The sequence below is a fragment of the Aquarana catesbeiana genome, linkage group LG07, assembly GCF_042186555.1.
Source record: "Aquarana catesbeiana isolate 2022-GZ linkage group LG07, ASM4218655v1, whole genome shotgun sequence".
NCBI classification, from domain to species: domain Eukaryota; kingdom Metazoa; phylum Chordata; class Amphibia; order Anura; family Ranidae; genus Aquarana; species Aquarana catesbeiana.
In genome coordinates, this window is record NC_133330.1 from 307,558,740 (window position 1) to 307,630,828 (window position 72,089).

Here is a 72,089-nt window from a genome sequence, read left to right on the forward strand (position 1 = left end):
GTTATTCTTTATTAAGCGATTACCTGCACAGGACCCTCTCAGTAGTTGAGTAGGAAAGCTTGAGAGAGAGACAGAGAGAGACAGAAAAGAAGAGAGTGAGACACAGAGAGAGGAACAGAGAGAGAAACAAAGAAAAAGAGAGAGAGAGAGAGAGAGAGAGAGAGAGAGAGAGAGAGAGAGAGAGAGAGAGAGAGAGAGAGAGAAAGAGACTGTGAGCTGGCAGCCATGTAAGTGAAAAAAGTTTTTTTGGAGCTGGACATAAGGTCCATTTCACTGCAAGAGGGGACAAAGTAGATCTGTGGATAGGCTCTGGACATTGAAATATTTATATATTCTTAAAGAGGAAGTAAACCCTAATGGGTTTTACTTCCTCTTTATTTCCCTGCAAAGGTAAGGCCTAATGGGCTACTATGCATCACATAGTAGCCCATTATGTGTCACTTACCTGAAACCGAAGCCCGCGATGTCACCGTTGTCCCCACTAACAGGGAGCGTCCATCTTCACCCCTCTTCCTTATGGGGCCGCGAACTCCGGCTATGTGACTGGCCGGAGTCACGTGATGTCACTCCCGCGCATGCGCATGTGAGCCGGCAGCCATGGCATGACTCCTATTAGAAATGGCACAATGTGCCCTTTCTAAAGTGCGCATGCGCTGATAACAATGGTGCATGCGCTGTAGTCATTGGCGCTCGGGTCTTTCGTAAATATCTCCTAAACCACGGAGGTTTAGGAGATATTTCAAGCACCTACAGGTAAGCCTTAATATAGGCTTACCTGTAGGTAAAAGTGGTTGTACAGGGTGTACATCCACTTTAATAAGTAGCACTGCAAGTATTAAATATGTGTTTACGTCTAGTGTATAAGAAAAAGCAGTTTTACCTATCCGATCCCCTGCTCCCTTGGCAGCAAATACTCTCTTCTACTCCCCTATGCTCTGGCAGTGGACTGTTCCTTTGTGTCTTCTGCATTGTATTTCTTGACATCAGAAGACTTGTGACCACTGGAGCACAGGGGAGAAGATGCTACACTAGCAGTGTGGAGGGAGCCTGTCGAAATAAAGTATCAGGAAAGTAAAAATGCTTTTCCACTACCCTAGACTTAAATGAGCATTTAATCCTTGCAGTGCTGGGGCAGCCCCACTGAAAGGGGAGATTTATGTTTTCCCCAGTGTTTAGCTTTAAAAAAGCCCTCACTGACTTCTGCAGTTACAGCTACTGTGACATTCACAATAAAAGTAGAAAAGCCCATGTCTGGTCTCAACAAACTGCATTTTTACATGTTCCTGTACCAACTCACTGTTTGGAAGGAGGAGCTGGGCTAGCAAAAGAAACTCAAAATAAAAATCCAGAAACGTCTGCATCAAATTTAAATATGACTTATTCCACAATGTCTTCAGCTACAGAGGTCAGTGAGGGCTTGTGTTACATGTTTTGTTCCTGCTTGCTAACAATATGTAAATAAATAAATGCCCATCACTTGGTCACAGCTATATACAGTTGTTTGTACCTGATAGGTTAGACTTCACATTTATATTTTTTTTTTTCCTGTTTGCTTTCTGTTTCTGTGTTTTCCTATGTTTTTTTAATATTATAACCTGGGGTGGGTTCTTCTGAGCTATGCTAGGCACTTTGTACAGTGTCTAACACATTGGGTACCTTTACTGAAACAGACGATTGAACTTTAATAAACTCTCTCAATGTAATATATATCACCATGGTCACTTGTGCATTTAGAAAGGACATGCAGAGCCCTCGCCCTCTCCACCTGTCGAGCGTATCACCGCTACTTAACTCCCAGTAATGGTATGGGGTCTTGCCGTGCACCAAATGCTGACTCCATGCGCGCACTTCACTTAACTTTTGCTCTTCTGTACCTGTGTACAGGTTAAGGACCTTGGTTGCTACGGGAGACAGATCGCTGCATAAGGAGTGCCAACAACATCTCCATCACTGCAAAAGGCTATCTCACATTGTCACAGCTTACGGCAGACTGCTCGAAAAACCTTTCTTACCCTTGGTAACCACTTGTATCCTTACTCTTGTACCGTCATCTTTATACCCCAATGTGCTTAGTGACCTGTGCTGTAGACTATATGTGCCAATTGCTTGCATTACACCCCTTAATAACTTCAGACCAGGCAAAGGCAACAGTTAAAATGCTTTATTTAAGAAAAGTTTACATGGCAGTTCAACATAACCGACGTCCGAAATTCTTACCATTAGTACGCTCCTTTAGACAATTGTTTTCCCATTTTTGGACAACAAATGTTGGATGACAGGCTAGTAAATTTTTGGTGAACGATGGCTCCACATCTGATTTTCGCATGGCCAGTACACAAATCCATCACACAAAAGTCGAAAGTACAAACACACATGCTCGGAATCAACGAACGACTTGTAAATTACCGTTCGTAATCTAGAATTAATCATTTGTGACGTGGCTATTGATGAAATGTCAAAATTCTCATCTTCTTTAATGGGATAATAATGAAGCTGCTTCGCATGTAGTTATGCCAAACATTTTTTAAAAGGTATTTGTTTTGTACAATCTGAAAATCACGAATCAACACTCACCAAACTTCTACAAACGCAAAATTAGCAGAAGGGGCCCAAAGAGTGGCGATTCAGACATAAACTTCCTTTCTACACTCTCATAGTACGTCACTACGTTTGTGTTTGTCAAACGACAACTTGCGTACCATTACAATGCAAGGCAAGATCCTGGCACATGCCCTTATGACAAAAATCAGAAGCTCGGTTGTCCAACAATCAGACCGTGTGTATGAGGCTTTACTCAGGCTTGTGGCTGTGGACCTACTTGGTGATTTTCCTTTATGTCTCCCTGGGTAAGTTTGTTGGGGGAATGAATGGAATAAGCCATGATATGTGAATATAAAGTTTTTTGTATTTGTATGAATAATTATTGATTTGGTATACGATCTTAATTTAATTAGAGCTCTATGAAAATTGGTGGTCCCAAGAAATCCCCTGAAGAAGCCAATGTTGGCGAAGCATGTTGGGTTATAACTCCAAATTCATGGACGCCAGTGACCATTAAAGTGATATATACTATACTCTGATTTTTATTGAACCCAATATTGTTGTTATTTTATATGAATAAAAAATGTTTTTTTAATACTAAATGTATTCCTTCTAATTATGGGCACCACTATAATCCCAATCATCCTGTTGCTGATATTTCCAATTCAATAGGGATGAGGTGCCGGATATCATATTGTCACCCAATTTGTTATTCAAGTTAAAAGGCTTTACTTAAGAAAAGTTTACATGGCAGTTCAACATAAAGTGCAGTCTTTTGCTAACATCCATAGTCCCTAACTCAGGCTTGTGGCTCCTCCAGTGTACCTGTATAGAAAAGAGTCCATTCCTGGCAGAGGCAAAGTTGCTGTCATCAAGTGGCACTTCTGACTCTTATTCCCAATACAGCCCGAACCATACCAGCAGATATGATTTGCTACTGACCAACCTCAACATATAACTTATGAGGTTCTCTAGACAAGAGGGTTCCATTAAGGTCAGATATGCTGCTTGTTCTTTATGTTGTATCATATAGAACATAATCTTTGTTTCCAATCATTAAAACGACACCAACACATAATGTTCAGCATTAAAAATGGGAAAATATATGTACAACAAAATGTAAAGTGGGTGACCACCTTTCTTGACCCAGTTCATCTCTAAAGGCCCATACACACAGTAAGAAAATCATACGAAAATGTCTGTATGGAGAACAATTGTTAGCATAGTGCTTTAGACAGCTGATTCTGACTGTTCGGACAACAAAAACTGTAGGGGCAGGCTAGAAAATTTTAATAGTACACAAACACACCTTCCAATTTTCGTTTAACCTCCCTGGCGGTATGATTATTTCGGATTTTAGGTGCTGAAAGCGGTACAATTATTTTGCATGGAAATTTGGCGTTTTATATTGTAGGTCTGTAATTCTTAACAATAACACACTTAAATCCAAACAAGAGTCTAGTAGACATCCCGGGTATGATAAAGTTTGAAACACAAAAACATAAATTATAATATAATAAATAAAAATAAATAATTAAAAAAAAAAAAATAATAATAATAAAATACATTTCCCCACGATTCACTATCGTCCAATTCTGCAAGTGTTCTAATTTACTATCGCTGTTTTCTAGCTGGTCTAAAGCCACTTTTGACGTAAAGGGACACTTTTTGGTTGCTATGGACAATCTCCAGTTTCCAGGCAGAAAGAACAGTATATATAATATAAAACTGCATGCAGGGCATGGGACAAAGCACTGGGGACAAAAGGGATGTGAAATCATTTCATACAGTACTGTAATCTGTAAGATTACAGTACTGTATGTGTTATGATTTTTACAATTTTTTGAATTTGCCGCCAGGCTCCGCCCCCGTGTGTTGCGACGCTCGCAGGGAATGGAGCCTGGCAAGGAGAGGCTTTGGAGGAGGACGGAGCCTGCAGACACAGCGGGGGGACATCGCAGGATCCTGGGAACAAGGTAAGTAAAGCCACACCAGGATCCTGCGATGTAATCCCGAGTGTGGCTCGGGGTTACCGCTAATGGTGCTGAAATGTAACCCCGAGCCACACTCGGGAAAACCGCCAGGGAGGCTACTTAGTACAGTTTTTGCCTGAAAAAAATGGGAAGAGCAAGACTACACATGCTTGGAAACAAGAGACTATATTAAAAAACAATTCAACACATTACATGTTTTTGTAATTCTGTCGTACGAGAATTTTCGTAAGTTGAGTAGCCTCTTCATTTTCGATATGAGACTAGCATGCAACAAAAAACTGACAATCATATGTCTGATATTCTCATTGTGTGTACGAAGCTTTAGAGATATTTTATTATATTACTTGTTAGATGTTTTGGGTACTTCCAACAAGATCTTCCTCCCATAATTGCCAGCTTTGTTCCTATCGACCTGGACGTTTTGATGTTTCTGCACACCTTTATGTGTTGCAGCCAATCCAACAGGGAGGGTGGACACTGCTCATTATTTTTATAGCAGATCTTGGAACTCAAGTGAAGAGACATCACCAATACAATAACATCTTGGATTACAAGCATAATTCGTTCCAGAAGAATGCTTGTAATCCAAAGCAGTTGTATATCAAAGCGCGTTTCCCCACAGGAAATAATGGAAACTCAGATAATTTGAGTGTCTCTGAGCTTCACTGGTGCCCCCGCACCTCTGGCCAAATGCAGTACTGCACACCCCAGCGGCTTGAATCCTGCTCATCTTGCGCGACAACGCTCGCAAAAGGAATCTGGATTTTTTTTTAAAAATAGCTTGTATTGCGAAATGCTCGTAAACCATGTTGCTCACAATCCGAGGTTCCACTGTACTGGCCCTTGAAATATATAAGAAACTTGTCAGGTGGTTTAATGCATCATCTGCTAAAAAAAAAATAAAATATCAGTTTTTGGTAAACTGTCTTTTTTCACCCCAAAAAAAAAATTAATTCATAACATACTACCGGCTATTTGTGCTAGGAATACTATTTTCTAGCAAGACTTTAATGTAAAAAGTTAACAAGGTGCTTTTTTTCTTTTTGGTGCCTCGCCCTAACAGGTAATGTGGGAATAAAATAGTTCCTACAAGGGGGACCAACTGCCAAATTGGATCCAAGGAACTCCTCACATGGACTCTCCCTTCATACAAAATGTTCTGTCTGCCTGTCTGCTCCTGGTCAAACACTTTGGACTAAAGGCCCGTACACACGATATGAAAATCGGAAGTAAAATTTTGCCTGACGAACGATCTGCCGATTTTCGGATCGTTATTGTGGTGCTTTCAGCAGCTGATTACGATTTTTCATCCGACAAAAGCTTAGGCACAATGGCAGCGGTGGGCAAATGGGCGCAACTGTAAGTCCCCTTCAATTGGCGGGGCTAGCGTACAGCATGACCGTGCCCGCAGGAACCGCAGACTTGATGTCCGCCGGTGTCCCGGCGATCGTGTCACAGAGCCACAGAACGGGGAGATGCCTATGTAGACAAGGCATCTCTCCGTTCTGCCTAGTGACATGACAGGGATCACTGCTCCCTGTCATCGGGAACAGTGATCGCTGTCATGTGAGTGGAAGCCCATCCCCCCACAGTTAGAATCACTCCCTAGGACACACTTAACCCCTTGATCGCCCCCTAGTGTTTAACCTCTTCCTTGCCAGTGTAATTTATACAGTAATCAGTGCATTTTTATAGCACTGATCGCTGTATAAACGACAATGGTCGCAAAACAGTGTCAAAAGTGTCGGATGTGTCCGCCATAATGTCGCAGTCATGATAAAAATTGCAGATCACCGCCATTACTAATAAAAAAAATAATAATAATAAAAATGCCATAAATCTATCCCCTATTTTGTAGACAAACCAATCAAAATACACTTATTGCGATTTTTTTAACAAAAATATGTAGAAGAATACATATTGGCCTAAACTGAGGAAAAAATTAGGTTTTTTTATATATTTTTGGGGGATATTTATTATAGCAAAAAGTAAAAAATATTGCTTTTTTTTTCAAAATTGTTGCTCTTTTTTTGTTTATAGTGCAAAAAATAAAAACCGCAGAAGTGATCAAATACCACCAAATGAAAGCTCTATTTGTGGGTGTAACGTCGCACGGCTGCGCAATGGTCAGTTAAAGCGACGCAGTGCCGAATCGCAAAAAGTGCTCTGGTCAGGAAGGGGGTAAAATCTTCCTCTTTACTTTCAACATGAGACTAGCATGCAACAAAAAATGGACGAATGGTTGTCTGAAAATCTGTTTGTGTGTACGAGGCTGTGCACCCCATACACACTATACAACTTTTGTTGTCTGATTTACCAAAACCATGTAGTGCAAGGGCCTGCCTGATTGCATACAAATTGAAACTCTTAAGGTTTGACCTCATATTATATGGTTTTGGTAAATCTGAAGGAAAAAAATCTACAGAAAATTGTATAATGTGTATCCAGCTTTAGTTCCAACATGTGTAGGACGTATGCTGGTAGGAAGCTTGCTTTCAGGTGCATTCTGCTTGTATTTGTGATCAATGTGAGTTACTTCTGACATCATTATTTATAAGTGCATTAGACTTCCTTCTACCATACATTTGACCTCCTTTTTATAAGCATCAACCTGTTTGACTCGTATAGGGAAAGAAGCAGTTCTGACACAAACAAAAAAGCCCATCGATATAAACCCTTAGGGGACTGTTTGTTCTCCAGTCCTCTGTTCTTCTTCTGGAGAACTATCAGAACTTACCATTAGGTTTGTGTGAAGCATTAACCTCCAGAAATTCTTACTTGTAAACAATATTCTCTTTTACCCTATCTTGTAAATAATGTATTTTATTTCACTCCATGAAGTGAAAACAAAGCTGACATGTCCACAAGCTGTACCAATAAATTCAATGCAGGATATTTGGATATCTTGTTTTATATATATATATATATATATATATATATATATATATATATATATATATATATACACTATATTGCCTTTACACGCACATGAACTTTAATGGCATCCCAGTCTTAGTCCGTAGGGTTCAATATTGAGTTGGCCCACCCTTTGCAGCTATAACAGCTTCAACTCTTCTGGGAAGGCCGTCCACAAGGTTTAGGAGTTGTCTATGGGAATGTTTGACCATTCTTCCAGAAGCACATTTGTAAGGTCAGGCACTGATGTTGGACGAGAAGGCCTGGCTCTCAGTCTCAGTCTCGCTCTAATTCACCCCAAAGGTCTTCTGTCTGGTTGAGGTCAGGACTCTGTGCAGGCCAGTCAAGTTCCTCCACCCCAAACTCGCTCATCTATGTCTTTATGGACCTTGATGGTGTGCAGTCATGTTGGAACAGGAAGGGGCCATCCCCAAACTGTTCCTACAAAGTTGGGAGAATTAAATTGTGCAAAAAGTCTTGGTATGCTGACACACCTTAAAAGTTCCCTTCAGTGGACCTAAGAGGTCAAGCTCAACCCCTGATGATTTGGAGGTTTAGCCCAATACTTTGGGCAATATAGTGTGGATGAGCAAGTTTGGGGTGGAGGAACTTGACTGGCCTGCACAGAGCCCTGCCTCAAACCAAAAGAACACCTTTGGGATGAATTAGAGCAGAGAGCGAGAGCCAGGCATTCACATCCAACATCAGTGCCTGACCTCACAAATGCTCTTCTGGAAGAATGGTCAAACATTCACATAGACAAACTACTAAACACTGTGGACAGCCTTCCCAGAAGAGATGAAGCTGTTATAGCTGCAAAGGGTGGGCCAACTTAATATTGAATGCTAGGGATGTTATTAAAGTTCATGTACGTGTAAAGGCAATATAGTGTGTATATACAGTGGGGACGGAAAGTATTCAGACCCCCTTACATTTTTCACTCTTTGTTATATTGCAGCCATTTGCTAAAATCATTTAAGTTCAATTTTTTCCCTCATTAATGTACACACAGCACCCCATATTGACAGAAAAACACAGAATTGTTGACATTTTTGCAAATTTATTAAAAAAGAAAAACTGAAATATCACATGGTCCTAAGTATTCAGACCCTTTGCTCAGTATTTAGTAGAAGCACCCTTTTGATCTAATACAGCCATGAGTCTTTTTGGGAAAGATGCAACAAGTTTTTCACACCTGGATTTGGGGATCCTCTGCCATTCCTCCTTGCAGATCCTCTCCAGTTCTGTCAGGTTGGACGGTAAACGTTGGTGGACAGCCATTTTTAGGTCTCTCCAGAGATGCTCAATTGGGTTTAAGTCAGGACTCTGGCTGGGCCATTCAAGAACAGCCACGGGGTTGTTGTGAAGCCACTCCTTCGTTTTTTTAGCTGTGTGCTTAGGGTCATTGTCTTGTTGGAAGGTAAACCTTCGGCCCAGTCTGAGGTCCTGAGCACTCTGGAGAAGGTTTTCATCCAGGATATCCCTGTACTTGGCCGCATTCATCTTTCTCTCGATTGCAGCCAGTCGTCCTGTCCCTGCAGCTGAACAACACCCCCACAGCATGATGCTGCCACCACCATGCTTCACTGTTGGGACTGTATTGGACAGGTGATGAGCAGTGCCTGTTTTTCTCCACACATACCGCTTAGAATTAAGGCCAAAAAGTTCTATCTTGGTCTCATCAGACCAGAGAATCTTATTTCTCCCCATCTTGAAGTCCTTCAGGTGTTTTTTAGCAAACTCCATGCTGGCCCTGACTGGTGGAGGGCTACAGTGATGGTTGACTTTCTACAACTTTCTCCCATCTCCCGACTGCATCTCTGGAGCTCAGCCACAGTGATCTTTGGGTTCTTCTTTACCTCTCTCACCAAGGCTCTTCTCCCCCAATAGCTCAGTTTGGCCGGACGGCCAGCTCTAGGAAGGGTTCTGGTCATCCCAAACGTCTTCCATTTAAGGATTATGGAGGCCACTGTGCTCTTAGGAACCTTAAGTGCAGCAGAAATGTTTTTGTAACCTTGTCCAAATCTATGCCTTGCCACAATTCTGTCTCTGAGCTCTTCAGGCAGTTCCTTTGACCTCATGATTCTCATTTGCTCTGACATGCACTGTGAGCTGTAAGGTCTTATATAGACAGGTGTGTGGCTTTCCTAAGCAAGTCCAATCAGTATAATCAAACACAGCTGGACTCAAATGAAGGTGTAGAACCATCTCAAGGATGATCAGAAGAAATGGACAGCACCTGAGTTGAATATATGAGTGTCACAGCAAAGGCTCTGAATACTTAGGACCATGTGATATTTCAGTTTTTCTTTTTTAATAAATCTGCAAAAATGTCAACAATTCTGTGTTTTTCTGTCAATATGGGGTGCTGTGTGTACATTAATGAGGAAAAAAATGAACTTAAATGATTTTAGCAAATGAATGCAATATAACAAAGAGTGAAAAATTTAAGGGGGTCTGAATACTTTCTGTCCCCACTATATATATATATATATATATATATATATATATATATATATATATATATATATATATAAATATTAATAAATATATAACAAGATATCCAAATATCCTGCATTGAATTTATTGGTACAGCTTGTGGACATGTCAGCTTTGTTTTCACTTCATGGAGTTATTTACAAGATAGGGTATAACATGAGTGCCCGGCCTCACAAATGCGTTTCTGAATTGTCAAACATTCCCATAGACACACTCCTAAACCTTGTGGACAGCCTTCCCAGAAGAGTTGAAGCTGTTATAGCTGCAAAGGGAGGGCCAGCTCAATATTGAACCCTACGGACTAAGACTGGGATGCCATTAAAGTTCATGTATGTGTATGTATGTGTAAAGGCAGGCATCTAAATAGTTTTGGCAATATAGTATATATAGATATATATATATATAGATATATATATATATATATATCTATATATATACATATATAGATATATATACTGTATATATGTTTTTTTTCAGTAGAACACGCTCAAGTCCTTGTGATCTTGTTACAAAACAGACATATTGGGTTTGATTTACTAAAGGCAAATAGGTTGTCAATTTTCTCTTACCATAATGAACGTGGAAAAATTTCACTTTGCAAAGAATACCCATCTGCAAAGAAAATCAACTGAAGAAAGGGGACAAATATCACACATGCATAGAAGAGTGCAAAACTAAAATATAGAAATAAGAAAATGTATATGAAAGTTTTGTAATTTAATTTCCAGCCAGCAGGTGTGGCCCTAGGCTCCCTTGTTTATTCTTACCTTCTCTGTTGAAGAAGCTTGTCATTTACAGAGCTCAACAACTCAAACTCAAGTTTACAAAGCCAACTGCAAAAAAAAATAAAGACCTTTGTATCTTTCTGTATCCTTGGTTAACCATCTTGGTCCTAATTTCTACTACAAATTGTCAGCCCTTTTGAAGAAGAAGATCAATTGTCTATTGTGCTCCTTCTTTGAAATGTCTTCTTTTTTGTATGAATCTTGTTAACAGCCTCAACCATTTCATAGTAAGGACAGTTTCCTGATGCTGCAGAACTTGCAGCACACAATAGGGTTGATTTACTAAAACTGAAGAGTGCAAAATCTGGTGCATCTGTGCATGGTAGCCAATCAGCTTCTTCTTCTTCAGCTTGTTTGATTAAGCTTTAACAAAAAATAAATAAATCTTGGAAGCTGATTTCTATGCACTCTCCAGTTTTAGTAAATCAACCCCAAAGTGTGCCAGGGTGCAGCAGGTATTAATGGACATGGTGAAAGGTGGGTGTTGGCTTAAAGAACCTGGTTTACTGTGATTGTATTTATGTTTGGTTATTTTTATCATATACATTTCAAATATTTCAGCTTCTCTTAACAGATTAATACTTGCAAGGGGTTTTGATCAAAGATCTGAACAGGGACCAGGTAGCTATTTAATATCAGCTGTCACTGACTGTAGCTCCTGTTTTGAGTAAGGTCTGAATGAGGAAGTATCCCAACTTAGGTACACCAACCTAACATATATAATTTGTACTGGCCTGGGGAAATGTGGGGGGGGGGGGTTGGAATGCCCCCATGCCCCTCCCAGCCAAGTCCCTCCCAGTAGACCAATAGTATCTGAATGAATTTAGGATTGGTGAGAAACTAGACATGCAGGCACCTAGAGATACTTGCCATACAGTTCACAGTGCTGGATTAGGTACATAGGTATGGCTTGAAAAACCAAACCAGGCTTTTACCCTGCCAATTTTCTTTGAAACTTGTATAGTGTCAGTTCATACTCTCTGCAACATCTTTGCTCGCCAAAAGGATATACAGGGTTCAATGCTTACGGTGATACCATCTACTGTATACATAACCAATGTATTAAAAAGCCAGCATGCCAGGAATTCCAATTCAAAATTTACTAAAGATTTATAATGCAGGCCCATGTTTCGAGAGTTTGGTGGTCCCATTTGTCAAGGAGAAGAACAGAACAATCCCATCTTTCACCTTCAGAAAGGGGACCTCCATTTCCCCAAAATGCCGTTCTGCTATACGGAATTTTATTAAATTCTGAATTGGAACTCCTGGCATGCTGGCTTTTTTCTTTATTGGTTTCCTTTATAATCCCACTAGCCTCTGTGTACCAAATATTGCTTGACCATAGAAAGAAAAAAATGTTTTCATCTTAAAAGTTATCTTCATACTATGCACCATTCCACAGTCATGTCCCAAATCACTGTGAGGTCTCAAATCATGGAATTAATGTGTCCGGGAGCGGACCTCCAAAGCTTCCTCCATCAGGAACTCCTGGCTAATTTCTCTTTAAGACACAAGCTTAATTGCATTTTAAACAAATGGGCTGTTTCGCAGGCCAACTTTTAAATGAGATAACAGCACTATTCACTCTCCAGCAGTGATGAGTGCCTAGCACTGAAGTCAAAAATCTACTCAATAACGGGTTTAATCTCGCACCAGCAGATATACTGCGGCATAAAATGCCACTGAGCTCATAATTAGCGAGCAAAAACAAATCATGGCACTAAATATTATTTTCCAAACAGCAGGCTTTGTTTTTAATGTATAATGTCAAGACTGCTTCTTTGTGTGTTTTATTGATTTTATGGAGAATATTGGGAATTCACACAAAGATTTACTAAAATGTTCTTTATCGATCACTTCAGCTGTTACCAAGCTGCCAAGCAACAAAACAGAGACATCATTTTGAAAATATATATATATATATTAGAGGAATGAAATTGCTTGTGCCAAACTTCAGCAATTTGTTGCTCTATCTTGACTGAAAGTGTTTGTTTGCAAAAAGAGTGACAGGTTCACTTTGATGAAGGGTTTAACTGTCCTTTGCCACGACGGATTATGGAGGTAGAAAGTCATCCAAATGTAATCCACCTTAATGACTCAAGGATCAGAGGAGGGAAAGAAAAAAATCAGCACTTGCACAAATCAATTGATAGATTAATATAACTGTGGATTCCACCGAATGCTTTCCTACTAACTAAATCTGACTTGTTGTTCTTCCCAATCCTGTTAATTAAATATGACTCAGGTAAGTAGAACACATTTGGGAGTAATTATGTAGAAACTGTTCTGTGGAACAGAGAAGGCTACATTTGATTTGATCACAGTTGTTGGCTGTTTGGGGAATGCGGGTTGGCTTTTTTGCCATTTTTAATGTTCATAAAGAAGCATTAAAAAAAAAAAAATAATAGTATACTGTACAGTACTCATCAAAAATGAGTACAACTCAACAGAATCAACATTTTCTATGGGGCACTATACTACAAAATACTCCCACAAATGCGGGCCATTGATTGCAACCAAGATTTGTTCATTTGCACACACAAAAAAAGTATTTTTCCTAAAAAATTCATTCAAGATCATGTTGCAAAAATTAATACACCCAACGAAAATCTAAAGCCGCGTACACACGATCAGACTTTCCGATGGGAAATGTTCGATGACAGGCTGTTGGCGGTAAATCCGACTGTGTGTACGCTCCATCGGACAATTTTTGTTGGCTAGCAGGTTTTAAAATTTTCCGTGGACAAATGTGTGTTGTCCGATTTTCCAGGCGTGTGTACACAAGTCCGTCGGACAAAAGTCCAAAGTACAAACACGCATGCTTAGAAGCAAGGACGAGCCAGAAGAGGTCGGTCTTGTAAATTAGCGTTTGTGATGGAGCATTAACATTCGTGACGTGGCAAATTATGGAATCTCGAAATGCAGCGCACAATTCTCTTCTTCTTTAATGGGATAATAATGAAGCTGCTTTGCTGGTGATACTGATGGAATTATTGCAAACAAATTTTCAAAGGCTTTTTTTTTTTTCTAGTGATATCAAGAATAATATTATTATGCTTTTTTTTTTTATTTATTTGGGCAAGTTACCACAACACGATTATCCCATAGTTTTTAAGATCAAAGATACAACTATGTTGGTGTCCCTTGTCAATTTTACATTGTATTTTTTAAAATGTAACTGCCTACTCCCAAACTGTCATTTGAAGTAAAACACATAGCCAAGTATTATTCTCCACATTTTTTTATTGTGCATTAAAAAAAGAAAACAAATATAATTAGATGTGCTATCTGCCAATAGAACCTAACCAAAGAGTGCATTCTATGCATCCAAAAATATAGAAAATATACCAAATCAAATCATTATTCAACCAAAAAAATAATGTCAAAGCAATAACTCCAAGGCCAATAATAAATCACATGTTATCTCCTCTGATTCTGCAACATGGCTGGTTGCCGAACGGCTGTTCAGAAATGAACTGAAAAGTGCGAAATGAAAAGTGCGAAATGAAAAGTGCGAATCAACACTCACCAAACTTCTTCTAAAACAAAATTAGTAGAAGGAGCCCAAAGGTTGGCGCTAAAGAGCTGAAAAACAACGTAGTACGTCACTACATTCGTAATTGTTGGCCAACATTTGTGTGGCCGTGTGTATGCAAGACAAGTTTGAGCCAACGCCCTTCGGACAAAATTCCACGGTTTTGTTGTCGGAAAGTCCAATCGTGTGTATGAGGCATAAGGAACAAAGCTAAAATTTAGACAACAAAATCCCAATTAACAAGAATTTAACTACAGATGAGTCTAATTATTTATTAAACAGAAGTCCAACAGACAGTTGATTATAAAAGGGCGCTACTTAACAAAGAAAACCTCTTCCCATTTTATGCTATCAGCAATGGCAGCACGTGAAGGGCAAATGTCACAAGGCCTGAGAAAGAAAATGATTTCTTTATATAAGAAACATGAAGGCTACCAGAAGATCAGCAAAGCTTTATTTATCAGTCAGAATACTGTAGCAAAAGTGATACAAACATTTAACAAAGATGGAACTGCAACTATCTCACAGAGACGTCCAGGCCGTCCATGGAAGTTAACACCTCAATAGGAGCATCTTCTGCTGCGAAAGGTAGAAGAAAAGCACCATGTAAGTTCAGTGCAGTTAGCTAAAGAAATAGAAAGCCAAACTGGGGTGATTGTTTCCCATAACACAATACGGCATGCACTGCAGAGGAATGGCATGCATGGGTGTCGTCCACGAAGGAAGCCTCTCCTAAAGCCTATGCACAAAAAAGCCCTCCTAGAATTTGCCAGGGCCCATGCTGAAAAAGAAGAAGACTACTGGGACTCTGGGAATCTTGGTGATTAGACCAAGATAAATGTTTTTGGAACTGATGGCTTCAAAACTGTATGGAATAGCAAAGGTGAGGAGTACGAAGAAAAATGCATGGTGCCTACAGTGAATCATGGTGGTGGCAGTGTCCTTCTGTGGGGTTGCATGAGTGCTGCTGATGTCGGGGAGCTCCATTTTATTGATGGTATCATGAATTCACAGATGTACTGCTCTATATTGAAAGAAAAGATGCTACCATCGCTCCGTGCCCTTGGTTGTCGTGCACTTTTCCAACATGACAATGATCCAAAACACACATCTAAGGCCATTTCTGAAGAAGAACAGGGTGAAAGTGATTCAGTGCCCTGATCTGAATCCAATCGAACACCTATGGGGAATTCTGAATAGACAAGTTGAACATCACTCTCCATCCAGAATCCAGGCTCTAAAAGAGGTCGTTCTTGAAGAATGGAAAAAGATAGATGTTGCAATATGTCACCAACTTGTTCATTCTGTGCCTAGAAGACTTGGTGCTGTCCTTACAAATCATGGAGGTCATACAAAATACTAGATGTAGTAATTTTTGTTGTGGGGTGTATTCAATTTTGCATCAACTTATTTGAGTACAAGTGAAGGTTTTCGCGCATTACATTGAAAGTAAGGTTAATAATCTAAGTTATATTATTAACCTTACTTTTATGTAATGTGCTAAAAAAAGTTCTATAAAACTAATTTTTTTGTCAAAATTGTGGAAATTATTCTTGTGTTCATTGAAATATTGATTAAAATCGAATTATATATATTTATATACAGTATATCTATATAAGAGGCTTAAGGTAAAACTATAGGCAAAGCTTTTTTTTTTCATTTTGGATAGAGTAGGGGAGGGTTATAACCTATGTAAGGTTTACTTTTGCCATCTTTGTCCCATCGGGGAGATTTACCTTCATTTCCCGTCCCATAGCCAAAACAGCAGGGACGTGCGGTGAGGTCAGTCGCTTGTGAGACACTTGCTAGTATCAGAGCCAGACACACACAGGTTACATATGCCGCGTACGTTAGAGCGAGAGCAATAATTCTAGCACCAGACCACCACTGTACCTCTAAACGTGTAACCTGTAAAAAAATTAAAAGCGCCACTTATGGAGATTTTTAAGTACCGAAGTTTGGCGCCATTCCATGAGTATGCGCATTTTTTTTTTTTTTTAAGCGTGACATGTTAGGTATCTATTTACATCATATATAACATCATCTTTCACAGTATGCAAAAAAATCAGCTAGCTTTAGTGGATTTTTTTTATATTCATGAAAAAGTTTTGTTCCAAAAAAAAAAAAGTTTGAAAAATTGCATAAAAAGTTGCAACAACCACCATTTCACTCCCTAGGGTGTCTGCTAAAAAAGTATATATAATGTTTGGGGGTTCTGAGTAATTTTCTAGCAAAAAATGATGATTTTTACATGTGCGAGAGAAGTGTCAGAATTGGCCTGGGTGGCAAGTGGTTAATTAGCATAAGTAAGTAATATACAAATAATTATTATATATTGTTTTTAAGTTAATTTACTATATTTTCAAAAACTGTACTCAAGCAGGTGGCTTAACGGACAAATTACTGAAGTTTGAAGTTATAACTTCCAACCAGTAATTTCACAGTAAATAGACAAATAATAAATTATTAAATTATAACATATAGCATAATAATATATGATTTAGCTTTATTAAAACAGTACCTTTTCAGCAGTAGAAGATTCTCATTCTCCTTCTTAAAAGTGTGAGAAAAACAGGGGATTGTGGGTAAATCGTATACCCATAAACCCATGCTTTTTCCTTGCAGTTAAGAGGGCTAGGCTGGAAGGGAGCATTTGACTTTTAGACACATACCCCCTTCTATGACACTGCAGTGAGAGGAGAGCCTCCACTGCAGCATTTTTATTGGACAGCTTGTTCCAATGGTGCTTTACCATTGGTGCAAGGCTCCAAGCTGTCCATTGAGCTCAGTGCCTCTGACAAGAAGTGAGGAGAGGCATTGTGAGCTCATCCTCTCAGTCTGCTGCAAACAGAGTGTGCCAGCTTGTATTTAAATTGGCCCCTCTGTATGTAGCTTCTTAAAGGCTGCACAAAAATCCCCGTATCTCCGGAACTATAGGTGACCAGGGGTGGGGATGGACTTCAGCTACCTACCCCCCAAATGTGACCCTGTGACCCCAGGTCACTGAGCTATGACCCTCGAAGCTTGATGGTTTTTTTTTTTTGTTTGTTTTTTTTTTATGTTCATGGCAGGTGAGGCTCTACCTCACCTGCCTCCCCTGACTGCACGTCCCTGCAAAACAGGAAAAGAGAGGAAATCCTACAAATCCCAGGTCATCAAAACTAGTGTCCCCACTGAAAGATTTTCCCTCTTTTACTTATTGGGGGACAACCCAAAATTTGAGATTTTCTTTTGCTTTCACTTTTAATGATAACGGTAAACAGGACAAATAGAGAGGGTTAATAATCTTAATGGGGACACAATAAAAACTGATAGGTGTTCAAATACATCTCCACTCTATCCAAAACTAAAAAAACTGTTTTTCCTTTAGTTATACTTTAATTGATGAAAGCATGGCATTTTAAAGGGCTAGTCCCCTCTTATTCCTCTAGATTTCTGATCATGCTAAGCATGAAAGCTGATTTGTGCTGGCGTAGTCAGTTAGCATGCTTCCTCTCCTAATCAAACCTAGTGGACCCCCTGCAAACACAGGGCGTGCCTGTAGTCCCTTAAGCCAGCCATAGAGTGCAAACCATGTATGGGCAGGCCGAATGTACCCAAGTTGATCGATCAATCAACTTGGGTACAACCAGCCTGTTTGATTTTACATGGGATTATTCCCAGTGGAGTATAGGAACTAGCAATATTCACTGTGTTCTCCTGGCCGGGGGTGACTACCCCCACCTCCCCCTCCCCCACGCCAGGAGAACACAATGGCTCAGCGGGAGGGATTCCGCCATCAACACTGACAGTGTTGTTGGGGAAATCAAGTGAATTTCTTTCCTGCAACATGTGGTGGCAGGAAAGAAAATCGCTCCGGTTATGACTAGCCATTGATTATGCAATCTTCTTTCATTTAACCACGGGGTGAAGGAAATAAAATCTCTCTTGCAGTGCTATTCTGTTCTGACAGCGGGAGGTTTCCCCACTGTCAAAATACAATGATCACAGATGGTGGCTATAGCTGTCAGTAGTGATCACACAACAAAAAAAAACAAAAAAACGACAGTCTAGATGTACTGAAGTCAATTGATAGATCGACTTCAGTACAACCAGCCTGCTCATAGATAGATCTAAGTTTGGCCGGTTGCTGCTGAACCGGACAAACTTAGATCCATCTATGGTCAGCTTAAGTCAGCCTGGCTGGCACTACCACGCCCTGTGCCTAGCTCCGCTGAGTCTAAATTACAGTGTTTTCTAACAGGATCCATGATGTCATAAGAGAAATTACAGACAGTAATATGTAGAGTGTGAAGGGCAGCAGAGAATGCATTGTGGAATGTAGTCAGAGCATGACAGGGGGAACGTAGTTCCTGCTTTGTAACAACACCCTACGCACACTTTGAAAGAGAGGTGATAAGACAGCCTATCTGGTTAAATGACCGCTAAATACAACGCTGATTAATTTGGCAGCTTTTTCCGGTAGTGTTTAACATATCAAATTGGTTTCACTATATGATAGCCTGCTTGTTAAAAGAGTTGACATAAGTTTCAAAGATGGTTATAATTTGATTGGGCTTGATTGGCTGTTATGTTTTGGAGTGGGCCTAAACATCATTTAGTGTTGTGCTGGGGTTGAAACATTGACTCTGTAGTATATCTAGCTATCTGATGTGTTGACATCCTCTGTCTCCCCGTTTGCTGTTTTATAATTTTTTTGGAACTTTTTTATATAACCATCCCAGTGGTTAGCTTTGTTACTGATTTATGCGCTCGCTGGCTTTTGGGGTAATTGTATGTCTGTGTACCCACAGCATATCTGCAAAGGATTGTATGTAACCATCGATTGACTGTTAAACTGAATTATACAAATTTGTAATACTTCAATTAAGATTTGGCTTTGGCTTTCTAAAAAAAAAAAAATCACAACATTTCTGTTATGCCCCGTACACACGGTCGGACATTGATCGGACATTCCGACAGCAAAATCCTAGGATTTTTTCCGACGGATGTTGGCTCAAACTTGTCTTGCATACATACGGTCGCACAAAGTTGTCGGAAAATCCGATCGTTCTGAACGCGGTGACGTAAAACACGTACGTCGGGACTATAAACGGAGCAGTGGCCAATAGCTTTCATCTCTTTATTTATTCTGAGCATGCGTGGCACTTAGTGTACACACGATCGGAATTTACGACAACGGATTTTGTTGTCGGAAAATATTATATCCTGCTCTCAAACTTTGTGTGTCGGAAAATCCGATGGAAAATGTGTGATGGAGCCTACACACGGTCGGAATTTCCGACAACAAGGTCCTATCACACATTTTCCGTCGGAAAATCCGACCGTGTGTACATAAAGGCATAAAGGTTTACAGGTCCCTCTTTTTGTGACTATACAGTGATGGGATTTGGGAAAGGGGAATGTTGGTTTAGGCACAAAGGGCAAAACACTGAGCTCCTGTAAAGCCTCATACACACAATCAGATTGTTGGCCAACAAAACCGTGGACTTTTGTCCGAAGGGTATTGGTCCAAACTTGTCTTGCATACACATGGCCAGACAATTGTTGGCCAACAAAATCGAACGTAGTGACGTACTACGTTTTTTCAGCTCTTTAGTGCCACCCTTTGGGCTCCTTCTGCTAATTTTGTGTTAGTAGAAGTTTGGTGAGTGTTGATTTGTGCTTTTTAGTTTGTTTCTGAACGGCCGTTCGTCAACCAGCCATGTTGTGGAATCGGTGGAGATAACGTGTTATTTATTATTGGCCTTGGAGTTATTGCTTTGACATTTTTTTGGTTGAATAATGATTTGATTTGATATATTTTCTATATTTTTGGATGCATAGAATGCACTTTTTGGTTAAGTTCTATTGGCAGATAGCATGTCTAATTTTATTTGTTTTATTTTTTTAAAGCACAATAAAAAAATTGTGGAGAATAATACTTGGCTATGTGTTTTACTTCAAATGACAGTTTGGGAGTAGGCAGTTACATTTTAAAAAATACGATGTAAAATTGACAAGGGACACCAACATAGTTGTATCTTTGATTTTAAAAACTACGGGATAATGGTGTTGTGGTAACTTGCCAAAATTGAAATGAAAAAAAAAGCATAATAATATTATTCTTGATATCACTAGAAAAAAAAGCCTTTGAAATTTTTTTTGCAATAACTCCACCAGTATCACCAGCAAAGCAGCTTCATTATTATCCCATTAAAGAAGAAGAGAATTGTGCGCTGTATTTTGAGATTTCATAATTTGCCACGTCACGAATGTTAATTCTCCATTACGAACGCTAGTTTACAAGACCGACCGCTTCTGGCTCGTCCTTGCTTCCGAGCGTGCGTGTGTGTACTTTGGACTTTTGTCCGACAGACGTGTGTACACATGCTCGGAAAATCCGACAACAGACATTTGTCCGCGGAAAATTTTTAAACCTGCTAGCCAACATTTGTCCGTGGAAAATCCAACAACAATTGTTCAATGGAGCATACACACGGTCGGATTTACCGCCAACAGCCTGTCATCACACATTTCCCATCGGAAAGTCTGATTGTGTGTACGAGGCTTAAGAAGGAGACGTGAGCTGCACCATGTGGGCATATGGAAGAGTCGTTGACACAAGAAGACTTGTGTCATGTATATGCTATGTAAATGCCAATTATAGCAGTATTGTGCTCACTGGCGGATAAACGATACAGTGATTTGGGAGTAGTCCATTACGGTGACCTCTTTTGATGCCATTTGGATTTTCAAGCTGCATTGTTCTAGTGTTCCTAAACTGACTCACTGGACTCCTGCAAAGTAGGACATCCCGCCTCATCAACATAGAAGTCAAGATTGTCTAAGAAAATACATGTGCAAAGTAGTTTATGGGCCACATTATATTACATAAGTCACTGGTGTTAAGTTATCTGATTAAGAGGTTGTTTAGCAGTTTACTTTTTTTCTCACATACATTTTCCTTCCATTTTCAGTGTGGACAACTGCACCCTAATGGGCCAGTAACAAAATGGCTGCCAAACCAGCTGCTAACAAGGCATGTGCCTATAATTATACTGAAAGAAATATCATAATAGGTCAAATTCACTTCTAGTCCATTAACACTGATTTTGGACATCTGAAACGCATTAGGCAGTCTTTGGATGAAGTTGTATCTGGACCACTTAGCAGTAGTGTGGCGCTTCAATTTCCATTTTTGTTATATTACGCTACAAGCCAAGAAGAGTGTGGAGATCCTTTGAGGTGTAAAAGCCCAGGAACCAGATTATTTCCATCAACATCAGTGCTTTAAGATAGCAATACCCATAAGATAACCTTAATGGTCCATCACTATGTTTCCACTTTCTTCAACTAATGGGCCAGTAGTGTGTAAATGGCATTATGTGATAAAGATGACCTTTTTGGAAGCTGGATCACACCTACTGTATGGTGATACGTGTTCAATTTAAATGGTGATTCACTGTCAGAGGATGCAATAGGAACTCAAATTATCTTCCAGACAGCACCCCCCTCTTATATTTAAAGTAGGACTATAGGCAAAACCTTTTTTTTTTTTTGGATAGAAGAAGGGAGAAGTTTAACTTTGAGGGAGGGGGCTTGTCTCCCGAAACGCATCAGTTTCCAAGTACAGACTTCAAGTTATCTTCTTTGCTAGAGATATGATTTGATGGGCTTATTTATCCTCTCATGTTTGTGAGTATGTTTTTATCTTTCTAATAAACTGATATGGTGCTTGAGGGAATGCAATAGGCATTTGCGCCCTCCTTCTTTTCTTTTTTGTAGTGTTTTTGGAGTTTTCCCTGTCGAGGAGAGCAGCATCACTTGACACATTGGCGCAGTACTGGATGTGAGATATAGTGAGCGCTGAGGGTTGACTGTATATTAACCACTTCAGCCCCTGAAGGATTTACCCCCTTAATGACCAAGCCATTTTTTGTGATTCGGCACTGCGACGCTTTATCTGACAATTGCGCAGTCACGCGACGCTGTACATAAACAAAATTGACTTCCTTTTTTTCCCACAAATAGAGCTTTCTTCTGGTGGTATTTGATCATCTCTGCGGTTTTTATTTTTTGTGCTATAAACAAAAAAAAAGACCGACAATTTTGAAAAAAAAAAGATTTCCCTTTTATACACACACACTAATTACAAGCAAACAGATCACAGGTGAGGATGGTTACCTTTAATAGCCATTCAAACCCCTTTGTGTCAACTTGTGTGCAGGTTATCAGGCCAAAATCACCAGGGTATGTAAACTTTTGTTTACGGTCATTTGGGTAGTTTCTGTTGTGATTATGATTTAAAAAGAGTAAACACAGTTGATTGATAATAAATGGCTTCAGCCAAACACTAACCATGAGTGAAAGAAAAGTTTTTGTGTTATCGTTCATATTCTCTAAAAAATGGCCAAGAAATCGTAAATTCTGCCAGGGTGTGTAAACTTATGAGCACAACTGTATACAGAGCTTTCTTGACTTGGAATCTGGTCATTATACTGTAAATGATGGAGACTTTCTTGTTTTGTTTTTCAGCACAATATTGTCTCATACTGGCAAAGTTTTGCTTCTGTATGTCTGCCTGTAAATTTCTAACTGGTGGTTTGCAGTAAAACCCATGTGGGGTTCATTTTATACCAGCTTAATTTCTGCTGCCAATACAGTGCCAACATCTCTATATGTTGCTGTGAGCAATTCATGTTGGTATATTTCAGCTGTGGAGCTGCTTTTATTGCATAAGTAACATGCTCTGTATTTACAGTAATAAAAATAATTACATGGGAATTTGAAAATCATCAGCACACAGCAGAGAATAGATGAGTGATGACAGCAGTATGAAATATGTAAAATAGATAAAAAAAAGACTGCTGAACTGGTAAACCTGAATATTTCGGGTTCAAACCCTGTAACCCTGAAATGTACAGAAAAATCCTGAGTCTAAGGGTCAAATCATAAATGTTTCCTGGCAACAAATCTCCTATTTTGTCTGCTAGATCTGTGAAAAACAAACAGAGCAGGTCAGCACATAAAAGCTAAAGATATTTCTTCCTCCGAGGCTTGTTTGGCCGCTCCCCGATCTGCCTTTGACTTTGAGATTGTCACGTATTCTGTTGATATCATTAAAACAGTTTACTATATTTATTGCAGCCATTGTTCCATGTGTTTCCCTTAATCCTCAATGCTAAATATGCATGAGACACACACTTTTCTTCTCCGAGATGACAGCATGGAAACTTTCTCACAATGCAGATTCCTTTTGCTTGAGCGAGGACAACAGATGGCAAGAGTAATATTATGCTGGGGAGAACAAATTTTAGAAAGCTTACGCGCAGAGTACAATTGTAAATGTTAAAAGTCTAGCAGTAATTGAAAATCCATAAGGAACTATGATATTTTTTTTCCCTCATTTGGGTATCTTATTACGTTTCGGTCTTGCTGTAAAACTTTATTTTTTTTGTTGACACCTGTCTGTTTTATGAAAACAAAATAATGTTCATATGGTGCTAAGTCACCTCGTATTCCCTTTACCGACTTGACCAACTTACGACACAGTTAGAATTTCTCTAATAAAAATGTAAACCGTATGGACTCTTGAGTTTTAGGGAAATGGTGTATGATCATTGCCCTCAGTGGGTCTTGCTTAGGTGGTCATTTAAAGTCCAACTCCAGCTTGGTCAAATCTTAAAAAAAAAGCATCTCAGGCTACAATACATACCCATCTCTGGAACTGTCTCCTGACTGATTCAGCAAAGGAATGCAACATTCCCCTTCCAGGTTGACTGATGAAGAGTCTCATTGAACCCACTTTCTGTGACCCAGTTCATCAAGGGTTTACCCATCACCCTGGACTCGCAGATGAATGCTGCAGAGAGCAGAAGCAATTTATGTTGGGTGCTCACAATTCATCTGGTCAGCATTGGTGTTGTTGTCAACCATAAGTTGTAGGTCTATTTGCCATTATTGTTAACCCAAGTATGGTTTGTAATTTATTAAAGATGTGGCCTTGACCTTCCATCCATAACATTGCTATGTTTTTATTGGTTTGGCAATGGGCAAGATACATCTACTGGTTTAGGTTGTCATGTCTTTGCTTCCTAACAGTCATGTATCTGATACATTTTACCATATATATTTATGGCTAGGTTTCTACACTCACGCACTTCCTTGTGCTCTTAGAAACAAGGACTCTTGGCTTTCCATTCTTTTGGTAATAAAATTACATAATGTCTGATGTTTCCATGGTACTAGATGGTAGATCAGGACAGGGTTGCAAGCCATGGTCATGCTGCCTAGAGAGGCTTTCTGTGAGTGTGTATCCTGATATATTGGCACTGAAACAACATGGCTTCTCTTTCTGAACTCAACCAACTTTTAAACAGTGACATGATAGTCATATATAGTACATACAGTGGGGACGGAAAGTATTCAGACCCCCTTACATTTTTCACTCTTTGTTATATTGCAGCCATTTGCTAAAATCATTTAAGTTCATTTTTTTCCTCATTAATGTACACACAGCACCCCATATTGACAAAAAAACACAGAATTGTTGACATTTTTGCAGATTTATTAAAAAAGAAAAACTGAAATATCACATGGTCCTAAGTATTCAGACCCTTTGCTGTGACACTCATATATATTAACTCAGGTGCTGTCCATTTCTTCTGATCATCCTTGAGATGGTTTTACACCTTCATTTGAGTCCAGCTGTGTTTGGTTATACTAATTGGACTTGATTAGGAAAGCCACACACCTGTCTATATAAGACCTTACAGCTCACAGTGCATGTCAGAGCAAATGAGAATCATGAGGTCAGAGGAACTGCCTGAAGAGCTTAGAGACAGAATTGTAGCAAGACACAGATCTGGCCAAGGTTACAAAAAAAGTGCTGCTGCACTTAAGGTTCCTAAGAGCACAGTGGCCTCCATAATCCTTAAATAGAAGACGTTTGGGACGACCAGAACCCTTCCTAGAGCTGGCCGTCCGGCCAAACTGAGCTATTGGGGGAGAAGAGCCTTGGTGAGAGAGGTAAAGAAGAACCCAAAGATCACTGTGGCTGAGCTCCAGAGATGCAGTCAGGAGATGGGAGAAAGTTGTAGAAAGTCAACCATTACTGCAGCCCTCCACCAGTCGAGACTTTATGGCAGAGTGGCCCGATGGAAGCCTCTCCTCAGTGCAAGACACATGAAAGCATGCATGGAGTTTGCTAAAAAACACCTGAAGTACTCCAAGATGGTGAGAAAAAAGATTCTCTGGTCTGATGAGACCAAGATAGAACTTTTTGGCCTTAATTCTAAGTGGTACGTGTGGAGAAAACCAGGCACTGCTCATCACCTGTCCAATACAGTGCCAACAGTGAAGCTTAGTGGTGGCAGCATCATGCTGTGGGGGTGTTTTTCAGCTGCAGGGACAGGACGACTGGTTGCAATTGAGGGAAAGATGAATGCGGCCAAGTACAGGGATATCCTGGACGAAAACCTTCTCCTGAGTGCTCAGGACCTCAGACTGGGCTGAAGGTTTACCTTCCAACAAGACAATGACCCTAAGCACACAGCTAAAATAACGAAGGAGTGGCTTCACAACAACTCTGTGACTGTTCTTGAATGGCCCAGCCAGAGCCCTGACTTAAACCCAATGGAGCATCTCTGGAGAGACCTAAAAATGGCTGTCCACCAACGTTTACCATCCAACCTGACAGAACTGGAGAGGATCTGCAAGGAGGAATGGCAGAGGATCTCCAAATTCAGGTGTGAAAAACTTGTTGCATCTTTCCCAAAAAGACTCATGGCTGTATTAGATTAAAAGGGTGCTTCTACTAAATACTAAGCAATGGGTCTGAATACTTAGGACAATGTGATATTTCAGTTTTTCTTTTTTAATAAATCTGCAAAAATGTCAACAATTCTGTGTTTTTCTGTCAATATGGGGTGCTCTGTGTACATTAATGAGGGAAAAAAAATGAACTTAAATGATTTTAGCAAATGGCTGCAATATAACAAAGAGTGAAAAATTTAAGGGGGTCTGAATACTTTCCGTCCCCACTGTATATCCTACTTAATGATAAACAAGCAGAACTTGTTTAGTATTCATCACTTCAATCCCATCTCTCCCTCAACCCTACCCCCGATTCATATCTTGCTATCTCCCCCCAGTCCTCCCCCTAACCTTCATCTCTCCCAATCCACAGAACACATCACTAAAGCCTAGTGCACATTATCCATTTTTTTTCCATTCAACCCAGCGGGTTGAATGAAAGAAAACTGAGAGCTTGGGAGGAGATCCTGTACTAACAATCTGATGTTAGTACAGTGATCTCCCCCCGCTGGGCTATTGTGTTCTGAGAACACAGAACCCACCAATCGACGCATGCCAACCGGCAGACCTTTTTGGTCATGCTCCTTCGGCAGAAGTCGGATGTTCGGCCGGCTCCTATCAAACCTGCTGCCGTACACACAGTCCGAATGTCGTCTGGTTTCTATTGAATCGGTCAATACCGCCCGATATATGGCCCATGTGTACAGTCATTAAGAATCAAATGGATGCACCCAACACTCCACCTAGAAAAATGTCCCTGCCTTCAAAAATGAAGAACATTTGAAGGCATATATTCTAACATACATTAATGTGTACTATGGTATTGTTCAAGAAAAAGTCAATAAACTGAGGTTATTGACGCAGAGGATCTTGAGGAGGAGGATTCTGACGAAGAGTCTTTAAGGATTTACCATGGGTTTTAGGAGTAAGAATGCTTCACCCTGCCCAGGTGTGCTCTTGCACCACAGGATTCGTGTGGGTTAGCTGTGCTTTCCCATAGTCTTCTATGTTGCGGTTTAAAAATGTGCACCAAAGATGCAGCATGCACGAGTTTTGGTGCGCTTTCTGAGACTGCACTGAAACCACAGAAGCTCATAGAAGTCTCTGGGAAAGCGCAGGTAACCCGCACAAAAAACGTGTGTTGGCTTTGCTTTAGCAAAAGCACAGCGGGGCAGTATGAAGAATCTCTAAGGCTAGATTCATACTTGTGCAGGTGAATACGGGTGCAAGATAGTGTGTATATTGCACCTGTTCTTGAACCCCCAACCACCAGCATGTGGGAGTGGTCTACTGCGCCTATGCAGATGGGGTAACACCTCGCTTGAAGGAGTTCTTAACACCTCGCTTGAAGGAGTTCTTAATTCTCTTAATGCCTGGGACCAGATGGAGGCTACAGTCATGTGAAGAATCAAACAGCAAGGCAGTCCCCGACTCAGATATGAGCCACTGGTGTGCATTAGAAATATAGAGTACCCCTGTGAGATGTTTTCCCATGACACTACACACTTATAACTGATGTATGCTTGCATTAGGGGGGACATGCAGAGCCTTCGTCCACTCCACCAGTTGCCTCATTCCCAATAACAGAATAGAGTCTCATCAATTACATAGCAGGTCCATGCATGCTCATTAACTCTTTCCTTCCCATACCTAGTGATCTCGTCTTAGATCTCCATAATGCTAGTTTGCTCCTGGTGACCAGAGGAGACAGACAGAAAGGGAGGGAGTCAGAGCACCGCCCCCTCGCTACCGGAGGACCCATCACCCAACCAGGTACCAGGCCGTAGCTGTTCTTCCCTTCAGTTACCTAGCTTTGCTGTTACCTATGGCAACTACCTCATCTTCCTTGCCTTGCGAGTTAACCTTTGTAGTGGTGTTACACATACCCCATAGTGCTTCTACAGACCCAGGTTCCTAGGGATATGTCAAGACCCAACATGCACCTCTTTGAATAACTGCAGGTCAGGCTCAAAGCAGCTGAAGCAGCTTTACTGTAAACTCGGCATGTCGAATGCAACAGGGTAAAAATGTCCTTTCCCTAACTAACACTAATTGCGGCTGCCCCAGCGTACCTGCACACGTAAAGTCCTTATGGGTGAAGTCCAAATTGGTCAGATCCAAAGTGGAGGTGTCCATCATAATGGTGCCTAGACGAGTCAGAGTACCCAAGTGGACCTCAGGTCTCAGCAATCTTCTTCAATAGTTTCCGTTCCCGCTCTCTGGGGACCCTAACCTCTCCCCTTTTATAATGCACGGGGAGGGAGGCCGGACCCCAAAAAGCCTGTGAACTTGGCCAGAGAAGGTGGTAAAACCGAGCTGGCTAGTTAACTATAGTAGCTCTTTATGGTTGGAGATCATGCTGGACTGACTCAATCGGTGGTTGGTGGGTGATACCGTGAGCAGGTAGGGAGAATTTCCCTCCAATAGTTTGTGCTCAACTTGAAGGAAGTTGGCTGTGGGCCCTTTATGGGGGCCTGGGCAACTGCCTCTAGGAACTGCCTTAAGGTCATTTCCGCATATGAACCTTTCCAAGCTAACACGCACGCAGCCAAACTGTGCTGCTCCTTTGCAGTCATGCATGGCTGACATTCAATTTTAATGGCAACCTCAAGCATCTGTAAGTGCAGTTTTTGGTTACGGAAAATCAAATGGTGCAAAGGCACCATGCAATTTCCTTCCAGCTGCATTAAAAAAAAAAACATTTTTCCTGCATGAAACGCAGGTACAGCAGCTCATTCAAATGAATGGGGAGCCGTGCCATAACAAGTGCAGCTCACAGAGCATTGTGTATTTGTAGTTAAATATTTTTTATATTTTGGATAGAGGAATAGATAGGAGAGGATAAAACCACTGCAAGTTAATTTTCTTCTGTGCGTTTCCCATTGGTAATAAGTTCTTTCACTTCTTGTCCATCAGACACACTAGAAATTTTGTGACATAAATAGTTGAATTGTAAAGCACAGTCCCTTCATTCATTTAATTAAGTGAGCTTTCAATCGATTTCGATGCTAGCAACTTAATCAGCCATGGTAGGATTGTTTTAAATCCTTTTTTTATACTTTTTTATTTATTACTATATGCATGTGTGTCAGAAACCAACCCAAACATACATAATCGTTTTCACAAGATCATTTCAGATAAATCAAATTTTCATTCAATACCAAATAGTTTGATACTTTAATTGATGAAGAATCAGTTATTTTTGATCACTCATACTTATATTGATCACAAATCGATACATGTAGGCCCATCTTTAAACATTTGTCACTGGAAAAGGTGTGGCCATGGAGAAGTTACCCTCCTCTCTTGACAATTTATCTAATCAAACTGATCTGACAATTTACTATAGAGGTGATCCATGTACAGGTTTGTTTACGTGAGAGTGGAAAGAGTCCCAGCTGCCATCTCACCTATATCTAATATAGATTGACCTCTATGTCCCAGAAGGCCCTTGTTCATCTGAACAGTTGATTATGGTAGGTTAAAGGATAAGTGCACCGTTACATGGATTAATAATACTCACTAAAATTCCATGGTATGCCTAATTATAATTTATCCCTAATTTTGAAGTTCTTTGATGGTCATTGTGCTGAAACACAGAGGAAACATAGAAAAGTGAAAGTGGAAAAAGACCAAATGGTCCATAGATTCTGCCCATTTTTTAATGTCTTGTTTGGTTTTCTGATTTTTTTTTTCTGTTTCTACCTTTCTACCTTGAGTTTAGATCTAACTTTGAAAACAAGAAACTTTGACCATCCTGTCCCTTCCATGACCTGCTCTACCTTACAAACAAACCCCCTAAACCCAATGAATTTTAATTAATGCAGGATCATCTGCCAAATTCCTCCTGGTAATTGAGAATTGAGCAAAAGTTTTCGATCCAATATGTTGGTTTCAGAGGGCACAATCTACACAGACATTATCACCTTGTTAGTTGCTATAGGAGGAAGGGTAACAAGAGCAGCTCGCTCCACTGGGTGTTATAAAAAGAGAGTGTTCAGGGGGGGGAATGTACATCTTCACCGTGATGAGCTCATGCTCTATTTAGTTCATTAAAGTGATGTCTTTGTGCTGCGCTTGCTATCAGCCAGCGGAAGTGATGTCCAATTACACCGAGGACAAGCAAGAGTTTGACATGCCTGTTCATCGAAAGTCTAATGTACATACTTCCATCCTTTTCGCTTGAAATATCTGCAGCAACACAACTCACAGCAATAATGCAGCGAGCCGGCTCAGGATAAGATATTGTCAAACTAAGCCTTTGTTTTCTAATAATACTATAAGATCACTGCTGTTTTTAAATATCTTCAGGGACAACATGCTGGGACAACTGTGATGTCATCTTCACCCAGGCACCACGCCGGAAGTCAGGTGTAAGGCAACTAGAACTTTTTAAATTTCTCCAGAGATGTTATTTTTTCAACATGGAATGCGGTGTTTTTACATGGGGGGGGGGTCCACTTTAACCACTTGACCTCTGGAAGATTTACCCCCCCCCCCCCCTTCATGACGAGGCCATTTTTGCAATAGGGCACTGCGTTACTTTAACTGCCAAATGCGCAGATGTACACTGTACCTAAATAAAATGTATGGAATTTTTTTCCCACAAGTAGAGCTTTCTTTTGGTGGTATTTGATGACCTATGCATTTTTTATTTTTTTGTGCTATAAACAAAAAAAAGACCAACAATTTTGGAAGAAAACAATATTTTTTTTTTACTTTCTGTTATAAAACATATCCAATAAAAAAATTTAAAAAATTCAAATATCTTCATAAATTTAGGCCAATATGTATTCTGCTGCATGTTTTTGGTAAAATCCAATTGTTTCACATTGATCAGTGCTAAAAATATGCACTGTCACTGTACTAATGACACTGGCTGTGAAGGGGTTAAACATCTAGGGCAAACAAAGAGTTAGCTGTTTGCCCAGCCTGTGTTTTTGTGTAAACAGTATGGTGCTTTCACTAAGGGAAGAGATGGATTCTTGTCCCTACTTTGCAGGAACACAGAATCCATTCCTTCCCCCCGTCAGAATGACGATCTGCCTTGTTTACATAAACAGACCCCCGTTCCGCGTGTATTACCAATGATCGGCGGGTCCTGGAGGACAACGAGTGTCCGGCACCCGCAGATTGGCTTCTTCTATGAGTATTCACAGTAGAAGCAGCCCACTGGCAGCGCGCGTATGCCCCCTGCAGACAGAAGTGCATAATCACATATATATACGTGATTCTGCACAGCCGCCCTGGAGCAGGAAAACTGCTATGAACTTTATCGCTTACAGGGTAGGTTGGCTCTTGCCATAATGTGCACAGCATATTTTCACATAATGGCATACTTAAAGTAATACTAAACACACACTGTTTAACCACTTCAATACCGGGCACTTTCCCCCCTTCCTGCCCAGGACAATTTTCAGCTTCCAGCGCTGTCGCACTTTGAATGACAATTGCGCGGGCATGCAACACTGTACTCAAACTAAATTTTTATCATTTTCTTCCCACAAATAGAGCTTTCTTTTGGTGGTATTTCATCACCACTGGGGTTTTTATTTTTTGCTAAACAAACTAAAAAAGACAGATTTCTTTTTTTTTTTTTTTTAAAGTTTCTTTGTTTCTCTTATAAAATTTTGTTTTCTCCTTCACTGACGGGCACTGGAGAGGTGGCATGGATGGGCACTGATGAGGAGGCACTGATGGGCACTGATGAGTTGGCACCGATAAGGTGGCACTGATGAGCACTGATGAGGAGGCACTGATATGCAGCACTGATGGGCACTGATAGGCGGCACTGATGGGCACTGATAGGTGGCACTGATTGGCACTGATTGGCACTGACAGATAGAACTGATGGGCTCTGATAGGTCGCACTGATTGGCACTGACGGACACTAATAGATGGCACTGATTGGCACTGACGGACACTAATAGATGGCACTGATGGGCAGCACTGATGATGAAGTACTGACAGGTTTCCCTGATGGGCACTGATTAGTACTGTGATGGGCACTGATTGGCACTGTGGCGGGCACTGATTGGCACTGTCGAGGGCACTGATTGTTACTTTGATGGGCATTGAAAGGCGTTTCTGATGGGGCACTGACTGGCAGCTGATGGGCACTGTTGGTGGCACATCTGATGGGGCTGTGCTGATAATCAATGTAATGATTATCAGCACAGACCACCCCCCCGACAGGGAAAGCCACTGATTGGCTCTCCCTGTCAGCGCAAAACAAGGAAAGCCGTTTACCGGCACTTCCTGGTTCATGCTGTGATCAGCTGTGATTGGTCACAGCTGATCACATGGTAAGGAGCCTCCGTCAAAGGCTCCTTACTATGATCGGAGATGCAGTGTGTCAGAGTAACACACTGCACCACTGAACCCCACGGGCGGCATGTTATCCTGCTGAATGTCATATGATGCCCAGTCCGAATAACTGAACCACCGCCCGGCCGTCATTCTGCTATAGGCCGGGCGGGAAGTGGTGTTTTTACCCTTCTATTTCTGTATATGGATGATTGCACTGTAATTATTTTAATGAAAAAAAATCTAAGTACCCCCCTTTTCCTAATCTATATACAGCTGTCACATGACCCAGCTCTTTCCCAGCCTGTCTGTAGGGAAAAATAAGTAGGAGGAGGTTCTAGTCCTCTGTTGCTGGTCACATATTCCAAAAAAAAAAAAAAAAAACAGCCTTTGGAATACAGAATAAAAATAAATAATTTATATCAATAAACTGTTTTAAATTGTTATACAAATATATTTGAAATCAAATTCTTATTCTTTTTTGGCAATAGCATGGTGTGGGTGGATTTCTGCCAGTCACAGGCTGTGTCACGCCTCTCCAGCCTGTGTCTTGGAATAAGAGGGAGGCGAAGCCTTCATTTATCTACATGTAATATCTCGCCCCCATTGTGTTTAGCTGGTTAGTGGGCATGGAGGAGGAGGGAGGGAGTGGGCTTTCATTTACCACTGTGTATACGCCTACATGTGTGACTATAATTACATGGGCTGCTCAGATGTGATAGGGGAGAAATGCTCAGCATAGAATCTCACTGAAAACTGAGCATGTGCAGAGTTGCCACCACAGCTGCAAAATCTCTAGCTGAATTGGGAACAGAAGGTGGAGATAGAGAACAGCAGGATCAATCAGGTTTTTTGCAGACTACAGAAAAGTTATTTCATAGTGACAAAGTATGAACAGCATGTAATACAGAATTTATTGACAATTTTTTATGATGTGAGTTTATTGACACTTTAAGCTGACCATACTAGTAAATTTTCAAATGAACACTGTTTGAAGGTACAGGAAAAATGTTTGCATTTAACGTTCGACTTTGACATGAATGGACTTTCCTGAACAAAAAAAACCCACACTCATTGTTAGGAATTCGTTCCATCTTGTTCCTTCAAGTTTTCTCAAGACTGCGGTCAAAAATGAATGTCAATTTGACCTTAAAGTGGAGTTCTGGTCATTTGTTTGTTTATTAAAACTGTAGCTGCTGACTTTAATAAACACACACTCACCTGTCCCATGATCCAGTGGTACACTCACTGCAGCCGTGTTCTCCCCATGTCCTCCCTCAGCGGCACCGGCATCTCTACTATGGGCACCCAGCTATGACAGCGCGAGGACCTGTCATGTGTCCCAGGCAACTGGAACAGAAGTGGGAGCGGGTACCTGTCAAAATCGGGTACCTGCTCCCCCCTCCTCCCCAAAAGCCCCGCTTCACAAACAGGAGCCGGGGGGGAGGCCTTAAAGCAGAAGTTCCACTTTTGGGTGAAACTCCGCTTTAATAATAATTCAAAAGTCAAACAAACATTCTTAAAACATACATTTTCCAAATAAAATTCTAATAGTGTATGGACATCTTTACGCTCTATTATAAAGGAAACAGCAGAGGGTGAGTATATAGAAAAAGACTTTCTTAAAAAATCACAAGTAGCAACTCACTAGATATATAAGGATAAGAATGCGTAATCCATCCAATGCGGTTTGCTGAAACCTTGGAACCACCCTGGTGCACAATGACCATGCAAGACCAGGAATATGGTCACACATGGGAGGGCCACAATGTGGGAAGCATGGCTACATGTTTCCAAGCTAACTACCTCTTTTTTCAAGCCTCAATTATGCTCTGTTATGACTGTGTTTGCCATTCAACATCTGCACTCCATCTTGTTTCTCCCTCTACGGCACCTGGCATCTTCCTAATATGGCGTCTTCTTAGGTCTGCCATTGGGCAGCCACTGATGATGTTACTTCTTAGCATGCACGCTTTAGCTACATTGTCCTGACAACTTGCTCTGTTCTCAGCATCTCACAGGAATGAGCCAGGAGTGTGTTATTATACCCTCTGGCAGGTGACAGGGGCTCTTCCAGGGGGTAAAAGTATCAGTTGGTCTTCACCAGACCTCCTAATTGTGATGATGGGCTGGAAACCCTAGTGGGCCCCGAAACACTTCACTGCAACAGGAACCAGTTAACTGCCCCTGGGATTGCCCCACCAGGGGCAGCAGCTACTGGAGAGACAGTGTGTGATGACAGGAGACCACAGCATAGTTGAGATCAAGCAGGGGTCTTGGCAGACAGCAGTGAGTAGATGATAAACTAGGATGGAGACAAGAGAATAGTCAACTTCAGATAGGGGTCTTAGCAAGTGGCAAACAAAGGGTAATAAGGCAGTCTGGGTCGTTGGCAACAAAGAAAAGAGAAGACGAGGGATTAGTCAGGCAATCTAGGTCAGCATCAACAGGTAACAGGCTTCTGTATTATAGCGATTCCTCACAGGTAGATGATTTGAAGACACAGCACCAGCCACTTCAAAGACTGGAGTTTGAATGACAGCCAAGAAACCTTAAGGATTTAGAGAAGATATGTAAAGAATAGTGGAGATGTGTGCAAACCTAGTAACCAACTACAAGATTGCAACCAAGATTTGTTAGTTTGCACACACAAAAAAGTATTCATCCATGACCATGTTGCAAAAATTAATATACCCCAATGAAGGTCTTAGGAGCAAAACTAAATTTTAGACAACAAAATCCTAATAAACAAGAATTCAACTACAGGTGAATAGGGATGAGCTTCGTGTTCGAGTCGAACCCATGTTCGACTCGAACATCGGCTGTTCGATCGTTCGTCGAATTGCGAACGTTATGGGCCGTTCGCGCCAAATTCGTGTGGCGCGTCACAGCCCATAATTCACTGCGGCATCGCAGTGCATTGCTGGCTGATGATTGGCCAAGCATGCACTATGACCCGCATGCTTGGCCAATCACAGCGCCGTCAGTAGAGAGAGCCGTAATTGGCCAAAGCCAAGGAGGCTTTGGCCAATTAAGGCTCAGGGGATTTAGTACACGCCCCACACTATATAAGGCCGCCTGCACGGCGGCCCTGTGTAGTGTGTGTTCCGGCGTTCATTGAGAGAGAGAGAGAGAGACAGACAGTGACATTTGATTTGAGTTAGATAGATTAGGCAGAACAGTCAGTCAGTTAGCTGCACTTACAGTGTATTGTGTATATATATATATATATGCATCCCAGGTGTTGCATATATATATATACACTGTATTCAGTTTAGCTAGATCCGTTCTTGTTATCTTCCTACTGACAGGCAGGCTTGTCTTGTTACAGTATTTACAGCTACCTGAAGAAAATTACTGGTGTTCCTTTAATCCTATTAGTACCACAGTCAGGCAGCTAGACTATTTAAAGTTAGTGCAGTGCATCCTGCTCACAGTGTTCAGCTAAACCTACAAGTTAGTGGGGTGCGTCCTGCTCACAGTGTTCAGCTAAACCTACAAGTTAGTGTGGGGCGTCCACCTCACAGTGTTCAGCTAAACCTACAAGTTAGTGCAGTGCGTCCTGCTCACAGTGTTCAGCTAGATTCGTTCCTGTTATCTTCTTACTGACAGGCAGGCTTGTCTTGTTACAGTATATACAGCTACCTGAAGAAAATTACTGGTGTTCTTTTGATCCTATTAGTACCACAGTCAGGCAGCTAGACTATTTACAGTTAGTGCAGTGCATCCTGCTCACAGTGTTCAGCTAAACCTACAAGTTAGTGGGGTGCGTCCTGCTCACAGTGTTCAGCTAAACCTACAAGTTAGTGCGGTGCGTCCTGCTCACAGTGTTCAGCTAAACCTACAAGTTAGTGGGGTGCGTCCTGCTCACAGTGTTCAGCTAAACCTACAAGTTAGTGGGGTGCGTCCTGCTCACAGTGTTCAGCTAAACCTACAAGTTAGTGGGGTGCGTCCTGCTCACAGTGTTCAGCTAAACCTACAAGTTAGTGTGGTGCGTCCACCTCACAGTGTTCAGCTAAACCTACAAGTTAGTGTTGTGCGTCCACCTCACAGTGTTCAGCTAAACCTACAAGTTAGTGTGGTGCGTCCTGCTCACAGTGTTCAGCTAGATCCGTTCCTGTTATCTTCTTACTGACAGGCAGGCTTGTCTTGTTACAGTATATACAGCTACCTGAAGAAAATTGCTGGTGTACTTTTGATCCTATTAGTACCACAGTCAGGCAGCTAGACTATTTACAGTTAGTGCAGTGCGTCCTGCTCACAGTGTTCAGCTAAACCTACAAGTTAGTGGGGTGCGTCCTGCTCACAGTGTTCAGCTAAACCTACAAGTTAGTGCAGTGCGTCCTGCTCACAGTGTTCAGCTAAACCTACAAGTTAGTGTGGTGTGTCCACTTCACAGTGTTCAGCTAAACCTACAAGTTAGTGGGGTGCATCCTGCTCACAGTGTTCAGCTAAACCTACAAGTTAGTGAGGTGCGTCCACCTCACAGTGTTCAGCTAAAGCTACCTGTAGAAGGTTGGTGGTGTTCTCATACTACAGGCAGGCAGTTGATTTTGCTAGCTGCAGTATCAGTACATATATATATATATATATATATATATATATATATATATCCCAGCTTAGTGCAGCTACAGGCCATTAGTATGTCTGGAAGGCCAAGAAGGAGAGGCAGACAGTCACAAGCCAATAAGAGAGGGCAAGCAGGCTCTGTGTCTAGTGCTGGTCGTGGAGACAGTGCATCCTCATCAGCACGTGGCCGTGGGACACGCTTGGGCTTTTTTTCAGCAGATGGCCGTGTTGAGCTGCAACATGCGGAAGACTTGGTTGAGTGGATGACCAAGCCGTCCTCATCCTCCTCATCCTCTCTCACCCATGCCCAGGGTACTTTGTCTGGCAAAGCAGCGGCCTCTTCCCTCGGCTCAATGTCATCAGTGACTCCTTCCCTAGCCCCACCATGTCCTCCTGAGGAGTCCCTTGAACTGTTTGACCACAGTGTTGGGTACATGCTCCAGGAGGATGCCCAGCGTTTGGAAGGCTCTGATGATGATACTAAGCTCGATGAAGGCAGTAACATGAGCACGGACAGAGGGGGTGCCCAAGAAGGACAGCAATCTGGCAGTCATGCTCCCGCTGCTGCAGCATACTGCCAGGTTTGCTCCAGTGATGAGGAGGGAGGGGATGATGAGGTCACTGACTCAACGTGGGTGCCTGATAGGAGAGAGGAGGAGGAGGAGGAGGTGGCACATCATAAGGGCAGCACATTGACTGCATCACACCCCAAAGCTCCACATGTGCAGGGCGCTGCAGTCTCTGCGCGTTATTCAAAAAGTTCTTTGGTGTGGGCCTTTTTTGAGACGAGTGCATCAGATCGCACCGCTGCTATTTGCAACATATGTCTCAAGCGTATCTCGCGTGGCCAAAACATCTCCCGCTTGGGTACCACAAGCTTGACCAGACATATGTTGACCTGCCATGCAGTTCGTTGGCAAGCGTATCTAAAAGACCCACACCAAAGAACAAAGAGGACCTCTCCTTGCTCCTCATCAGCTGAGATTTCCAACCCCACTATACCTTCAGTCCTCTCTGAGACCTGCACTGAGAGGAATGAAGGTGTAGAATTAGATGTGTCACAGCCAAGTACTTGTGGGCAATCTGCTTTTGGTACACCAACGTCAGATTGTACCAGGCAAATTTCCCTGCCCCAGCTGCTGCACCGCCGAAAGAAGTTTGCTCCCAGCCATCCACATGCCCAGCGGTTGAATGCTAGCTTGGCAAAATTGCTAGCACTTCAACTGCTGCCTTTTCAGTTGGTAGACTCTGCCCCCTTCCGTGAGTTTGTGGAATGTGCGGTTCCTCAGTGGCAGGTACCCAAACGCCACTTTTTCTCATGGAAGGCGATTCCGGCTCTCTACCGGCATGTGGAAGGCAATGTCCATGCCTCGCTGGACAGGGCGGTCAGCAGTAAGGTGCATATTACCGCTGACTCATGGTCCAGCAGGCATGGACAGGGATGTTACCTAAGTTTTACGGCGCATTGGGTGACTCTGCTGGCAGCTGGGAAGGATGCAGGACAAGGTGCAGTAGTGTTGGAGGTTGTTCCGCCACCACGCCTCCAAAATGCTAATGATTGTGACACACCTCTCTCCTCCACCCCCTCCTCTTCTTCTTCCTCCATGGCCTCTTCCTGTGCTTTGTCCTTGGAACCAGCGGTGCTCCGTAGCCGTTCAAGGGGCTACGCAAGTACGCAGGCCAAAAGATGCCATGCGGTGCTTGAGCTGGTGTGCTGGGGGGACAGGAGCCACACTGGGGCAGAGGTTCTGTCAGCTCTGCAGGGGCAGGTTCAGAGGTGGTTGACGCCACGCCAACTTAAGGCAGGAATGGTGGTTTGCGACAATGGCACCAACCTCCTCTCTGCCCTCCGACAGGGACAAATGACCCATGTGCCCTGTTTGGCTCACATCCTTAACTTGGTGGTGCAGCGGTTCTTGGGCAGGTACCCGGGCTTACAGGATGTCCTGAGGCAGGCCAGGAAAGTCTGTGTGCATTTCCGCCGGTCATATAATGCCAGTGCTCGGCTGACGGACCTCCAAAAGGAGTTTAACCTGCCCAAGAACCGCCTAATCTGTGACATGCCCACCAGGTGGAACTCAACGTTGGCCATGCTGCAGCGGCTGCACACGCAGCAGAGGGCCATCAATGAGTACCTGTGCGACTATGGCACCAGGACAGGGTCAGGGGAGCTTGGTTTTTTTCCCCACGCCAGTGGGCCATGATCGGGGATGCATGCACTGTCCTGTCACCATTTGAGGAGGCCACGAGGATGGTGAGCAGTGACAGTGCATGCATCAGTGACACTGTCCCCCTTGTCCACCTGTTGGAGCACACGCTGCGTGGAATAATGGACAGGGCACTTGAGGCAGAACAGAGGCAGGAATAGGAGGACTTCCTTAGCTCTCAAGGCCCCCTTTATCCAGACAGTGTTCCTGCGTGCCCGCCGATCACACAGGAAGAGGATGAGGAGGAGGAGGAGGAGGAGGAGGAGGAAGATTGTGTCAGTATGGAGGTGGAGCCTGGCACTCAGCATCAGCAGCAGTCTTTAAGGGATCAGTCCCAAGAAACACATGGACTTGTACGTGGCTGGGAGGAGGTGGCTGCGGACCATGTCGTCCTTAGTGACCCAGAGGACTCCGGACCGAATGCCTCAGCAAACCTACGCTGCATGGCCTCCCTGATCCTGCAAAGCCTGCGTAAGGATCCTCGTATTCGTGGTATCAAGGAGAAGGACCAATACTGGCTGGCAACCCTCCTTGATCCACGTTACAAGGGTAAGGTTGCGGACCTTATCTTGCCATCGCAGAGGGAGCAGAGGATGAAACATCTTCGGGAGGCCTTGCAGAAAGGTCTGTGCAACGCGTTCCCAGAGACTGGGAGGTTACAAACTCCTGTTTCTGGACAACGTGTTGCTGAGGCTTCGGTCAGTCAAAGAAGGAGCGGTGGAGAAGGTGGCCGTCTGACCGATGCGTTCAGACAATTTTTTGGTCCGCAGCCCCAAGGTATGATCGGTTCCAGCAACCATCGCCAGCATCTGTTTTACATGGTGCAGGAATACCTAGGGGCAAGATCAGACTTGGACACCTTTCCCACCGAAAATCCTCTGGGTTACTGGGTCTTGAGGATGGATCACTGGCCAGAGCTTGCACAGTATGCAATTGAGCTACTGGCCTGTCCTGCATCCAGCGTTCTTTCGGAACGCACATTCAGTGCTGCTGGAGGCGTGGTAACCGATCACAGGGTGCGTCTGTCCACCGACTCGGTCGATCGATCGACTGACCTTCATAAAAATGAATCAGTCTTGGATCACCACCAGCTACCAAGCACCTGATGCTGATGTAACCGAATATTTTTTTTTGAAATCTCAGATCCCTTCAAAGACTGCCTATGCTGATGCTGAGTGACTATCCCTGAGTAATTATCCTCTTCCTCCTCAATCATCACGCTGATAGCTTGTAAGAACATTTTTGGTTCTGGGCGCCACCACCAGTGCCTAAGGCACAATTTTTCTGCCCCTGTTTGACAGGGGCGTGTAATTACAATTTTTGATGCAATACTTTGCAGCAGGGCTCGTTCCTGCATTCCAACTAGAGTGTCTGTGAGGGGTTGCAGTTTTGTTGCACCAGCACCAGTGCCTAAGGCCCAATTTTTCTGCCCCTGTTTAACAGGGGCGTGTAATTACAATTTTTGATGCAATACTTTGCAGCAGGGCTCGTTCCTGCGTTCCAACTAAAGTGTCTGTGAGGGGTTGCAGTGTTGTGGCACCAGCACCACCACCACCACAGGCCCAATTTTTCTGCCCCTGTTCAACAGGGGCATATAATTACAATTCTTGATCTAATATTTCACAGCAGGGCCCATTTCTGCACCCACCAAGAGCGAGTGAGGACTTACAGCGTTGTGGCACCAGCACCACCACCACCACCACCACCACCAAAGGCCCAGTTTTTCTGCCCCTGTTCAACAGGGGCATGTAATTACAATTCTTGATCTAATATTTCACAGCAGGGCCCTGTGAGGGCTTACGTTGTTGTGGCCACAACAACACCTAAGGCCCAAATTTCTGCTGAGTATATAGGGCAGGCCCCTACTTTCAAACATCCAACTTACAAATGACTCCTACTTGCAAACGGAAGGAGACAACAGGAAGTGAGATGAAATCTACTCCTAGGAAGGGAAATTCTCTCCTGTAAGAGTTAATATGGAAAAAACATTTCTCCTTTCCACTGATGCTTTCCAATCCTTGTTCCACAAAAAACCCCAAATTCTCAAAAAACATTTGTCATTGGGACAAAAAGTGAGGTGAAATCTTCTAAAGAGTAGGAAAGACAGCAAAACAAATGTCACAGGGGTGATAACCCTTCCCTATGTTTTCCAAAAAGCTTAAAAAAGATATTTTGGCTGGAGCTAAACACGTTAAAAATGTACCCGTTCAAAATGAGAAACAGATTCTACTTAACAACAAACCTACAGTCCCTGTCTTGTTTGCACCGCCTGTATACTGCTGTTCAGAGTATATAGGGCCCCACACCTTTCCTTATTTTAATTTGGGTGCGGGGTTCCCCTTAATATCCATACAAGACCCAAAGGGCCTGGTAATGGACTGGGGGGTACCGTTTGTCTCACTGATTTTCATCCATATTGCCAGGACCCGACATTACATTAAACCCGCAAGCAGTTTTAAATGAGATTTTTTCCTTTAAAAATTACATTTGGTGCAGGGACTGTTCTAAACATGGGAAACACGCGCCACTTTACAGGCATACTATAGACACCCCCCAGGTACGATATTTAAAGGAATATTTCACTTTTTTTTTTTTTACTTTAAGCATCATTAAAATCACTGTTCCCGAAAAAATGGCCGTTTTTAAAAGTTTTTTTTGCATTGATACATGTCCCCTGGGGTAGGACCCGGGTCCCCAAACCCTTTTTAGGACAATACCATGCAAATTAACCTTTAAAATGAGCACTTTTGATTTCGAACGTTCGAGTCCCATAGACGTCAATGGGGTTCTAATGTTTGTGCGAACTTTCGGTCCGTTCGCAGGTTCTGGTGCGAACCGAACCGGGGGGTGTTCGGCTCATCCATACAGGTGAATCTAATTATTTGTTAAACAGGTGTCCAGCATACAGTTGATTATAAAAGGGCTTTACTTCACAAAGAAATCTGCTTCCCATTTCATGCCGTCAGTAATGGCACCACATAAAAGAGAAATGTCACAAGGCCTGAGAAAGAAAAAAATTTCTTTAGACAAGAAAGTTGAAGGCTACAAGAAGATCAGCAGAGCTTTGCTTATCAGTCAGAATACTGCAGTGAAAGTAATACAAAAATTTATCAAAGATGTAACTGCAACCATCTCACAGAGACCTCCAGGCCGTCCACAGAAGTTAACACCTCGACAGGAGTGTCTTCTGTTGAGAAGGGTTGAAGAAAATCACCATGCAAGTTCACTGCAGTTAGTTAAGAAGTAGAAAGTCAAACTGGGGTGATTGTTTCCCATAACACAATACGGCGTACACTGCAGAGGAATGGCATGCATGGATGTCGTCCACGTAGGAAGCCTGTCCTAAAGCCCATGCACAAAAAAATCTACCTAGAATTTGCCAGGGCCCATGCTGAAAAAGAAGAAGACTCCTGGGACTCTGTAATCTAGAGTGATGAGACCAGGATTAATGTTTTTGGAACTGATGGCTTCAAAACTGTATGGCATCTCAAAAGGTGAGGAGTATAAAGAAAAATGCATGGTGCCTACTGTGAAACATGGTGGTGGCAGGGTCCTTCTGTGGGGCTGCATGAGTGCTGCTGTTGTTGGGGAGCTGCATTTCATTGATGGTATCATGAATTCACAGATGTACTGCTCTATATTGAAAGAGAAGATGCTACCATCACTCTGTGCCCTTGGTCGCTGTGCACTTTTCCAATGTGACAATGATCCAAAACACACATCTAAGGCCACTGTTGCATTTCTGAAGAAGAACAGGGTGGAAGTGATTCAGGGGCCAAGTATGTCTCCTGATCGGAACCCAATCCAACACCTATTGGGAATACTGACCAGACATGTTGAGCATCCCTTTCCATCCAGCCTTTAAAAGAGGTTGTTTTTGAAGAATGGAAAAAGATAGATGTTGCAATATGTTACCAACTTGTTAATTTCATGCCTAGAAGACTTGGTGCTGTCCTTACAAATCATGGAGGTCATACAAAATACTAGATGTAGTCGCTTTTGTTGTGGGGTGTACTGTATTCATTTTTGCATCAACTAATTTGAGTAAAACTAAAGATTTTGTAATTTAAGTTATATTATAAACCTTACTTTCATGTAATGAGCCAAACAAATGTTCTATAAAAAAACAGTTTTGTCAGAATTTTGGAAATTGTTCTTGTGTTCATTGAGATATTGATTAAAATCTTGCTTTTCAAAAGGGGTGTTCTCATTTATGCTTGCTCACTGCAACTTTGGGGCAGTTTCTAATAAAATACATTAAAGCTGCACTGGTCCAATACAATTGTTAATTTATAAAAAAATATTTTATATCTCAACTTGTGTTGCAAATTCTGTTAACTTATTTTGCTATTTTTTTAGATTAAAAACAATCATCTCTTGTTCTTTATTTGTAAAGTATACAGTACTTGTAGCTAAAATTCCAATCTCCTATATGGATTGGGGGCGGCCATTTTGTCACTGAGCCAGCCTTTGTGAAAACAAAAACGTTCTTTTTATTAGGTCATTTTAAGTCATCACACTGTCCACATATTCAATATAAACATGTATCTAGTGATTTTATTTTCAGCTGGTATCTGTCAGTCTTCTGAATTGCTGGAAGTTTAATCATCAGTGTTTATTTCTTACGACTTCCCAGCCATTAAAATATTAATCAGCTGTGACAGTGATTCACTCCGGGATGTCCCCTTTACATGGAGGGACAATCTCAGGAAATTGTCTGTAAACTTTTTTTGTGCTTCTTCATTGTTCATAAGGGTTTTTTCCTTTTTTTTTTAAGGAATCTTTCCTACGGCAATTTGCTTTATTTTTGGCAATGAGTCAGCCAAGGGAACGCTCTGCATCCTGTTCATAATTTACAGTTGCAAATGCATAAACTTCCTTTAATTTATCATCTATTTTTTCAGAGTAAAGGAATTCGTTGGTATCTAGAGGACAAGTGACACCAAGAATAATGCTTCCTATCAGTGCCTTAGGAATTGTGGTCTAACCTGCCAAATTTCCCAAACGATATGTCAAGCGTCTCAATGTTTTGTGCCTTAATTGGCCACCGGTTAACACGTGTCAGACTAAAAAGCAGCTATTAGTTGGGGAATTTACATGGCGAGGAACGGTGTTATAAAACATTGCTACAGCCAAGGTCAATTACATTTACTTTGCTAAAGGAAAAAAAAAAATAAAGTCAATGTCAGGGTTGAACAGTCGTTCTCAACGACTACATTTATATTGAAATTATAGCCTCAGACATGTCTAGCAAAATTTATGTGCATTAATAAATAAATTTGTTGTATTTTGCATTTTTTTCACAATGTGGTAAAAAGGTGACTACGTCAAAACTGACGTTTAAAAGGTGAAGTGGGCTAGAATTGTAATTGAGTTTTTAGAACAGCTACAGCATTGTACATACAGATCATATTCCCAGGTGCATCTCGTCCTTTTTTTTTGTCTCCAGTATTAAACTGATTAGAGCGGCTGCCATTGTTGCTTTTTTAGATTTGGTGAAGAGACACAATGGAAGTCTTCAGCTGCCGTCAACCTCCACCTAACTACAGGACCTAATGGTGATGTAGGGGTTGGCTAGAAAAACCACTGAGTGCAGCAGGGCGCTGAAGCTTTCAGTTTTGAAAGATGGAGGATTTCTGAAGAACAAGTGGCACGGGCAGAAGGAGAGATAAATATTTACTTCATTCTTTAATAGGGCGAGCTTATTTCAGTTGCATTAAAGCGAATGTTACCCCAACATTTCATATTTCTAAAATGTGTCTGTTGTACCATGTACCTTTAAAGGGCCCCATTTATATCTCAGCGTTTTATAGCTTAGCCCGAACGGCTACGTACATTTACTGAGGCACAATGGCACCGCCACGCGAAACCCTATATATATACAGGGTTCCTTTAAGAGCTGCTGGAGGGGTGCGTGCGCCCACTGCACGGCGGGGGACCCAATGAGCGTGGGTGGTGGGCACTGGCCACGCGTGATCGCGTGCATGAGCGCCAGCACGGGAATTTGTGTATGTCAGAGGAGAGGAGTCATGTTGTTTGTTCCTAGTAAGTAGGAACAGCGAAATGTCTCCTCTCCTTCTCAGTCCTATCCCCATACAGTTAGAACACACTCAGGGAACACATTTAACCTCTTGATTACCCCCTAGTGTTAACCCCTTCCCTGCCAGTGTCATTTACACAGTAATCATTGCATTTTTATAGCACTGCTCGCTGTATAAATGTCAGTGGTCCCAAAAATGTGTCAAAAGGTTCTGATCTGTCCGCCGCAATGTCGCAATACTGCTAAAAATCGCAGATCACCATCATTACTAGTAAAAAAATAATAATAATAAAAATGCCATAAATATTTCCCATAGTGTGTAGATGCTATAACTTTTGCGCAAACCAATCTACACGTTTATTTTTTTTAAACCAAAAATATGTAGAAGAATATATATTGGCCTAAACTGATGAAGAAATTTGTTTTTTAAAAAACATTTTTGGGGATATTTATTATAGCAAAAAGTAAAAAATATTGTTTTTTGTTTTTTTTTTTAAACTTGTCGCTCTTTTTTTCTGTATAGCGCAAAAAAGAAAAACCACAGAGGTGATCAAATAGCACCAAAAGAAATCTCTATTTGTGGAAAAAAAGGACGCAAATTTCGTTTGGGTACAGCATTGCATGACCGTGCAATTACCAGTTAAAGCGACGCAGTGCCAAATTTAAAAAAGTGCTCTGGTCAGGAAGGGGGTAAAACCTAGAGGAGAAATGCTAGAGGAGAAAAAAAAAATATTCTCTATGGAGTTGGTTCATATCTCCACTACAAGTCGCCTGAGCCAAACGCTTGAAACTCAAAAACGTTATGGAGATTTTGCTGTAGTTCAAATTGAGCAGATTTGGCACATTTTTACTTCCATAGAAATGCATGAAAAAGTGTGATATGAGCATTTTTGTGTACTTTTGCTCCACGTAATATAATATGAATAAATAAATGTAAAATAAATACACACATAACTAAAAATCGTCATAAATAAATAATAAATACAAAAATAGATTAATAATATGTAATAATAACTGAATTAATAATTAACCCCTAATCATAAAATGTATTACGTAAGTTATTATTATTATTATTATTATTATTAATAATAATAATAATAATTATAATAATTATAAAAACATAACAATAAATAAACACCCAAACCCGAACAAAAAAATACATTAATAATAATGTATTATTATTATAATTATTATTAATAATAATAATTAATGTATTTATTTTGGGTTAGGGTGTTTATTAATATTTCATTATTATTATGAGTTGGGGTTAATTATTTATATATTTATTATTACATAGTATTTATTTATTGTACTTATTTTTTTATTTATGATTATTTTTATTTATTTGTGTATTTATTTTATATTTATTTACTCATTTATTATCAGTAGTAGTATTATTAACACCCTAACCCTAACAAAACAAATAAAACTAAATAATAAATAAATAATTTTGATATGGAAATTCACTGTACTGTTCATTTAAGCACAAGAGACTCCATTTTGTTCTCACTGTTGAAATGTGTTCTGTAACCTTCACCTAACACACAGACACTTCTACTAAACGCTCTCTACTCCCCCTCCCTTCTCAAGGTTTTACTTTTGTTGCAATTGTTCTATTTGCTAGTTTTTAATAATATATTTCTATTTGTTAGCTTTTAATAACATATTTCTATTTGTTAGTTTTTAATGACATCTCACACCACCCCTTTCTTATCTATGTATAAAATAACATGTAATAATACATTTTCAGGGAACGGACATTTTAAACACAGTGATTGAGTCCTGTGAATCTGTTCCTGCAGCTGCAGTATTAACTTTGTTTTAGAGTCCCAATCAGAAATCAGTCATATCAGCTTGGCGAGTCATATCAGGAGTTTGGCAGAGTCTCCAGAAGGAACCGAGCTTCGATCGGGATCATCGGGAAACGCAGACCTCAAATGCCGGCTAGGTAAGCTGCCCTTAAGCTTGCTATATTTCTGCCTTTTCCTATGTATCCTATCTCTTGGTTCTCAAGGAAACCAGACCACTCTCGGACCTTTCTGGTTGGGTAACGTGTGTGTGTGAATGTGTATGTGTCCCCCTTCATGGGTTGGACTGTGTGTGGATAGGGAAAATCCTCTGCAGTTCCCTGCGTTGACTCCTTGTGGGCGACCTGGGTCAGAGGCGCATGGTAGGGTCAGATAAAACTCACAGAGAAGAGAAGAGACGAGGAGGGTCTCTTAATGAGTGTTTTGTCTATTGTCATAAACCCCTTCTATCTACGTAGATAAGTGGAGACTATTCTTGTAAATCTGCAGATTTGCTGTACTATTTGTTTTAGAGGCAAGAGGGTATAGGCACAAGTAGAGAAGACTGGCCAGTCATTATGGGCATTAAATTAATTAAGGGAATGAAGGGAGAGAGGCCTTCAGAAAATGCCCAGCGCAAGATGAGCGCTAGAGAATATATGAACCGAAGGTACGGTTCCACCTATACTGAGCCCCTAGATAAATGGGTAGAATGGACAAAGAGAACAGCTAAACCTTTAAAATCTGAAGGGACTTTTGATTTAAAAGTATGGCAAACTTTTCTGCATGATTATGGCCCACTACTGTGCAGCGAAGGAACATGGAGAATAGCTTGCACATGAGAGACAGAAGCCAAAGTAACAAATCAAACTGGCTTGACGGAGATGTTTAATAAAAGTACTGCCCAAATTGACTACGTTTGGCCAGAAGACTCTGTAGAGGAGGACCCCCCACCTTATGTGGCTGCCAGTTTGGCTTTAAGGGGCCAACGCACAAAAGCAAAAGAATTAGATTACATGGAACACACAAATGATGAGCTATGCAATATAGTAGAGAGCAGAGGTTTACCAGCCCCATATCACCCTACAAAGAGGATTTTGGCTCGTATCCTAGAAACAGATGATTGGCATAAATCAAAAGGCACATATGCAAAACTAGATCTCTCTGAACTTAAGGCTTTGGCCAGAGAAAGAGAGATAGAGTCTGAACTTCCAGAGCAAACCATAATTTCCAAATTGTGGCAGCAAGATGAAGAGAGAAGGAAGGGAGATGCCAGCCCTTCTGCCCCTGGCACAGAGCAATCTGTTGCAGTTTATCCTGTCAGAACCCAATTAGTTTTTGAAGGTGATGCTGTTGACAGTAAGTCTCAAATTAAATGGCATGTACCTTTTAGTCCCCAAGATATGAGAGCCATTTTAGAGGGATTGGGAGATCCTAGAAAGAATCCAATTGGGTTTGCAAGCAAACTTAGCGCTGCACAGGAAGCATATAAGGCTTCTGCTACTGACATTCATCAGCTTCTTATTAAAGCAGTGGGAAGCAACATGTCTGGCTATATACTTAAAGAATGTGGTGTAGACGTAAAAAATCTAGGTAAGATGGTTAGTGGATGGGAGGTTTGTGAGAAATTGAAGGAAAAATTGCCCCAAATATATGGACAAACCAGACATGCTGAATTTATTCATGCTAAGCAAGGGAAAGAGGAAGCAGCAGGGGCTTATTGGAGGTGGTTAAGCGATATGGCTGAGGAAGCAGGCATTACAATTTAGGAAGAGAAGGCGGGAGAAACTGCAAGTCCATCTACACAACTGGTGAAACAAAGGTTTCTTGATGGTTTAATACCCCAGTTAAAAGAAAAGTTGTTCACAGCAAGGCCTGAGGCAGGCAATATGTCTATTCGAGACGTCCTGCCTATCCTGTTATCCATAGAAAACAGGATTAACCAAAAAGACAGCAAACCCAAGGTTATGTACATGGGGAAGCAGAGAGGAAGAGGAAGAGGCAAAGGCAATTTCAGAAATCATGGCAATCGGGGACCAATTATATGCTACAATTGTGATGGGGAAGGACACATAGCCAAATTCTGCCATCTTCCTGACCGTAGACTGGAAAAGAGCTTAGAGGCACCTCATGCTGATCCCAGTTCTCTGCCAAAAGCAGTGGATCAGGCAAAGGAAAATGGCATGCCAGTATCAAACATGTTAAAAAGGGGAGACAATGGTCCCGAGGCCAGAGTAAAAGTATTTTTACAAGAACTCCCCTATCCTGGAGGAGAAACAGAATTAACCTGTTTAGTCGATACTGGTGCAAGCCGAAGTATTTTTAATATAGAGGACTTACCTCCAGGATTATTATCTACAAATGTTATCTCTGGTGTTGACCTAACCGGGACCTCTACTGATTTGGTTGAGTTCAAGCCACTTAAACTCAGGCTAGGACAGCAAACAGAAATTGTCACTAAAGTGTTAGTTTCAGACACAGTTCCTACCAATCTTTTGGGAGCTGACATTTTCAACCAAATTTTAGCAAACATAGACTACACTCCTACAAGTTTTAAATTCTGCCTGTGGAGTATTTTTAATCCAGGACTCCACTCCGCCATTTCCACCAGAATTGAAAGTGATTCCCACTGAATTATGGGCCACCAGCAAATATGATGTAGGTTTGCTGGATTGCACCCCAGTCATGATAAAAATTAAACCAGGAGCCCATCTCCCACAGATTAAACAGTACCCACTGAGTATTGCTCAGACTGAGGGGATAAAGGATCAAATCACTCAACTGAAAGCAGCACGGGTTGTTGTCCCAATTAAGCCCCAATTCAATACACCCCTGTTCCCAATTGCAAAGAAGCCAGACAAGAAGGGTGGGCAGGTGACATACCTCATGGTGCATGATTTGAGAGCCATTAACAATATAATTGAGGCAGATACCCCAAACGTGCCAAAACCCCGCACTTTACTAAGTGGAATACCTGCCTCCAGCACCTGCTTTACAGTAATTGATCTTGCAAATGCTTTCTTTTCGGTGCCCCTGCACCCAGATTACTGGCACCTTTTTTCATTTACCCATGATGCCCAAAAGTTAGCATGGACAAGATTGCCCCAAGGCTGTGTGAGTAGCCCCTCTGAATATAATACTGCGTTAAAGCAAGTATTGGACCAATGGTGCCCCTCACACCCAAACACAGTTTTGCTTCAGTACATAGATGATTTGCTTATTTGTTCTGATACAAACGACATTTGTAGCAGAGAAACAGTAAGCCTTCTCATGTTTCTCTATAACAGTAACAACAAAGTTAGCAAAGATAAGCTACAATACTGCCAAGAGAAAGTGATCTTCCTGGCTAACTGCACTTCACATGGAATCCGTCACCTAACCCCAGATCGAGTTAAAACTCTACAAAACTTTGAAAAGCCAAGAAATGTATGGTAACTACGTACCTTCCTGGGGTTAGTGGGATATTGTAGGGACTGGATTCCAAATGCATCAGAACTTTTGGCTCCTCTATATGAGGCTACCACTAGAAACCCTTTCAAACTCACATGGGACAATGAATTGCAGATGAAGGAGCTTATTCAAATTTTGTCTGAAGCTCCCGCCATTGGACTTCCGGACTATACTAAGACTTTCTCATTGTTCTGTCATGAAGTCAATGGATTTGCTGCAGGTGTACTTACCCAGCTACATGGAGACAAACAGGGGCCTGTGATGTATGTATCAGCCTCATTAGACCCTGTCATCAAAGGCTCCCCCAGTTGTGTGCGAGCCATAGCAGCCTGCATTTTGCTGCTAGACAAAGTATCGGAGCTTGTACTAGATTCTGCTCTGATCCTGTATGTGCCACATGCAGTACAGGAAATCATGAATCAAGTAAATACCAGACATGTATTTTTGACAAGTACCAGTCTGCTCTTTTTGCTCCATCGAATTTAACACTCAAACGATGTGTTACTTTAAATCCGGCTACTCTTCTTCCTATAATTGATGAGAAAGATGCAACAAATGGTACTGATGTAGAACCTGAGAGTTTTTCTCATGATTGTTTGGCTCTGATGGAGGTAGAAAGGACCTCTGTCACACCAGCAAAAGATGAGCCTTTATCAGATTGTGACACACGTATTCGTAGATGGTTCCAGATTTTACACTGATGATGGTTAGCCACACACAGGGTTTGCTGTAACCACTACAGACACCATTTTACATCAGGAAGCATTGACACCCCAGATGTCAGCACAGGAAGCGGAGTTGTGTGCTGTAGTCAAAGCATGTCATCTCCTAGAGAATCAAAGGGGAAACATTTACACTGACAGCAGATATGCATTTGGAATAGCCCACGATTTTGGGCCTATTTGGAAAGCACGGAACTTTCTGACTAGTGCAGGGAAGCCAGTGAGACATGCAAAACTCATAGAGCGGCTATTTGAGGCCTTTCAGAAACCAGCAGAAGTTGTCATCTTGAAGGTAAAAGGGCATGCAAGGGGAAATGACATGACAGCCAGAGGAAATGCTTTAGCGGACCAAGCGGCAAAGGAGGCTGCCCTAATGGCATTTGGAGTCACACCCACTGTAGGGGTCGCCCAGGTAGCGGGGATAGATTCCCTTCATCAAGAGCAGTGGAATGTAGAAACTCTAATTCAGTTGCAGAACCAGGCCCCTGATGAAGAGAAGGATAAGTGGATCAAATGTAATGCTACCCAAAATCAACAGGGCCTGTGGAGCGCTGACAACAGGTGGTGTCTACCCAGGAGTTTGTACCCAGTTTTAGCACAACTGGCACATGGCGTCAGTCATCTTGCTAAGGGCACGATGGTAGCACTTACTGACTGCTATTGGATAGCACCTGGATTTAGTGCATTTGCAGCCAGGTTTTGTGCTTCATGTCTCACTTGTGCTCTATATAATACAGGGAGGCCTGTCCATGTTCCCCAAAAGCATTTTCCTAAGCCAGATTTCCCTTTCCAAAAAATTTAAATAGACTACATTCAGATGCCCAGAATAGGCACCTATGAGTTTGCTTTAGTGTGTGTTGACATGTACTCAGGTTGCCCGAGAGCTGGCCAGTAGCTAAAGCAAATGCAAAAACAACAGCAAAGAAAATTTTGAATGAAATAGTTTGTATAAATGGAGTTCCTGAAACTATTGAGAGTGACAGAGGAACCCATTTTACTGGGGAAGTAATGAAAGAGGTAATGGAAGCCCTTAACATACAGCAAGCTTTCCATACACCTTATCATCCACAAAGTAGTGGTAAAGTTGAGAAACTTAATGTAATTTTAAAAAACAGATGTGCAAAAATTAAAGCAGATACAGGAAAAGGATGGGTGGCAACTTTGCCATTAGCCCAATATTCTGTACGAACTACCCCTAAACAACCACATGGGCTGTCCCCCTATGAGATTTTATTTGGAGGGCCACCCAAAACAGGGCTATATTTTCCCCAACAGTTGCAGGCTTCTCACTCTAATCTGTTAGAATATGTTCAGATTTTGCAAAGAACATTGAATAAAATACATGAAGGTGTTTATAAATCTATCCCCGACCCAGATTCTGTTTCAGGTATTCACAGAATCCAACCAGGTGACTGGGTGGTGGTCAAGCGGCACGTCAGAAAGCCACTAGAACCAAAATTTGACGGACCACATTTGGTGCTTTTGACAACTGGTTCTGCTGTCAAGTTGGAAGGAAAGCCCACCTGGATTCACGCCAGTCACTGCAAGAAAGTCCTGAAGTGATGATATCCTTTGAAAAAATTATGATAATGTTTCTTTTCTTTTTGTTGTTTGTGAGAACTGAGACATGGATAAATAACCCTTTCATCCAAATGTTAAAATTGTATACAACCCATAGCAACGCTAGTAACTGCTGGGTGTGTTCTCACTTACATCCCCAAACAGGAACAATACCCATGATAGCAATGCCTCTCAATTTCACTGATCTAAACATTGTAGTGATTGGGTATATTAATATATACTGGGTGATATGATGTAGAGTGGGTATGATAATTAATATTTAGGTATTATTATAATGATGATGTAAGTACTCTTCCGCAGCAACCCAATTCTTCCCGAGAGATGCACTTTATTGACTTCCAACACAGAACAAAGTCCAAAGTCCACAGATGACAAAGAAATCCGACAGAGGAAATATAATTCAGAGACCCATATTCCTAGGCCTGTGTATTCCCAGCCATACACAGACAAGCCTCTCTCCATACACAGACAAGCCTCACTCATACACAGACAAGCCTCACTACAACTAAATGCCAGCTTGAATGTCCTCTATGAAATACTAGTCCACTAAGAGGGAGTTTTTGCTAGGTCAACCCATAATACTCTTTGATCTTATTGTTACCCCCTCAAGTCTAATTACCATCAATAAATACTTCTTCTATGGTCCTTTAAACAATGTTACCCTTTGAAATGTTCAATTAGGTTAACAGCCCATACTTCACACTCCTAGGTAGACTTGCCTAAGACTAACACATCAAAGGGTCTTCAGCTGTTATCTTGCTATGTTAAAATTCAGTTGGACAAAGCAACCATTGTCATTCTGGCCTGGTCAACATTGACTGCATGTGTACATACACACAACAATGTCCCACATAAATCGGTGAACATATTACAACATATACAACAAACATGACCAGAATAAATGGCTCATACATCGTCTCTACAGCTAATGAGCACAGATCAGTAACTTTGATGATTTCAAAACAGATAAACACTCCACAGATTTGTTTAAACATTACATGCCCGTTTAACACTAAATGTACACGGTTGGGCAATTCAGATTGCACCGGAGCAAAAATTACAGTTTATGGAGGAAACTATGGTCAATATTATTATATCCCAAATCCAGAACTAAAAAAAACCCTTTATAGTACAAATTGCTCACAGTTCCCAGTATGTGAAAATATCGGTTACCTGAGATTCCATGTTATTGCATCTAGTTTTTTAGGAGCAGGAATACCATCCTTACGTAGAGGGTTATATTATGCCTTACACCTGGCTTCCTACTAATGTTACAGGTACATGTTATATTGGGAAGTTAGCACCTGCTTTGGCTGTTCGCAAAGATACAGTGCAACCAGATCAAAGTCCAGAATACCCTTAAGTGTTCAAAAGAGAGCTGTTCACTGAAGGTGACATGGCATGGTCATGGTTGCCTTCCTGGACAGGATGGGGAATTGAAGCAATGAAAAGAATACATAATTACACTAGAATTGTAGATGAGATTATTAACCTTACTACCACTGATATAGGTTTATTAAATGAAGAAATGGCTCAGCTTAAAAAAGTAGTATTAGAGCACAGATTAACGCTAAATTATCTCACTGCAGCTCAAGGTGGGATGTGTGAGGTATTTCACACTGATTGTTGTGTATACATTTCTGATAATGAGGATATTATTAACCACTAGGCGTCCGCGCTATAGCCGAAAGACGGCTACAGTGCGGACTTCAATTGCCGGGAGGGCGTCCCTGGACGTCCTCCTGTTTACTTCCGCATTGCGCGCATCGCGGAAGTTTTGTGCTGGCCGTGTCCCTCGGACACAGCCAGTCACAGATCACCGTAAACGGCCAATGACAGCGGCCGTTTACAGTGCGATCGGCGGTGCCAATGAGAGAGGATCTCATATGTAAACATATGAGATCATCTCTCATCGCCGGCTCTCCCTCCTCACACAGAGACAGCGTGTGAGGAGGGAGAGCGGAACCGCTGCGGCGGTGAGTGTAAAAGAAAAAAAAAAAGGAAAAAAAGGTGTCCCGCTGTTAACGGTCCCTGCCATCTGCCCTGCCATCTGCCCTGCTATCTGCCCCTGCCATCTGCCCTGCCATCTGCCCCTGCCATCTGCCCTGCCATCTGTCCCTGCCATCTGCCCTGCCATCTGCCCTGCCATCTGCCCCTGCCATCTGCCCTGCCATCTGCCCCTGCCATCTGCCCTGCCATCTGCCCCTGCCATCTGCCCCTGCCATCTGCCCTGCTATCTGCCCCTGCCATCTGCCCTGCTATCTGCCCCTGCCATCTGCCCTGCCATCTGCCCCTGCCATCTGCCCTGCTATCTGCCCCTGCCATCTGCCCTGCCATCTGCCCCTGCCATCTGCCCTGCTATCTGCCCCTGCCATCTGCCCTGCTATCTGCCCCTGCCATCTGCCCCTGCCATCTGCCCCTGCCATCTGCCCTGCTATCTGCCCCTGCCATCTGCCCTGTCATCTGCCCCTGCCATCTGCCCCTGCCATCTGTCCCTGCCATCTGCCCTGCCCTGCCATCTGCCCCTGCCATCTGCCCTGCCATCTGCCCCTGCCATCTGCCCTGCCATCTGCCCCTGCCATCTGTCCCTGCCATCTGCCCTGCCATCTGCCCCTGTCATCTGCCCTGCCATCTGTCCCCAGTGCCATCTGTCCCCACTGCCACGTATAAGTGCCATCTGTCATCAGTGCCACATAGTGCCATCTGTCATCAGTGCCATCTGTCATCAGTGCCACATAGTGCCATCTGTCATCAGTGCCATCTGTCATCAGTGCCATCTGTCAGTGTCACGTGCCATCTGTCATCAGTGTCACGTGTCATCAGTGCCACGTATCAGTGCCACCTGTCATCAGTGTCATCAGTGCCACGTATCAGTGCCATCTGTCATCAGTGTCATCAGTGCCACGTATTAGTGCCATCTGTCATCAGGGCCACGTATTAGTGCCATCTTTCATCAGTGCCACGTGTCATCAGTGCCACATATCAGTGCCATTTGTCATCAGCGCCACATGTCATCAGTGCCACATATTAGTGCCATCTGTCAGTGCCACGTATTAGTGCCATCTGTCATCAGTGCCATGTATTAGTGCCATCTGTCATTAGTGCCATCTGTCATCAGTGCCACATCAGTGTCAGTGCCAGGTATCAGTGCCATCTGTCATCAGTGCCACGTATCAGTGCCATTTGTCATCAGTGCCACGTCAGTGTCACATGTCATTGTCCTGGTTCTCCAGGGCCTTCAAAAGTGTAAGAGGTAGTCAACAAATTAGATGTGTAATTTATGCTCCTAGAACACCTGATGGTGCTCCCTGCATGTTGGGCCTCTCTATGTGGCCAGGCTGTGAAAAAGTCCCACACATGTGGTATCGTAATACTCAGGAGGAGTAGCAGAATGTATTTTGGGGCGTCATTTGTGGTATATACATGGCATGTGAGAGAAATAACCATTACAATGACAATTTGTGGGGGTAAAAAAAAAAAAAAAAAAAAATCTTCATTTTGCAAAGAATTGTGGGAAAAAATGACAACATCAAAAACCTCAACATGCATCTTACTAAATACCTTGGATTGTCTACTTTCAAAAAAGGGGTCATTTGGGGGGTATTTGTACTTTCCTGACTTGTTCGGGTCGCAAGAAATGAGATAGGCCGTCAGTACATCAGGTGTGATCAATTTTTTATGATTTGCACCATAACTTGTAGACTCTCTAACTTTCACAAAGACCAAATAATATGCACTAATTTGGGTTATTTTTACCAAAGATATGTAGCAGTATAAATTGTGGCCAAAATTTATGAAGCAAAATTACTAATTTGCAAAATTTTATCACAGAAACTACGAAAAATGCGTTTTTTTTCAAAATTTGCGGTCTTTTTTCATTTATAGCGCAAAAAATAAAAAACCCAGAGGTGATCAAATACCACCAAAAGAAAGCTCTATTTGTATGAAAAAAAGGACAAAAAATTCATTTGGGTACAGTATTACATGACTGAGTAATTGTCATTCAAAGTGTGAGAGCGCTGAAAGCTGAAAATTGGTCTGGTCACGAGGGGGGTTTAAGTGCCCAGTTGTCAAGTGGTTAAAGGGCATCTTGCAAAGATAAGAGAACTACAGAATAAGGCCAGGGATATTGCTAAAGATGGATGGAACTCCTTTCAGGGTTTAGAAGGTTTTGGTGATTTTTTTTATATGGCATAGCAACATGGTTACAGAAACTAGGCGCTTACATTGTGATGTTCCTATTTCTCATATTTATTATTTACTTCCTCATCAGGCTATGCCTCTGTGTGACTACCCATTGTACCAACAAATGTACCACCAGCCCTGATGAACCCATTATTGCGAGAAAGCTAGGAGAGAGCTGAACAGGACGCCGTCTCTCTGCGCCAATGTAACAGGAGTTACCAGCAATCGGTTGAATGTAACGTGGAGAAGAATGGTGTCAAATAAACAAAAGGGGGGAAATTACATGGACATTCACTGTATTGTTCATTTAAGCACAAGAGACTCCATTTTGTTCTCACTGTTGAAATGTGTTCTGTAACCTTCACCTAACACACAGACACTTCTCCTACTAAACGCTCTCTACTCCCCCCTCCCTTCTCAAGGTTTTACTTTTGTTGCAATTGTTCTATTTGCTAGTTTTCAATAATATATTTCTATTTGTTAGCTTTTAATAACATATTTCTATTTGTTAGTTTTTAATGACATCTCACACCACCCCTTTCTTATCTATGTATAAAATAACATGTAATAATACATTTTCACGGAACGGACATTTTAAACACACTGATTGAGTCCTGTGAATCTGTTCCTGCAGCTGCAGTATTAACTTTGTTTTAGAGTCCCAATCAGAAGTCAGTCATATTAATAAGATAATAAATAAAATATTAACCCCTAACCTATCCCCTAATTCTAACCCCCATCCCCTAATCCTAACCCTAACCTAACCTAACCTTAACTCTAACCCCTTACCCTAACAAAAAAAAATAATATGTGAATAAATGTAATATTAATAAAAAAAGAAAAGCTGATGAAAAACTAAAAAAAGCTAAAAAACCTAGCAACAAATGATCAAACAGATAATAGTTTTATCTTTTGGCAAAAAAAAAAAATGGCAAAGCTCAAAAACGGTGTATAAAAACGTGCAAGAACACGCTAAGTTTGCTCATAAAATTCACAAAAAAGCGCCGGAAAATCACTTTAAAGACGTTATGCTCAGGAATGCAGCCTTAGACTGCTTGAATTACAAAAAAATGATGTATTAATGAATTCAGAACTGCATAAATTTGTGTATTTCCTATCGACTTTAAGCAGATTCTAACACTATAAATGCCAGTAAATTCAAAATAGCTTTCACTTCCTTTATGCCTATTGTTATTTGTTTTTTCACACATTTTAATGCCCGACAGAAAAAAATATCCCAGTGTATTTTCTTCCAATGGCGCACTTGTTAATTATTACACTGAATGTTTCCAAATTCAGTAATGTTTCTATAGGCACCAATAAATCTTTATGGAAATGCAATGTTTTGCTCAGAAAAGCGAGTTGCCGCTAAGAATTGCAAATTTCTCCCGAATTCTTAGGATACAGCCAGCCTGAAAAGAGATTTTTATTAACATATAATATGGCTTGGTACACTATATAACAGCTGAGACATTTATTACATTTGGGGGTTTAAATAATCCTTGAATTCAGTGGGTACAACACAAAAGTTTGGAGAATACTTTTGAAACTCAATTTTTCGAAAGTAATTACTAATTATAAAAGTCATTAGTACAATCTGAAAATGTTAATTACCATATCTTGTGTAGGATTCGACATTTCAAATATTAATACATGCAATTGGCAAGCACTGTTGTCTAAATGTGTTGTCATTACCATCTGTGGCGTTTATAACATTATTCAGAATGAGGGATGTTTAATAATAAACCGATTTCTGTAGGACAAGATGTGCTTTAATAAGAGATTTTTTATGGGGCATTCTTGAAGACGTTGGAAGCCGATATGCAAATGTGCTGTTGTAGTGAAAATTAATTGAAAATTAATAGTCCATCTGATGGGTGACAGATTCCATGAAAATTTGGTGTTAAAGCTGAAATCCAGACAAACAGTTAAATCCACAGATGAATTACATATGGGGACTCTGGTTTATCTACCAAGGGGTTAGTATTTCTGTTTATCCAGTCCTCAGATTTAGATAGATACATTACATATGTTGGCAGGTGCAGTCTACTTTCTCGACCGCAACGGCCCTGTTGCTGGAGAGGAAGTCAGGAGGAACAAGGTTCCTCTATGGTTTCCTGGGTTACCTATTGGATGCTGCAGCCCCATGTGACTCAAGTGGCCATCTTTGGTCAGGCAGAATGCTCTTTGGCAAGTGGACAGAGTAGGGACAAGTACCCCGTCTGTAAGGGACAGTATCAGTGCTAGGGAAAGGTTCTTGATGAGGAGGGGAAGCATAGGGCCTAATTTCTTCTTACCAATTTCTGACTTGGACCAGACTGCCAGGCTACATTTGGTCCCCTCAATGCAGACACTGTCACCCCAGCTGGAATATACCTTGGCACTGAAATGTGAGTGTGCTCGGCTGGGTGGCTGTCCTATCGGTCTTGATTTGAACTGTTTTTGTATTCCTTTAATACAAGTTCTTTTGCACCTGCCTGTGTGAATTATTGTCGCCACACCAATCTGCATCCCACTTACACATACACTATATTTGCCAAAAGTATTGTGACGCCTGCCTTTACACACACATGAACTTTAACGGCATCCCAGTCTTAGTCGTAGGGTTCCATATTGCGTTGGCCCACCCTTTTGGAGCTATAACAGCTTCAACTCTTCTGGGAAGGCTGGCCACAAGGTTTAGGAGTGTGTCTTTGGGAATGTGTGACTATTCTTCCATTCTCCACTCTAATTCATCCCAAAGGTGTTCTTATCAGGTTGAGGTCAAGGCTCTGTGCAGGCCAGTCAAGTTCCTCCACCCCAAACTCGCTCATCCATGTCTTTATGGACCTTGCTTTGTGCACTGGTGTGCAGTCATGTTGGAACAGGAAGGAGCCATCCCCAAACTGTTCCCACAAAGTTGGGAGCATAAAATTGTCCTAAATGTTTCGGAATGCTGACGCCTTAGGAGTTCCCTTCACTGGAACTAAGGGAACAAGCCCAACCCCTGAAAAGCAACCCCACACCATAATCCCCCCTCCACCAAATGATTTGGACCAGTGCAAGGTCTATAAAGACATGGATGGGTGAGTTTGGGGTGGAAGAACTTGACTGGCCTGCACAGAGTCCTGACCTCAACCCCATAGTATACCTTTGAGATGAATTAGAGCAGAGATGGCAAGCCAGGCCTACTTGCCCAACATCAGTGCCTGCCCTCACAAATGCTCTTCTGGCAGAATGGTCAAACATTCCCATAGACACACTCCTAAACCTTGTGGACATCCTTCCCAGAAGATTTGAAGCTGTTATAGCTGCAAAGGGTGGGCCAACTCAATATTGAACCTTACAGACTAACACTGGGATGCCATTAAAGTTCACGTGTGTGTAAAGGCAGGCGTCCAAATGTTTTTGGCAATATAGTATACAACAATATAGTATACATTACATAGATTATACATTGCACAGAACTGCTATACAGTCCAATCTGGCAGAGGAGGAAATCTAAATCCTCTCTTCAGCAGTTAAAGTGTAAGGCAGCCCATAGATAATTTAATTTTCTTCACCCATCAATACAGTCAGAGAATGCCTCCCGCAGTGCTAGTGTGTTTTGCTAGTGGGGGTTACAGGGAGCCTTGCAATGATGCAAGGATAGTGTCTTATCTCTTCTCCGATTTTATAACCTTTCTTCTCCATGAACTTCAGCACTGTAAAGCTTCTGTCAGCCTCCCTCTCTAGCTGAGCCAAGAGATACTATCAGGGCTGGAAATGTACATATTATAATTACAGAAAATGACATATAGTTTTTGAGACGAAGAAGAGGAGGAGAGTTTCCAATAAGGAAGTGACTGCTCTGGGCTTCAACAAAATGGCAGCCTCCAGCAGGAAGAAACATGAGCAATGCTGCAGACGATTTACAGCACACAATAATTTTGGTATGCATAAAGAAGCTCCCTAAAAACACAACTAAATAGGACTTTAATGGTACAACACCAAAAAAGAGAATTTCCAAGTAAAAGCAATCAACGTTTATTTCATGTATTCAATTAAAAACCTCTCAAGGCTGGGCTCAGCCTTTCCTTCTCAGAGCAGGTCGCTCAGCTGTCGGTTAATTGCCAGCTCCAATCTTTTCTACGGTGACCTGATGATGATATTCTGTTCGTCAGTCCTGCTGGTTACTTAAGCTGTTCAGTTCAGTCCCTCTCTGCCTTTGCCTTAGTCAACACATCTAGAGACTCTCTCCTGTGTACCTGTTGAAGACTTGCTTGGCTGACATCCCTTCTGGATCCTGATCCTGCTTGCTGTTCCACTACGCTGATTCTCCAGTTTCCTGATTTTTTGGCCTGTCCTGAAGTTTGCTGATCTTTGGCTCCCTGACATCCTGGCTTGTCTGACTATCCGTCCCAGTTACTGAACTCTGTATATGAGTTGACTACGTTGCTCTGTTTAACTTTTTCTATTATTATTAAACAAGTGTGATTTTAATTGCACTTCTGTCTCAGTCTGATTCATGGTTTCTGACAAAACCCTATATAAGGGACTGGGTTAGACAGTTATACAATATATTACATTAGCCCCTGTAGCAGAGGGAAGTGGATGGTAAGCATGGCAAGGAGATGGGGGGAGGATTTTTGGTGCCAGGACTGCCGTCTGCCGACTCTAAGGCTATAATTGAGTTTGCTGACCTTAATGTGCACAAGGAAAACTTTGGTCCCAAGCAGAGAAAAGACCCTACCCAGGACCTGGGAAAATATAATAGTGATAAATGATGCACCTGTCAAACCAGGGGACAGGCCTTGTTTTCCTGTCAGCAGCAATGAGGATTTACTGTATTGTGTCTATAAAAAGAATGATGAAATTGTTGAACACTACCCCACTTCTGAAGTTCTTTTGTGCCCTTTCCCATTATTGAAGTGCCCTTTGAGATAATTTCCATGAACCTTGTGGCTCCACTCCCCAAGTCTGCCTGGGGTCATCAGCATATCCTTGCAATCATGGATTATGCTACCCGTTACCCCAAGGCAGTTCCTTTGCCAAAGAGCTGTTCATGATGTTTAGTCATGTTGGAATCCCTAAGGAGGTCCTTACAGACCAGGACATTCCATTTATGTCACAAATTTAGGGAGCTGTGCAAGTTATTTAAGGTGACGCAGTTGCGAACCTCTGTGTACCACCCTCAAACTGATGGCTTGGTGGAACACTTCAATAAAACATTGAAGACCATGTTAAAAAGGTTGTTGACAAGGATGAGAAAAATTGTGACTTCCTGATTCCATACTTGATGTTTGTCATCAGAGAGGCTCCCCAGTCCTCTACGGGGTACTCTCCATTTGAGGTGCTTTATGGGAGACACCCCCGGGGGCTCTTAGACATAGCCAAGGAAACCTGGGAGGGGGAGCAGACACCCCACAAAAGTGTCATTGAGCATATCGCTCAAATGCAGGACAGGATTGCAGCACTCATGCCAATGGTAAAAGAACACTTACTGCAGGCCCAAGCAGCCCAACAGAGAATATACAACAGGGGGGCCCAACTCCGTGTTTTCTCACCTTGTGACAAATTCCTGGCGTTAGTTCCCACTGTTGATTGCAAGTTCCTGGATAAGTGAGAGGGTTCCTTCGAAGTAATTGAAAGAGTTCGGGAGGTCAATTACAAAGTATATCAACCAGGTAAAAGGAAGCCCGAACAGAGTTACCACATAAACCTGTTAAAGCCCTGGAAAGATAGACTGACATTAACTGTGAGGTCCCTCCCTAAGGGTACCGAGTCCCCTCTGATCCCTGAGGTTACGATTCCAGACACTCTATTGCATTCCCAAAAACAGGAAGCTAGAGAGTTCCTGATAAAGGATAGAGAGAAATTTTCAGAGTTACCTGGCACGACTTCAGCAGTTCAGCATGATATTGTTACTGAACCTGGGGTCCGTGTCAAGCTCAAACCGTACTGAATTCCCGAAGCTAGAAGAAAGGACATCAGTGATGAAGTTAAAAGGATGTTGGAGCTAGATGTCATTGAGGAATCCAATAGTCACTGGTCTAGCCCCATCATGTTAGTCCCAAAACCGGGTGGCACTTGGAGGTTCTGTAACGACCTCAGGAAGCTTAATCCAGTGACAAAGTTTCACACTGCCCAGGGTAGATGAATTTATAGACCGACTTGTCAAGGCCTGCTATCTGACCGCTTTGGACTTGACAAAAGTATTGGCAAATACATCTCACTGGTAGTGCCAAAGAGATGACTGCATTTGTGGCCCCGGAGGGTTCCTTTCATTATAAAAAAATGCTTTTTGGGTTGCAAAATGCCCCTGTGACATTTCAGAGGGCCATGGACCTAAGACCCCACTGACAGTATGCAGCAGCCTATCTAGATGACATAGTGGTACATAGCACTGACTGGGAGTCTCACTTGTCCCGTGTCCAGGCTGTCCTTGATTCCCTCCTCAAAGAAGGTTTTACGGCAAATCCAAAAAAATGTGCCATTAGTTTAGAGGAAGCCAGGTATTTGGGCAATACTATTGGCCGGGTGTCATAAAACCTCAAGTGAATAAAATAGATGCCATCCAGGAGTGGCCACAACCTGCAAACAAGAAGCAGGTAAGGGCCTTTCTTGGGATTGCGGGGGTACTATAGAAGGTTTATCAACTATAGCTGCCCCACTGACAGACCTTACGAAAGGGAAAGTCTTTGTGATTGTGAAATGGTCTCCAGTAGCAGAGGGATCTTTCCAAGTCCCTAAAGGACTCCCCCGATTTCTCCAAAGACTTTTTGGTTCAGATGGATGCATCTGATGTAGGTATTGGGGCAGAATTGTCACAGGTACACAATGGGAAAGAACACCCTGTGGTGTACCTAAGCAGAAAGCTCAATGAACATGAGAAAATGTTCGCAGTCATTTAAAAGGAATGTTTAGCCATAAAGTGGGCCATAGATGCGCTAAGGTACTATTTGTTAGGGTGCCAGTTTGATTTAATAACTGACCAGGCTCCAATGAAATGGATGGCCCAAAAGAAGGAGACTAATAGACGGGTGAACCGGTGGCTCTACAGGACTATTCCTTCACTGTAAACCACAGGCCAGGTGTTGAGATGGGGAATGTACATGCCCCGTCCCGTGTTCACTCCTGTTGGGCCACAGGTGTTCCAACCCTGGTGGTGAAATAAGGGAGGAGGATATGTAGCAGAATGTCCCAGAGAGAGCGTTTGGGGTTTATTCGTCTCCCAGGCTCCTCTCATACACGTTCAGGATCTCTGATCCATGGTCCTGTTCGGGTCTTGGTCCTCTTCCACAGGTTAATTTAAGCTCATCTGAGCCTCAGCCTATGCTCTCTGCCTGGGAAACACAGACAACACTGGTCTGTAAGAGTGATAGGTTGGTAAAAAGCTGTTAAACTGTATTTGTGGAAGCTGTAGGCATGCTCAGCATGGTAGTTAGGGCCTGTATATATTGTATAGTTAGTGCAGAGACACAGCTCGGTTTTTGTTTTTCTATTTTTGTTCCTATTTGTTTCCTGGAACCCTGTACAGCACCTGTATATATAAACTTGTATATAACACAAATAAACACCGCACTGTTTGTCACTACCTCACTGGAGTTGGTATCTGTGCCTGAAAGACTGCTCATCCCAGGGAGCTTTATACCTGCTACCTGTCCCCCAGGTTACACCCCTTATAATAATTCCTTCCATGATGCTTTTCCAAAGATCCCACTCAAAGTATTTTGATTGTATTACTGTTTGCATACTGTTCATACAGTATAGAGTGAATCAGTAAAATACTGCATTATGACCACTAGATGGAGCTGATGATCATTTACTATGAATGTCAGCTCCATCTAGTGCCCATAAAGTGATATTATACAAACCATTCTATTTTTTTATGCATAAATAACAATCAACCTTGAGCTAAAAAAAAGCTAATAAACATTCAATGTTGCCCAGTTTGCATGGAAGCAAATGTACATGCAGTTTCTACAGGGTAAATTGCTCTGCAACCCTCACGTCACTTTAAGTCTATAAAAAGATATAAAGAACCCTGCCCTTCACTTATCTAAATTTATGGGCCTATGACCACCTTTTTGGGGAATTCAGCTTTTCAACCCGCTCTCCACATAACAAGGTTTGGGGATTAAAACCAATAAGATAATAAGAAAATAACATAGGAGACTTGCCCAATTTCTCCAGGCAGACCTGTGCTTGACTGCGGCAACTTCTTCCGCGACACCTTCACATAACCTAACCTAACCTAACACAGGGGCATCAGGTCTTATCATATATACACTTTATCCCTTCCCTGTCAGACGTACTTGCTAAGCTGTCGGAATTTTAATCTATGCTCTTGCAGGACAACCCTCCAACACACGGAGTTTCCCAATTTTATTTTTTACTTTTGACCGAATCTTCTCCTGATCTCCCTCCTTATACTCAGGTCTGGGAATTAGAGCTACCCTATTCCACTCCCCGAATCGCACATGTGTTTTACCTTAACTTATAAACTTTCCCTAGCCACCAAGAACAAAAAACAGGGTTTAAAGTAGTGACCAGATGGTACAGGTGCCTGTCCGTTTTTCCCCATTTCAACCTATCAATCCCTCCAAGGGCACCATGAGCCATGTCTGGTGGGACTGTCCTCCTATTAGGACCTTTTGGCAACATATTTTTGAGTTGTATTGTAAGCTGATGGCAACTTCTATTCAAGTCTCCCCTGAAGTAGCCCTCTTGTTGATGCTATCTGGACCCTTTATATCCGTGAAAAAAGACATTCTCCGACACTTCTTGTCCGCACTAGGGCAGTCATTCCCCGCCACTGGAAATCGATCACTATACCTTCCCTTGGGGAATGGGCCACTGAGGTTGATTCTACAAGAGACCTAAAACATCTGTTGGTGCAGGAGGTAGGAAAGGAAGAACAGTTTTCATGAACCTGGACATCATGGTCTATGCTCCTCATCTGAATTTTTACCGTGGGCCAAAGGATATTCATTTCCCATCTCTTCCCAGCCACGATGGGGTTAATACGTTTTCTTTTTCTCTCATTCTGCTTTGCTCCCCGGTCCTTTGCCCTCTCTGTACTCTGTGTCTTTCTGTATTCTATTCCCACTCTTTTACCTAGCAACATTTTTTCACTGATGTGTCTCACATTCTGGTAATCCTTGTGGCATACACATAGTTTTCTTATTCTGAACATTCGATGATTTGCTGTTTTTTCTGAAGCTTTACCTTATCATTACGACCACTATAAAGAAACATTGTGAAAGTTAACACAATTTTTAGTTTTTCAATTTTTAAAAATACTTTAAATTATTTTATATGTTTTGTTAAACTGTTTACTCCTCCCTATTTTTTTTTTTTTTACATCCCTTTGAGATTGCAACTTTCCATTTTCAATGGTAAATACAGGGCCAATTTTCTTGCTGATTTTAATAAACAGGCCCCTAAATTTAATTTTGTTTAGGATTGATGTAACATATAAAGCACTGCCCAAACTTAATGAAGTAATCGTATAGAGCTCTAACGCATAAAATAAATGACCATGAAAATGTATTCACAAAGTGGTATTAGCTTGTTGCGAGAAAACAATGCTTGTGTCCAGCACAAAGCTTCACTACCCCAACCTCAATGGAAAACCTAATTCAAAGTAGCCGGAGGGTAGAGGAATTCTTACAGATTTGTAGCCAGCAATAATATTTTCTACAAGCTTCACAGCTTAAAGGAGTCATGGGAAATTCTGGTGGGAGAGACTACATTACATAATGGGAAATAGTTTAAAGCTGAACTCTATGCAGATAGAGAACACGATTTAGTGCAGCCATGTATTCATTAAAAAGCTTTAAGGGCCCATTCACACCTATGCATGTGTGTTTTAATATGTGTTAAACACATGTTGCATTGCATCTGTCTCTTCATTTCCTGTAAGACCTTAATGAATTTCAGTGCACCAAAAAAAAATATATACCTGACTAATTTGTGGCTTACACGATGCGCCACAATTCAAAATGTATTTTTATTAATTTTAGTGCATTAAATGTAAGGTCCGTTGACATGCATTGAAATGAATAGGATGCCACCCCCTTCTCAAATCCACATAAAACGAATTACCAAAATGCGTCAACATGCATGAAAGTACAGGGTGTGGATCCAGTCTGAAAGTACTTTTGATAACACTAGTATTAGCCCCTGCGTTTTTCTTCTTAATAATTATCCATTTGCCTGAAGTTAAAGTATATCTATACCAAAAAGTTTGAACCTCTGTTATGCCACGTACACACAACCATTTTTTCCGTCAGAATAAAGTCTGTTCGTTTAGAATGCGATGACGTACGACGGGACTAGAAAAAGGAAGTTCAATAGCCAGTAGCCAATAGCTGCCCTTGCATAGTTTTTGGTCCATTGGAATAGCATACAGACGAACGGTTTTCCCGATAGGAATTGATTCCGATGGAAAGATTTAAAACATGTTCTATTTCTAGGTCCCTCAGAATGTTTGAAAAAAAGTCAGATGAAGCCCACACACGATCGGAATATCCGATGAAATGATTCCGTTGGACCTTTTCTGCCGAAAGTCCGGTCGTGTGTACGCGGCATTAGATTTTATTGCTATCTGGGGCTCCCTCATTTTGTCCTGGGGAAAACAATTTTTATCAGACAGGAAGTTAGAGAAAATCATAAAAACAGCCAATTTTAAGGATTAGCATTCCCCTACTTGAAGGGTTAGTTCACCGTTAAAAAACTTTTAATTTGTTGTAAAGAGGCACCATGTCTTTAAAAAGCACTGTGGCGTTAAAAAAAAAAAATTCTTTCTCTTTGACTCACCAGAAACTTTATAGGCATATTAAAGGCAGAATTAAAAACAAAAACAAAACGTTATACTTACCTGCTCTGTGCAGTGGTTTTGCACAGAGCAGCCAAGATCCTCCTCTTCTCGGGTCCCTTGCCGGTACTCCTGGCCCCTCCCTCCTGCCAAGTGCCCCCAGAGCTAGCAGCTTGCTATGAGGGCACCTGAGTAGGCTTGCTCCCGAGCAGAGGCTCAACACTTCGGGTCCGGTATGTATTTTAAGGGGAACTCCACACCAAAATGTAAAAAAAAAAGTGTGTGGCCCCCCCTCACAATCCATACCAAACCCTTATCCGAGCATGCAGCCAGGAAAGGGGGGTGGGATGAGTGAGCACCCCCCCTCCTGAATCATACCAAGCCACATGCTCTAAACATTGGAGGGTTGCTTTGCCCCCACACCCCACAGCACCTTTGTCTCCATGTTGGGGGGTCAAGAGCCTCTTCCCCACAACCCTGTGTGGTGGTTGTAGGAGTCTGTGGGTGGGCGCCTTATCGGAATCTGGAAGCCCCCTCTACTAAGGGGGCCCCAAGGTCCCACTCCCCCATGTGAATGAGTATGGGGTACATGGTACCCCTACATATAAACCATAAAAGTTTTGTGGCAGTGGGACCTTATTCTACCTGGAAGATTGCTGGTTTACACCAGATTTTGGAGAGAAAGGCACATCTGTGTGCTGGGATATTTATTTGTGACCTGACTATGGCTCAGGCTCACACACAACAGACAGGAAGTCTGTGCATGGGAGTCAGGTTGACTCCCATTCCTCTGAAAGGAGCCAGAGCATGCATGTCTGCAGGAGGCAGATGTACTTGGGGACAGAGCAGCGAGGTGCTGATCAGAAGTAAGCTAGGAGAGAGCTTAACTCTGGGAAACTCTTTTGGTCTGAGGAGCAGACCTAAGACCTAGGCTAAAGGCCTGAAGCAGCCGTGTGGCAAGAATGTAAGCCAGGAGGCTAAAGTATTGAGTGTACAAGATACAGTAATGGTGGAACCCCCCTGCTTGGGCTACTGATGTCTACTGTGAACTTTTCCATGTTTTTAAATAAAAGTGGGCTACTAGGCCCTTAAAAATATAGTTTTTGACTACCTCACTCATTTGAAAACGCACTTACTGCTTGAGTCTGATCACCCCAATCTTACAGTGTATAAAGTGCGTAAAAACACAACACAAGTTTTTGATAATTCTATTTTTAAAAAAAATAAAAAATACAAAAAATTTTCTCCCGGTGTAGATCTATAGTCAATCACGATGCCCGCCTCACCAGTGGACCCAAAAAAAGTAAGAAAATAAAACCTCTGGTCTTGTCGAAGGCTCCAACCATCTGGCTGGTCCTTCGTTTGACATTTCTTAAATAGCTATGCTGGGTCGATGATGTCACAAGGGGGGTGGGGTCACAAGATGACATCATTGGGTGACTCCGCCCCTTAGTTATTTAAGAAACTAAACCAAATTTACTGAAGCAAAATTAAACTAAATTAATTCCGAAACGAATCAACGAAACAAATTAGTAATCTATCTGATCAAATTTTACTTTTCTGCACTTGCCCACACTCATCAGTTGCCGAGACCCTTCAGCCCTTTCTAATATGGTGAGTCACAGGTCATCCTGCCTCATCAGCAGGACAATCCACACTCATCAGTTGCTGAGATCCTCCAACTTTTTCTAATATGGTGAGTCACAGGTCATCCTGCCTCATCGGCAGGGCAATCCACACTCATCAGTTGCCGAGATCCTTCCGTCTTTTCTAATATGGTGAGTCACAGGTCATTCTGCCTTTTTCAAATGATTGAACTTTGAAGCTTGATGAGAGGGTGTTTTTTCAATATTATAAGGCATTAGGTTTCCTAATACGATAAGGGAAAGGAGGAGTAGTGTTCACATTTTTGACAGATCATGGAAAGAATCCTTTAGTGTTCAGGCAGGTCTGCTGTGATAATTCCCTTGACAGCAAGCATTTTGGAAAACAGGCTTGGGACTCCTATCAGAGATAAAGTCAAAAGTTCAAACATCAGATAAATTGTTACGTAGGTGAAAATGTTGCTCTGGTTAGACTTATTCCTGAAGCTGGACTGAGAAATGGAATTATACTCAACGATGAACAGAGCAATATATATTGTAATCTAACACAATGAGATCATCAAGAAAATTAATTGTGGAAATATGACTAAAGTAGTTTTCCATTAAATCATCTTTTTTTTTATCTGTACAGCTAGTAAGGTTTATAGCAGCTAACAGAGCAGTTTGACTCTTTTATAGTAAATGTATATTTACAGCTATTTGTACAACTTGATGTATATTTAGTTTTTATGTTCTTTTGTGTGATTATAAAGCCAGGAAAGAAAATCAAAAGTGAAAAAAAAAAAGATACCATCAAGAGATTCCTTGTCCCTTCCAGCTGAATTAATGTGACTGGCAACACACAAGAAAATGGACATTTACAGTTGAAAGACCAGTGAATGAGTGTACCAGCATGGGCCCTGGCCGCCAGGAATAGGAAGATGAATAAACGGTGGATCCCCCATGGAGAGATTTATTTACTGTTGTGGGATGAATAATAATCTGTCAGGCACAACTCAGATGTGATAACTAAAGAGCAAAGCAGACTCAATATTTCGGACACAGAGCTGATTAAAAGCTAACAGTGAAAAGGGTTGCCGCTAATGAGTCATACATTTGGCTGATGAAGGATCACTGCTGTGGGCCCAGTAGGAGGACTGTAGGAGTCTATGTATTACCTGTGCAAAGATATTCATTTATATTGGTATAATAGTTTACGTTCTGGTCTAGGAGATTCTTCACTGAAGGAGAGGATGGAGTTGTAGACTGAAACGCCCAAGTTCCTTTGCAAGAAATGATCCAGCACCCTCACCCTCCAATATGCCACCATCCAAGAACTACATTGTCATAAAGCAGGAGGTTTTTCTTTTCAAACCTACCCCCTTTCGCATTTGCAAATGTGATGTTTTTTGTGCTGGCCCTGTCCCCCTGCCACCATTCTGGCCTGCAGCCTCCTGGTATACTCACATCACATCTCCCAGAAGGCTAGGAGGCTGCAGGACCAGGCACAAAGAGTGGCTGGAGGACGGATGGAGCGCTTCATCCAGAGCTGGGTGCCTGAACTCGGAAGAGGCAGCCAATTGAAGAGGACCAAGTCATGACCCAGGCTATATCTCTTGTACAGTGGAACACGGTGGGGTAATGCTGAGTTTGCTGTGTAAGTGAGCATATATTTTGAAGATAACCCGGTAATACAGGTAAGGGGTATAAAGACAAAAGAAAAAAAAAAAAACAGGAGGGGAGTTTAATGCTGCTGTAAAGTATATGTAAATCAAATGACTATAATCTCATAAAAAACACTGATTGACGAATTGACGATGGATTTACAATGACAGACATTTTTTGGGAAACTTTATTTTTTTAAATATTTTAATAAAGGACCTGTCAAAGGTTTAAGTGTCTTTTTTTTTTTTTTTTTTGCTGAATGAGTTGGGTTATTATGTACCCCATACTCATTCACGTAGAAGGGGCTGATATCTGGTGGCCCCCTTGTTATTAAGGGGGACTTCCAGATCCCAATTAACCCCTTCCCACAGATCTCTATAACCACCACAACCACTGGCCAGGGTTGTAGGGAAGAGGTCCTTGTCCTTATCAACATAGGACTTTTTGTGGGACCTCAGTTGTTTTGGTTTACATACCGCTCTAAAGATCCCCTAAAATACATAGCAGACCCTTGGAGTAGTGTGTGTGTGTTTTTTTTTATAAGAAGCTGTCAATGAAATGTAATTTGCAGACACTAATATCCCCTTGACACTGACGTAATGCAAATATGCGGCCTTTGGCTTCAAGAGGTTGTAACGAGGTGATGCTTTCAGCTGTAGGCATCACCCCAGTATCATTTTTTAGAGCTGAGGGTTGGCTTTCTTGTAATAAAAACCGATGCAGCTAATCAGCCACTCAGCTGTTATTGCAAGCAGTGGGAGGGGATGTCTCACCGCCTTCCGTGGCTCGCCCCGGGCTCTCCCATCCCACTGGGAGAGCCACGCAACCAGCTGGCACATTTACCGACTGGCCGGAGACCCGAACAGTGCCGGAATCAACTTTGATTGGATCTTGGATCTAGTAACCCGGAAGCGATGACATGACATCACTTCCGGTTTACTGAAGACTTAAAGGCGCCAGATTTTAGTAAATTACAGAATTTAAAACAGCCAAATTTCGCGTTTTGAATGCTTTTAAGTGCGAAGGAGGGATTTGGGGTATTAAAGACCCCAGATCCTTCCAGTAAGAGTACCTGTCACTTCCTATTACTGTCACAAGGGATGTTTACATTCTGTGTGATAGCAAAAAAAGTGATAAAAAAAATTAAA